Source organism: Coccinella septempunctata, chromosome 2 (assembly GCF_907165205.1).
Source record: "Coccinella septempunctata chromosome 2, icCocSept1.1, whole genome shotgun sequence".
Taxonomy (NCBI): Eukaryota; Metazoa; Arthropoda; class Insecta; order Coleoptera; family Coccinellidae; genus Coccinella; species Coccinella septempunctata.
Window position 1 is genome coordinate 9,795,756 of NC_058190.1, and position 72,089 is coordinate 9,867,844.

The 72,089-nt window shown below is 35.6% G+C and overlaps 4 protein-coding genes across 4 annotated transcripts in view; 1 reads left to right on the plus strand and 3 right to left on the minus strand.

Annotated features, from left to right (window-relative positions):
• Positions 1-497, minus strand: part of LOC123306945 — an 846-nt gene extending 349 nt beyond the window's left edge. The window contains exon 1 of the mRNA XM_044889147.1: positions 1-497. This exon is cut by the window's left edge and continues 349 nt beyond it. Within this exon, the coding sequence (XP_044745082.1) occupies positions 1-497 (497 nt within the window).
• A 10,156-nt stretch (positions 498-10,653) lies between these two features.
• Positions 10,654-13,110, plus strand: LOC123306946. The gene has a single exon (XM_044889148.1). It carries the CDS (start codon positions 10,654-10,656, stop codon positions 13,108-13,110), a length of 2,457 nt encoding a protein of 818 aa, XP_044745083.1.
• An 8,962-nt stretch (positions 13,111-22,072) lies between these two features.
• Positions 22,073-50,133, minus strand: LOC123306947. The gene is made up of 6 exons (XM_044889149.1): positions 49,962-50,133; positions 48,952-49,033; positions 43,944-43,979; positions 43,627-43,836; positions 22,794-22,919; positions 22,073-22,248 (listed from the first exon to the last, which is right to left on the minus strand). The coding sequence occupies exons 1-6, from the start codon at positions 49,971-49,973 to the stop codon at positions 22,073-22,075; spliced, it is 642 nt and encodes a 213-aa protein (XP_044745084.1). The 5' UTR covers positions 49,974-50,133.
• On the minus strand, positions 24,172-25,135 carry LOC123306720. The gene is made up of 2 exons (XM_044888842.1): positions 24,728-25,135; positions 24,172-24,674 (listed from the first exon to the last, which is right to left on the minus strand). The coding sequence occupies exons 1-2, from the start codon at positions 25,074-25,076 to the stop codon at positions 24,568-24,570; spliced, it is 456 nt and encodes a 151-aa protein (XP_044744777.1). The 5' UTR covers positions 25,077-25,135; the 3' UTR covers positions 24,172-24,567.
• Positions 50,134-72,089: the final 21,956 nt, after the last annotated feature.

The following is a 72,089-nucleotide window of genomic DNA, read 5'->3' on the forward strand; positions in this document are numbered from 1 at the left end:
AGACGATTAACACCTTCTTCACTTGTGATCACTACATTTTTTATATTGATTGGTAGATTTTCCAACCACAAGGTTTTTATTACTCTTTCTGATATATCAGTACCTGCTAGAGTTTTCAATTTCCTTAACAGTTGACTTGGTTTCAGATCACCAAGGTTTTGCCCTGTTAATAATCTCTTTATTCGTTTTTCTTCACTTTCTGCTAATATGCTCGTCAATCTTTCTTTGGCAAGCTGATATTTATTATCATCTGAACCGGTTGCTATATCCCAAATATTGTCTATTAAGGAAGGTTCCAGCTGGGATATTAAATAGTCGAATTTCAGTGAGTCCTTTCTGATACCATTAATTCTAAATTGAGCATCTATTTGATAAAACCAACGTTCCGGTTTCTCTGACCAAAAAGGTGGAATTTCAACTGAGATTTTGTTGATTTCTGGTAGATTGTTTTCTGGAACTTGATTTTCTTCCACACTTGGGGATTCAGCTTGCGACATTTCAGCGAGTTTACTTCGCACCTCGGGGTCACCAATGTTGTATTATTAGAATATGAAATACAGAGAAAACATACAATACTTCAGTGTGACTTTTATATATTTTTTATCAATTGTTTTTTTACACATAGGTGATAATTTAAATTCTAATTATTTACATAGAACTAAAAACTATATCTATGTTTCGACCACAAAACTGTCACAATTATATTATGCCTCTACAATTATAGCCATATTTTGGCGATTAAGCGTCTTAATCGATGTCTTAAAGCGTCTTTAAGCGTGACGTCATTAATTTTGTTGTCGCAAAAATAGAATATTGCTGATGGTTGAGTCATCTGTCGTTGTCATTAGACAGCGAATCGAATTGTAAATTTTTCAATTTCTGTTCTTTGGGTATTATTTGAAAAATATTTATTTATTCTAAATGATAATGCAGAAACTGCATTATTGGCAATAAAAGCACTCTTCCCTAGTAGGAATTCAAATCAAATTCGATATAAACAACATATTCTCCCTTCTTCTTTATATTACCTCTTTCCGCTTAAGACGTTCTGTGCTTAAGACGACACAGGCCAGAGACAAGATGACTCTATGACACAAGCGCTCTCCACAGACCGCCAGGTTCCGCTTAAAGCGTCTAAAAGACTGACGTCATGACTTATTCGCTCGAATAGCACCGCTTAAAGACGCTTCACGCGTCTTAATCGCGAAAATATGGCTTATATCTCACAAACTAACCTCAAATTGTAAGTACTTTAAAACCGTGTGATGCATTTTGTTTTACTTATGCGATTTAAAATTATAGCTGCTCCTGATGAAGGACCATAGACATAGAGACATGGACTGTGCCTTCCCTTTATATCTATGCATGAAATACGGTCAAAAAAAGTGACAGAGAGAAAAACACGTCGGGAATGCAGTTGTCTTTTTCTAGAATTTTGATTGGTCTACACTCACCTCTATGTGAACAAAAAAGAGAAAGGTATGTCCCGACGAGCTTTTCTCTCTTTCTAATAAATAGCCAATTTCATGCTGGCATTGCTCAGTCCATGTCTCTATGTCTATGTGAAGGACTAAAATAGTCCGAAAGCTCGAGCTAAGGAAAAAAGAGTACTCTGTTTGATTTGACTGCAACCCAAATAAACTAAATCCGAATATATCAGAACAGTCGACTACATACCTATCCAAATAATCACTGTAAAGCGCCATTTCTGAATAAGTTTATAGTCTAATCTAACGTCGGGAACAATTTTTTTCTAAAAACACGTACAAAACACAATAAAACACTGAAACTCGACCAAAACAGCATGCGAATGAATGGCGGGAAAAGCTTGTGTCGTATTTCTATGAGCTTGTGTGGTATTTCTATGAGCTTGTGTGCCCCACAGCAACAAACTGTCACCTGATTTTGACAAATGGTTAGAGTTCCCTATTTTGACTGAGAGATCGAATGGCTGATAAAAGTTCATGTACCAGATAACGTCACTCCAAACTGTCAAAACTTCGAGAAAATTTTGCTCTCGATCAGTTTATCTCGAAGGTATTTCGTGAACGTTTGTAGACGCAACACCAGATTTTGTGATAATGGATCTTTTTGAGTGTCTTGAAGATGAGAGTGACTATTATTTTGCGAGCTTATCGAGGCCTCGCAAACGTCGTGAAATTAGAACTAGAATGAAACATTTTGAAAACTATGATGACGAAGAATTCAGGTGCCGATTCCGACTGACGAAGTCATCTGTTAATTACGTTCTGTCTCTCATAGAGGATGACATAAGAACGACAACTAACTTGGAACCTGCACATTCATATAATTTCGTTATATTGTGATAAAAAATTGCACTTACAATGTGATTGAGAATATTATTATGTTGTAATAAATGTATGTTATTTTTTTTTCAGGAACTCTGCAATATCTCCAGTGAATAGATTGCTACTCACACTTCGATACTATGCAACAGGATGCTTTCTTAGAGCCTTTGCAGATTTGAGTGGTGTCAGTGCAGCATCAGCATGTAGAATTGTTGCAGAGGTTTCTCTGGCAATTGCAAATTTGAGAACCGAATTTGTTAAATTCCCCTCAAATTTACAGTCTCTTATATATGGATTTTATAGCATAGCCAGATTTCCAAGAGTGATAGGAGTTATTGACTGTACCCACATAACAATAAAATCTCCAGGTGGAGATAACGCAGAATATTACAGGGACAGACATGGTAATTTTTCAATGAATGTTCAGACTGTTGTAGACCATGAATTGAAAATTATGGATGTCCTAGCTAGATGGCCAGGTTCATGTCATGATCAGACAGTTTTCAATAATTCAAGAGTGAAACAGCGGCTTCTGAACAGAGAATTCAATAATAACTTAATATTAGGAGACAGAGGATATGAAAATACAAGCTATTTGCTGACGCCACTCCACAACCCCTCTATCCCACAAGAACGGTTGTACAATGAATCACAAATCAGGACGAGGAATGTAGTAGAGAGATCTTATGGTGTATGGAAAAGCAGGTTTCCAGTATTATAAAAAAAAAAATAACACTTCATATTTCAAAAGTGCAAAGCATTATTGTAGCTTGTGCTTTGCTTCAGAACATTGCGATTATGTCAGGAGATAAATATTTTAATGAGGACTCTCAGCATATTGAAGAGGATCCACAGCATAATGAAATCGAAAATGCTTCAGTAAATGATGTAAGAAGTATGCTTATATCGGAATACTTAATAATAATAATAATGTCTTTATTTTTCCAATTCAAACCTCAAGGGGAAGTTCACCTAGTATGTGCTCTACCACTTAACCCTTGTTATGTGACACAATTTGGAATAAGCATTAAAGAGAGAGAAAAAAAAAGTTAAACAACAATACAATTTCAATGAGCAGAATTTACAAAAAAAAATAATAAACATAAACATAAGAGAGGTGTATCTGGAACAACGAGAGAAAAAAAAAAACTGACTCTCGAAAACAATCAGATATATTATGCATACAGAGCCTGAAGGAGATGAGCCCTGATTTCTCTCTTGAATCTTACGAGAGTAAACGTTTTGAACTCATTTGGCACTGCGTTATAAAATTTTACCACATTGTACCTGAAACTCCTCTGGAAGATGGCCGTTCTGTGCTGGGGACAAGAGAGCAGATTCCTATGTCTTACATTCAAATTATGAATATCAGTTCTATACCTCAGTTTATTGTAAAGATATGGCGGACATTTCTCAATTATAATTTTATGATAAGTACACAAGGCATAATACTCAAAACATTTTTTTATTGGCAACCAGTACAGCGCCTTTAGCATATGCGAGACATGCTCATATTTCCTAATCCCATATATGAACCTGATGCAGCTATATTGAACACGCTGTATTCGACCTAATGTCTCTTGGTCGAGACAAAAGCTGTAGACAGTAGAACTATAATTAAATTTTGACATGACCAAACTCTCACACAAGACCCTCTTTGTAGTAGTAGGCAAATAAGATCTATGCTGGTAGAGCATCCTTAGGGCCCCATAAGCTCTCCGGATCAAACACATAACATGCTCACGAAATCTCAACGAGCTGTCCACAATCAGGCCCAAGTCTCTTACGTTCTCCTGGAAATTAATGGTATCACCGCGGATCACAGGCCTGAAATTATTCTCAACAAAGTTTTTATTATTTTTAGACCCAAAAATTATAGAGAATGATTTCCTTGCATTCAATATCAAAGAATGTTTTTCCGCTATAAGTGCCAACCGATCTAAATCTTCATTCATTCTATTAGCTGCGGTATCAAAATTATTCATGAGGAAATCAAAAAGAATCTGAAAATCGTCAGCATACATATGAACTTTTCCATGAAGGATACTCTTGGTGAATTGGCTGGTGTACACTATGAAGAGAAGAGGCCCAAGAACCGAGCCCTGGGGAACTCCGCTCTGAACAGATTTAGCGCATGAGGTCCTGTCACCCAACTTCACAAACTGCGAACGTCCAGCAAGATAGGAGCTCAGAAGGTTAAGAGCCTCACCTGACACTCCACAAGATTTCAAGATAGCCAAAAGGATATCATGCCGCACAGTATCGAAGGCTCTACTGAAGTCCAGCAAAAATAAAATAGAACATCTGGATTCATCAATGGACTGAAAAATGTCATCAGTCACATCGAGAAGTGCACTGGTTGCACTATAACCCGGACGAAAACCAGACTGAGTCGCAGGCAGAATCCCATTAAGCTCGAGATATTCGGAAAGTTGGACTGCCATTATCTTCTCTAAAATTTTAGATAATCCAGGTAGTATACTGATCGATCTTAGATCAGAAAGCTCCTTTGGAATACCTTTTTTCGGGATAGGTGTGACACGGGCACATTTCCAAGAAGAGGGGAACTTAGAACTGAGGATAATGCTGTTATAAATGTTGACAAGAAATGGAAGAATATGAGGACAGCAAATTTTAACAAACGATATCGAGATATTATCAGAACCTGGCGCACTATTCTTAATTTTTTTGAGAACTTTGATTATGTCATTTTCATCTACTAGGCGGAAACTGAAAAGTTCAGAACTTATTGGATTATCCCCGTAATAGTCAATAATCGATTGGTCTGAATTATTAGTCGGAATATCTAGAAAATAATCGTTGATTTCATCAGGATCTTTAAACGTAGAATCGATATCTGATCGCGACTCATTCAAAATCCCCAAGGACTTCAGCTCCCGCCACTGTTCTTTACTGGACGCATTCATCGACATATTCTGAAAATACATTCGTTTTTCTCTCGTTATAGCATGATTAACCAAATTTCGCAAACGTCTGTACTCCTCCCACCTCTCTCTTGATCTACTTCTTCTATATACTCTCCCAGCTTTGTCCCGCCTCTTCATCAATTCCCTCACCTCATCGGTCATCCACGGCGCATGCCTTTTAGAAATTCTGACAATTCTAGGTGGAAAATGTTTATCAAAAAGATTCACCAACGTCTCAGAAAACAGTCTAACCTTATCATCAACATCATCCATACGATATATATCCGGCAAACGCGAATTCAAAATATCATCAAACAACAACTGTTCATCGAAACCTCTACAATCCCGTAATGTAAAAATTCTGGGCTGCAACTTAGGTTTTTCAATTTTCACAGTACATCCGATACATTCATGTAGAGAGAAATCAGATGGACAAAAGAAAGTAGAACCAATTATTCTGTTATTATTACACAGTATAACATCTATGAGAGACTCCGAGTTCGCCGTAATATGGGTTGGTTCCCGTACGAGTTGTTGCATACCGATAGAAGAGAGCATAGAACTGAAATATTTTACCGAAGGCAAGCGGTCAATGAGAAAATTTATATTGACATCCCCAACACAGATAACATTTTCACAATTGAGCAATGCATAATTCAAACTATACTCTAAGGCATCAGTAAAAAGTTTGTAAGACAATTGTGGCGGCTTATAAACCACACCAATAATTACAGAAATTCCATTATGTTGTATCCTAACGAACAACTGCTCTATATTCGAAGTGTTTAAAATATCAACAATTTCATATCGAAATCTATTATTAATATATAACCCAACTCCTCCACCCCTCCCACCTGTATTTCTATCACGCCTCAAAAAATTAAAATGAGAGATTTTCAAATTCTCCGAATCAATAGAATCGTTCAACCATGTTTCAGACAATGCAACAACATCAAAGTTGTTCCTGTCGAAGGAAACTAAAATATACTCATTGTTCGAGTCTAATTTGGTGGATTCTATGATCTTGACTAATTCTATCGAATTTTTTACAGACATGGTTTGTCTGATTCTTGATTTCAAAGATAATCATTGTAAATTTGCATATTTCTCGACGGTGAGTGTATAAAAATGCTATATAGCGTGAGACATGTTCAGATGGTTTTTTAAAATTCTTGTTCTTACTACTATATCGTCGTCATGGCATCAACGTGTAAGGATGTTCCATCAAACGCTCCGCGAATGTACAATATTGAATGTGCTGTTTGCAAAAGAAATATTGCAAAATCCGGCATGAACTGTTCAATTTGTAATAAAGTCTACCACAGTCACTGCAGTAGAAAAATGGGAAAGTGTTGTGATAGAGAATTCGTTAATTCTCCAGCGTGTTCAGAAACAAGTGAAAAATTATTTCCACCACTCGTCGATGATATCGTTGTAAACAGTGAATCGTCAACTCAAGATTTGTTGCTGAAAATAATATTCGAGTTGGAGAGTAAAAATAAAATACTGATAGAAAACTCAAAACTATCAGAATTTAAAATCTCCATGCTAGAAAAAGAAATCGCTCAGAGGGATACAATTATATCCAACCTAAGAAGTAAAAAAGGTAAACAAGATAAACAAGATAAGGAACTCGCAACCGTTCATGAGGATATCTGCGAGCCCAGCAATACGTATACGTATAGGCATGCGGCAACCGCTACTCCGATGGATAATGCGACAAGATCGTCGAGAACTGGCACCTTACCGAGACCTTCTGTTACAGTACCCCATGAAATACCTGGGTATAAACAAACAATGAAACAAAGTAAAACTAGTGAGATGAATAATCAAAAACAAGTAACTTTACATGATAGTGATGCTAAGGATACTGGTATTTTGGCAAAACCTGATAGTGAAACAGAGTGGCAAACTACCTCTCGCAGAAAAGTGAAAGGAAAAAGGCAAAGAGCTCTTGTTGTTGGAAATTTTGTTGATTCAACAGTTGAGGGTGTGAAGAAATTCAAGGCTCTGCATGTATCAAATTTAAAACCTGAAACTAAAGTAGAAGATCTACAAATGTTTCTGTTGAAAACCTTCTCTGAGGTGAAATGTGAATCCCTCAAATCTCGCTACCCTGAAAGTTATTCTTCTTTTAAAGTTCTCATCCCGGTAGAGGAATATGACAAGGTCTCTATCCAGGAACACTGGCCAAATAGAGCAAGTGTACATAATTTTTACCAGCGCAAATCGATACATCAGAACCCATAGTTGATGCTGTCTTGAAATTGAGACTATTGCAGTTGAATGTTCAATCCATCAATAACAAAGTTGATTTAATATTACTTCTGATAACAGAAAAGAATCCCGACATATTCTGCATTGTTGAACATTGGTGTACGAGGGAGAGCCTGGAAATTATTAAATTTCCTGGCTATAAACTAGTGGCCGGTTTCTGCCGTGTGAATCATGAACACGGAGGTGTCGCTATTTTTGCGAGAGACTGTTTGGACACTCAGGAAATAAAGGTGATGAAGTTCACTGAGGAGATGCTGTGTGAGTGTAGTGCGGTTAAGTTAATGATTGGGGAGAGTGCATTTGGGGTCATCAGTGTATACAGACCACACTCAGACAAATTAGAATCGTTTATCTCACACTTGTCGAATATATTACATCACTGTTTCAAACAGGTCGAGCATATCTTTCTCTGTGGTGATCTAAATGTCAATTATCTTCAGGTGAGTTCGAAACAGACTCAACTTCTGAATGATTTATTCGACTGTTTCCAACTGAAAATCACTTCATCGCAACCAACAAGGGTTTTCACAAATATATTAGGTCAGACATCCTCCTCAAAAATCGATTATATTCTAACAAATAAAGACATGAAAGATTGTAAAGCTGACGTATTTCCGGTTCAATTTGGCGATCATAAAGCTTTCTTACTAGATGTTTTCGTTGATAATAAAGTGAGGCATGAAAATGGTCCTCAACGTAAATTGTGCAGAAATATGTCACCTCAAAATCTGTTGAATTTGGCTGAAGATGTTTCAAACTATTCCTTCGCAGATTTATATGAAAATTCAGATGTAAATATTATGTTTCAGACATTTGTTGACACGATAAGAAGCCTTATTGAGTATCACTGTCCACTAGTATATAATAATGTAAGAACCAACATAACAAAAAATTGGATAACACCCAGAATAAGAGAAGCTAGTGAAGAATTGAAACATCTTCATTGGCTTAACAATAATTTGAAAACTAGTCAATCACAAAAACTGTACAAGGACGCAAAGAATGCTTTCAACCATATGATAAAGATGACTAAGTTAAGCTTTTTTGAACACATGATTAGAATATCTGATAATAAAAATAAAATGGTTTGGAGAATAGTGAATATGGAAACTGCAAAAAAAACTAAAAATAATAATAGTAAATTTAAATTGATTATTGATGGTGTGGGGATTTCTGAAGATGTAGATGTAGCCAATTCTTTTGCGAAATATTTTTCTGAGATTGCTAAATTAAGCCTAGAACGGAATTACGGTAATGCACTAAGTCAAATTTGTACAACCTCTTCTATTCGCAATCATTCTTTCTACTTCCATCCCGTAGATAGGATTGAAGTTATTGGTGCAATAAATCAATTGAAGAATAAAAAATCGACTGGTCATGATTTGGTTTCTGTGAGGATAATAAAACTAATAGCGGATGATATTTCTGAACATTTCGCGCATCTTGTTAATGAATCAGTTTCTTATGGCGTTTTTCCAAATTGTTTCAAGCTAGCAACTGTAATTCCAATACACAAAAAGGATGATGTGAATGATGTGGCCAACTATCGCCCAATTTCTATATTAAGTGTATTTTCGAAAGTCATAGAAAGAATAATACTAGACCGCATGATGTCATACTTAGTTAAATTCAATGTTATTGCCGATTGTCAACATGGCTTCAGATCTAAACGCTCAACTGGGACTGCTATAGTAGATTTTATTCAGTTCGTTCAGTCATCTTTGGATGAAGGTTATGCTGTTGCCGGTCTCTTTTTCGACTTGTCGCGAGCTTTTGATACCATTGATCCTAATTTCCTCGAAAGTAAACTTTATAATCTTGGATTTCGGGGTACTTTCTTGGGATGGATTGTAAGTTTCGTGACTCATCGTAAATTAACTGTGAGGGTGGGAGATCAATGCTCTTCTGAATTTGCTGTTGAACTCGGTATTCCACAAGGTTCGGTACTAGGACCATTACTATTTATATTATTTATAAATGATTTATCGGAACATATAGAGATGGCCAAAATTGTAATATTTGTAGATGATACCTCATTTGTTGTGAGAGCAAAGAGTTTAGGCGAGCTCATTGATCTGTGTGAATTGTTATTGAAAAACTTCACATCATGGTGTCAGGCAAATGGACTTATACTAAATGTGGGTAAAACTGAAGTGATAAAATTCGAACTGAGAGAGTCCTCTCCGTTAAGTTTGAGTTCTGGAAAGGAGGTTCTCCGTTCCAAACATTCCACAAAGTTCTTAGGTGTAATAGTCGATAGCAATTTGAGATGGTGCGAACATGTTGCCCATGTTAGTAAAAAACTCTCCTCTTCTTTTTACGCTATACGCAGACTGAGGAGCTCGCTTCCACTCGAAGCATTATTGAATGTCTATTATGGTCTAGTTTATTCGCAGCTGTCATATAGCATTGAGGTCTGGGGCAACTCAATTGACTCCATGAGATTACTCATTGCACAGAAACGTATCTTACGTTTGATTTTTGATCTTAGCTCACGAACATCTTGTAAACCTATCTTTCGTAAACATAAAATTCTGACTGTTCCATGTATTTATATTTATAAATGTCTTCTCCACACTAGGGATAATGAAAACCTCTATGTTAAACTCTCCAGCTTTCATCATTATAACACAAGAAATGTAAGCTTGTTGTCCATACCTAAGCATAATACCAGCAAATTTGAATCATCTCCAACCTATATATGTATCAGGTTATTCAATAAACTACCAGAAGGTATAAAAATTCTCGACAAAAAGTGTTTTCGTGCAGCAGTAAAGGCATTGTTGTACGAGAAATGTTACTATAGTGTAGATGAATTTCTTTGTGATACTTTTTAGGAATTAAGGATTTTTTCCTTGCTCTCTTTTTCTGCTAGATGAATATGTTCGTTCTATGCAATTTCCTGACTTGTCCTATACATTGTTAAATGTCTCACAGGATGAATAAAGATTTATTATTATTATTATTATTTATTATTATTATTATTGTGTTCTTTCAGCTGACCTGATGATGGCCCCACGGCCGAAATCGATTGTCATAGATTATTAGTATCAATAAAACGTGTTTTACCGATCTACTTCTGATTTTGTTATTGATTTCACAACACCTTTATGGAGAATTTCATTCACAAAATTGAAAATATGGAGCTATCCAGTACCCTCCGACAGCTGAAATATGCACTCACCACCCGACATAGGACAAGACAACATATTAATTTCCTATTAACTTGTAAAGAGCTCAACATCATCCCAAAGTTCTTGAACATAAGGTTCTCTTCCAACTTCGATAAAAGATACACACACAAGTTGAAACTTACATTGCTGAAAAAGGAGATAAGAAGACAAATGAATGTATCTGGCTTTGTGGATATGAAACTTAAATTCCTACATCACCATCTACTTAAGACATTACACACCATAGAATACGAAGTACTAGTCAACAAACTCGAAGCAGATGTATTCTTTGAAAACTACGAATCAGATCATATAAGATCGAGAAAACTTCACAGCTTGATCAAGACTTCTCACCAGCTCAACAACATCTCTTCATATCGGCCAGACAATGACAGCGAACATGTTGACAGGCCGATTGATGACAGTTCCTTGCACACCTTCCACGGACGTTTCACTAACTTGTCTGATACACAGTTCACATTAGAAGAGACTACTCTACTTAACCTTGGGCACAAATTTGCCCCGACCCCTCAGAAGTTCAACATGCAGACCACAGCCATCGACTTGGAAATACAACTGCGAAAACATCCTGTTTATGGCACATTATATGGAGAATTTGGGCACATACTCAACAACTACAATAGAAGACATAATACACTTCACTACAATACACCAGGTCTCACAAAAAGACAGTTTACTACAACCTTAAAATCTATTAGACATAAAATCTCGTCTAACAACCTCACAGTCACTAGAGCAGACAAAAATGCAGGTCTGGTTATCCTTCCAACTTCTGTTTATAATGAAAAAACATTGAAATTCTTCGAAGACAATAACATTCACGCAAACGTAACTAACATCTTGACAAGGTACACCACTCGATTGAACAAGCTACTCAGGACGGCCTTGCCTACCCTTCAGAAGTTCACCCCTAGCTTAAACATTCATAACATTAAAGAAAAGAACCCACAGATCCCAAATCTATATAGTCTTATAAAACTTCATAAAGTAGACAAGAGCATCAGACCTATAACTTCAGCACACGGTTCACCAGCCCATAAGGTATCAAAGGTCATCAACCACATCTTGACCCATCAATTAGGATATAAATCACCCATGTCTGTAAAAAATTCGATAGAATTAGTCAAGATCATAGAATCCACCAAATTAGACTCGAACAATGAGTATATTTTAGTTTCCTTCGACATAGTTAATCTTTACACAAACATTCCAGTCGCAGAATCCCTCTCTTTACTGAGGGAATTCCTGAATGGTTGTCAGACCCTAAGAGACTTCAATATTAATAACGAAGACATCCAAACGATAATGAACTTAATGGAACTTATTTCTAAGCAAAATTTCTTCAGCTTCAATGGCAGTGTTTACACTATGACAGATGGTGTACCTATGGGTTCACCCATCAGTGGACTTCTTGCAGAGATTTTCATAGCTTACTTGGAGTCTCTAATCATCAATTACCACTTATCACATAAAATAATTCTTTGGAGAAGGTACGTTGATGACATATTCTGTATATGGTCTGGAACCCTTGACGAATTAAACTCCTTTCTCACGTTCATCAACTCCCTATCCAGAATTAAATTCACACTAGAGATTTCCGATAACAACAATATTAACTTCTTGGACTTGAACATTACTCTGAACCCCGACAATTCGTTTAACTATAATATTTACAGAAAGCCCACACAAACTGACGTTGTGATCCCTAAGTTCTCCTACCACTCACCCCAGATCAAGAGGACAGCCTTCTACTTTCTTCTGAACCGCCTGCTTAACATTCCCCTTACTAAAACAGACTACAATAAAGAACTTGGTAACATCTACAAGATTGCCACCAACAATGGCTACCCTGTACAATTTGTGGACAACATCTTAGCCTCTATCAAAGAAAAACGCATTTACAAGAAAGTGTACCCTCATACTCCTATCAAGAAAACTTATGTGGTTGTTCCTTACTTCCATGGATTCAACTGCAAGTTAAAATCTCTGCTTTCCAATCACGACCTAGCCCTCATTAACAGCTCACATAAAACTTTAGAGAGACTACTGGATAACAATAAACCAAAGAAAAACAACGCCCAAAAAAGTGGAATTTATAAAATAAATTGCGACAACTGCCCTGCCTTCTATATTGGTATGACAACCAGAGCCGCAGGAATCAGATTTAATGAACATGTCAAGAATAGACCATCTTCAGCGATGGGTGGCCACTTGCATGAAAATGAACATTCCGCTTCACTCGAGGGACTGACCATAATTCACGAAAGCGACGACTTCTGGAGGCTAACTCTTCTAGAACAACTCGAGATTCTGAAGAACAAAAATAGTGAACACTTCCTCAACGAGATTAAAGATTTTCCTAACCCAAATTTATACAAACTAGTTCTCTTTCCCAACCAGTGACTCTCATTTCTCGTTACCCCTGTATATCCACTCGACCATAGAACGTCAAAGTGCCATACTCAACCGTCAACTGTCAGTGAGCCTTGTAAAATCACGTTATGTACCCGTCTGTGCTGCACATTCCATTCTGAAAAATTGAGCTAACCTATACTTCTATAATATCTACATGTTTTGTCTGATTCTTGATTTCAAAGATAATCATTGTAAATTTGCATATTTCTCGACGGTGAGTGTATAAAAATGCTATATAGCGTGAGACATGTTCAGATGGTTTTTTAAAATTCTTGTTCTTACTATTGTGTTCTTTCAGCTGACCTGATGATGGCCCCACGGCCGAAATCGATTGTCATAGATTATTAGTATCAATAAAACGTGTTTTACCGATCTACTTCTGATTTTGTTATTGATTTCACAACACGTTTATGGAGAATTTCATTCACAAAACATCAAATTTATTCTGCTCATTAAATGTTTTAAAATTATTAAACTTAGGTACTAAAGACTGTACATTCAAATGACCCAAACGTAACATATTTCCATAAATTCGCCGGCACGCAATAAGTGCAAAAGGATACAGCCAGTCATTAAATCAACTGAAACAAGAAACCATTCATTTACACACCCGAAATTAGTTTCCGCACATCAGATCCAGATTTGGCGTAAACCGCTCCATTAAAGGTCCACACATTCTTGAAACCATACTCCTCAGACGATTCCTTAACCAATTTCAGTCTTTCACGAGTCAAATCCTCCTTCATTACAATACCCGATCCTTTCAGCGATTTTTTCCTTTTAAATATTAAATTCTTGAATTCCAAATCTCTGAAGACAACAACAAGATGGCCAGGTTGCTTCCCGTTCGAAGTCCTTGTTCTGTAAACCGCGGAAATTTCGTCGGTAACTTTTATATTCAATTTGTCAATAAAGAGTTCCTTGACCTTAGTGGTAACATCTTCTCCATGGGATTCCTTGCAACCGATAAGACGAATGTTTTTATTTTTTGTTCTCTGCTCGAGAATTTCAACTTTTTGTTCCAGTTTCTTATAGGAAATATCCCTGCATTCAACATCGACTTTATCAGAATTAGATTTTAGTAATCGAATCTCTGATTCCAAATTCGAAATTTTGGTTTCATAAAAATCGAACTTTTCAGCAAACTTACTGCTAATGGAAATTATGATTGCTTCTGATATTTGCTTGATCACGCTGTCAGATTTCAGAGCTTCGATTAAGGATTTTTCGAATTCACTTTTTTGTCTGGTCGTCATTTTCACTTAAACTCTTCAGACACAAATGGACGTTTATTAGAAGTTTATAATGATGGTAATGAATATTGAATATTTGTAACTAGCTGTATCTCGGAGAGCACAATCAAACGCGTGTGTTCTCTGCAACGAACATGATCTTCGCATCATTATTGTAAATAAGAAGGAGCACAATATTTTTCATTAAAAACTGTATTGGAATTTGTTTCTTTATTTATTTATTATCTCTTTATTGAATATTCTCAACTTGTAAATATTGAACAATTCTTGGGTAATATCATCAATGAAAATGTGGGTCCTATATTGTTAATTGTTAATGGAATTTCACTTAATTCACGTTTTTATTATTGCATGAGCATACATTTTTGTTCTTCTCAATCTCCAATAAAAGTGCCTTCTCTTTCAAATCATACAATTTACTTTGCTCTTCTTTCATGCTTTTCTGCATACTTGTTTTGTGCAGAATTTCCTCTAGCAACATTTTCATCTGTAGCTCATGGATTTCCATTTTCTGTTTTTCTTCTCTTTCCAAAATTTCATTCTTCTTTCTCTTCTCCTTCAATTCTTCTTCTAATACCTCTTTCTGCAATTCCACCAAGGCAAGTTTGGCTTCACCCAATTTATTAAACACCCTTTTCTCTTTTGGTTGGCCTGGAAAATGAGTTTTAAAATATGTTCGCAGAAAAAAAATCAATAGAATACTTACACAAAGCAGGATGTTTTTTTGTTTTTAGGGAAGCAGGTTTCCATTGGCTCCATGTATTTTCAGTTGCTTCTCCTTCTATTGAATTTGATGAAGGAACTGATGGAGAAAGAGGTTTTTCTTGTTCCGTTTGTCTATGATTATCACCTGAATCGCTATGCTGCTCCATGTAAATAACTTTTATATTTGGCACCAATGGCACAAATCCTTCAGTTCTATTCTCTTCAATAACTGACAATAAATAAATATATATTTATATATATATTATAATGATAACAAGTACTCACTAATTCGATCAGAATCACATATTCTCTCTTCCCCTTCAACAGATAATAAGATCATTCCTTTGACTTTCTTTTCTGTTTCTGTATAAGGTGGTGCTTCATTTATTCCACCACCTGTCTTATATAACTCGGCGCCGATGGTACTAGCTTTTTTTCCGGTATTTTTTTTTATCGCCTCATATTTAATTTTGAGGTGCTTCGCATCACGAAAAGGCCCTAATCCTCTACTATTGAAAGTCATTTCTATATCTTTCCACGCTTTCTCCTTCTCTTGCCAAGTCACAGCATCACTTTTTTGTTCTCGATTATATTTTTACGCTCTGTTATAATCGAGACGAGAGCATCGGTCTCCTCGCGTGAAAAATTCACATTTCTTTCCCTTTTTTTTATCATGCTTTCACATTCACTAAAAATTCACCAACCGATTTGAAAATGATAGAAAAATTTGAATTTTGGATATTTCAAATCAGAGCATAGAGACTTGAGAAAAGTCTTCATAATTCTTCTTCTTCTGTCAATGTACTTCATAACTGACTAACTCTGACCTCATTCTATGCTCATTTATCCTAATTTCAATCACGAGTACGGCGTTGCCAAACTGTCATTCAGTAAAATTTTCAGATAGTTAACTAGCAGATAAATTACTTGGAACTTGGGCGGTGAAACTGATAAATATTTAACTGACAGATTTATTATGATGTTAGCATATCTGCTGAATACATATCGAACACTTTAACAGTAAGTGGTGAAACAGAGTCTTAAACATTCAGTTTACCCTCAAAAAGTACTTTCACAGAGTTACTTGGGAATATTCCATGTGAGTGTGGAGTAAAGCGAATTCCAAAATTTTTGAAAGTTTGGGAAATTCAGTGGGTAAACTGAATAGATTGGACAGATTTTGTTTCCTCATGTTTGATGAAGTTGCCTTGAGTCACAGGGCTTTCATACAATTTCTCTAGAGATTGTATTGAAGGCCTAGTGGACATGGGCAGTGGTAAACGAACAGCCGAACCAGCAGATCATGCCTTGGTCTTTATGATCAAGAGCGTTCGAGAAAAATGGAAGCAGCCACTTCCACTTGCTTTTTATTTTTGTAAAAATTCGACGCCTACAAGCGATTTGGTTTTAATTATTAAAGATGGGGTAAGACATGTTCGTAGGGCAGGTTTGCACGTAATAGCCTCCATATGTGACCAAGGTTCAACGAATGTTGCGGCCATTAATAACAGAGACGAAAGAACACCGCTTGTGGAACGGTATGGAGAATAGATATCAACGGCTGTTCTCCGAGAACAGTTCATTTGATGTAACATAACCTATTAAAAATTGGACAGCATGAGAGTGACCCTTTTCTGGTTTCAATGGGCGTCCCGCAGGGTACCGTTTTGGGGCCGATTTTATTTTTGGTATATATTAACCTTTTGGCAGATCTGAGGATGGATGGAAGGGTTATTTCTTATGCCGATGATACTGTCGCCATCTTCGAGGGTCAAACTTGGGCAGACGTCTTCCTGAAGGCACAGCTGGGCATGCAGATGATATATGGGTTCCTGAATAATAGTCTCTTAAGTCTGAATAAGACAAAGACAAAATTTATAACTTTTTCTGCTACGATGGTAGATCAGCCAAATATTGATTTCTTGAGGATACATGAGGCGGACTGCAGGGATTTCACAGAGTGTGATTGTGGTGTCATAGTTAGAGACAACGTGGTGAAATATCTGGGAGTTGAACTCGACCAGCATTTAAACTGGAAAGAGCATGTGAATAGCCTGGTAAAAAAACTTAGGATTGTGGCCCATAAAATGTACAAACTTTCATTTATATTGGATAGGAAAAAATTGGTGTACATATATGGTGCTTTTGTCGAGTCTATTCTCAGATATTGTGTGTTAGCGTGGGGTAGTTGCTACAAGAATGCCCTTGATCCCATAGGGAAAATGCAAAATAACATTTTGAGGATCATATTAAAGAAAGGGCGTCTTCACCCAACCGCCTCACTTTACGAAGAAGTTAATGTCTTCACTGTAAGAAAAATTTATTTATACAGGTCGATACTCTGGACTAGGAAAAATTTAGTAGTAAGATGTTCTCCTGGCCCAACGAGAGGAGCAAATCTTCCGGTGATTCCCCTTTGTAGAACCAATTTCATTCAGAAGAATATTTTCTATTATGGACCAAGATTCTATGGCCTCTTGCCAAGAAATATTTTGAACGAAACAACTTTGTCGTCGTTTAAAGCACAATCGAAGAAATATCCCAGCGAGCACAAAAACATCTCAGAGATGTTAAAAGTAAGAGATTTTTATAGAACAGCCAATGTCCGCCGCAGGCGGCTATTATATGGATGTCCCTGGAATGTCACAAAAAGAACTACTCAGAAGTTTTTTTGATAGCCTTTTCATGTACACAATAGAACATTTCTAAAGCGCTTTGCGCACACGAAATCGCTGTTTGTAAGACTTTATATGAAATTCTTTTGTGAGGCCTTTTTTCTTTCATTTGAATGTTTGAGGATACCACATTCAATTTTAAATGAACTACAAAGTTTTTAAATGAAATACAGAATACTATATAAGAATAAAAATATTTTAATGATACTTCAACAGGTACAAAAGAAAAAGAAATAACATTTCACATAAAAAATTGAACAACAAAAAACAATTGATAAATATTATAGTACAGAAAGGAAGAATAAACAAAAAAATATATCACATTCAATAAAACAAACATAAATAACCAAAAAGAAATATCACATTTAACATAAAAAAAACAGAAATAATAGAAAACAAACTGATTATAATTTTAGATGTACCGAAAGGGAAAATGAAAAAAAAATTATGAAAAATTTATTTTCCCTTCATTTTATCGTCCCTCCTCCTCTGCCTAATATGCCTAAACCAATCTTTGGCATAGAGTTCGAATACTTTCCTAGTGATTTGGAATTTTTTATGGATCACATCTACAAAATAAAAACAATTCAAACAATTAATTCACAAAATATATGAAGGTTAAGATGATTTTTTCCAATTAAAATAACAGAGAAAATAGCTGCATGAAAGGATCTGGAAGATTTGAGTTGTATAGCTCATGACCAGGTTGATTTGCGAAACGATTTTATTTATTTAATTTTTTGTACTGGTTTTTAAAGATACAGAATACATCAATTTAAAGGAGTTTTCAAAAACAACAACTTTTCTGGGACAATTTGAATTATTTTGTGATTCACAAGTGATGAATGATTATTATCATCGTCGGAAGAGTAATCTCATACAATATTCTGGGAATTATCAACGGCAGAGATAGATTATCGAAATATGTTGAAATCCTCGATGATATGGCTTTAAACTTTATAAAGTTATTTCTTGAATTATAATAACCTTCCATATACCATTCGATTATTCCAACCAAAATACAATGATCTCTTATACCTAGTCCCAAAATACACAAATAATATTAACCACGCAGCGTGGATTCTTTTGAGGTTATATGTATGTTTCTGGACATTATACTATACATTTAATTCATGTAATACTTACTTATTAATTGTATTTGGTTACTATGAAGAGATCGATCCTAAATTCACAATCAAAGCCAACACAGAAGTAGTTAATATACAAATCACCAATCAACTTTCAACTCCGAACAGTCCACAGTCCAAACTACGAAGAAAGTGGAAATGGCGGCAAAATGAAATAGATGAATTGTACCTATATTGTTTATTTGGAATAAACCTCCCAAGGCAAACTATGCGACGTCAAGAGAAGATATCCACACGTTTACACGTTTATTTTCAACTCGACAGTACCTCTCAGTAGGTAGACGAAGAAATGCCACAGATGGCACAGATCAGAACAAATAAAGATTTCCAATAGCCTTTGGAGACCTCTTTGGGAAGTGCATATTACGTTTCAAAGAAACATCCTCATGCCAACATTTTCGAAACATCCAAAAACATCCCAGGGATGTTTGTGCTCGCTGGGATATTTCATTAAATGCGAAAGATTTTTTGAAGTTTTTTTGATACCTAGCTGAATTTTAGCCGTTTGTTCTTTTTTTTTTGTCTCTGAAATGATACGATATTTGGTCTCGGTCTCTCAGTTATTCGGTTTTCTCACGTTGCTTAAAAAAGGTTAATTTATTTTGCGTAAAACGCATTAATTTGCACAGATACCTTGGGCTCTCGTGATTCGGTCACACACGAGCGCGAGCTCAGGTGACGGGTTGCTGGGGCTCGAGGAAAGAATAATTAAGTTAGTTTTGAAATGTATACCTGATAAATGGACTGTGTGAATTTGTTATTGTAGAGAAGGGAATAAATAAATAAATAAATAAATAAAAAAAGGAAGTTGTTGTTGTTTTCTCCGGTAACCCATGTATGCTGAAATTTTCTTGGTTTGATGAATGCTCCAACGATGGCTGAAAATACGATTATAGAAGAAATTTTGACCGGCAGTGATTCTGATTCAAAAAATACAGATAGCTCAAGTTCCACGAGCTCTAGTGGATCACTGGCGGATGAGATGAATTTAAATATACTTCTAGAGCACAAGGTTCGCGGTCCCATTGATAAAATACCCAGAATAGAGGGCTACATTAAAAATGTCATTATACCCAGGAGATTTTTAAACAACATTTCAGGTAAGTTGAAAAGTTCAGGGAATTCAGTCCTTAATGAAATTGTAATACTTGCAGGGTGTCACCAGAGACACATCAGTATTTGGTAGATTGTTTGAGGGAGACAGTAAGACATCCAGATGGTCCAGAAAGATATCAAACTCCCTTAGAACATAAGGTACTATTTGCTCTGTGGTTTTTTGCTACAACAGACTGCTATAGGTAGGTGAATTCATACTCTTATTAGAATTATGTGTTGATTGATCAATTTCATCTGTAGGTCTATATGTGAAAAATTCAATATCGGTAAAGCTATTGGTTTCCGCATAATAAGAAGGGTAGTGAAGAGTTTATGTGAACTGGCTCCAAATTTCATAAATTCCAACAGGAATGATGCAGCAATTATTTGGAATGGATTTAGGAAAAAAGGACCTATTCCAAAAGTTGTTGGAGCAACAGATGGTTGCCATATTAATATTACCAAGCCATCTGATGATGGGAATTCCTTCATTAATAGGCATCAGAATTTCTCAACTCAATTACAGGTAAACATGATTATAAATTATTACAAACCTATTCTGTGTAAGGTCTGATTACTCAGAGCATTCACAAACGAACGTTTTCTTACTCAAAGTATGCTATCTGAGCATACTCTCTTACTTTACTCTCGGAGTAAGTTTGTGAAAGCAACCTTAGGGCCTTTGAAACACAACAAGCCTAAGTGACAGAGTGAATGCTTTTCATATATTTTATTTTAGGCAGTTTGTGATCATGAATGCAAGTTTACCCATGTATATATTGGAAACTGTGGCTCTGTTCACGACCAGAGAGTGTTGAGATTGTCAGAGATTTCTGAATACTTCAATAATCGGGAAACTTACTTTCCAGAAGATTGCCATTTGGTTGGTGATAGTGCTTATACCCTTCATAGACACTTGATGGTACCTTATAGAAATAACGGGCATTTAACTGATCAGCAAATTTATTTCAATAGGAGCTTATCATCAGTCCGTGTTAGTATAGAAAGGGCGTTTGGTTTGCTGAAGAATAGATTCAGGAGAATTTTAAATTGCTGTCCTTTAAAAGATGCACAGTTCATCACACAATATATATTAGCCCATTGTGTCAATATTTGTTTAATGAACAACGATTTGATTGAAGTGGAGTCCATTAACACGGGCAATGTTTCCGCTGATACCCTTAATAGAAGATCCAATGAGTATTTGTTAGCAGGTGGTCAAGATAAGAGGAATAGAATCACTAAAGATATTTGGCCAGGAGGAGCGTGAAAGTGTTTATTAGAATTTTGAATATGAAAACGTTATTTTGATTAATGAAAAAATAAATGAGTTTCTAAATCAGTTGTTTATTTGTCATTCATATCACAACCTATGTATAGTTTTTCTATCAGCATTTTAATAACGGCATAGAAATTATTTCCTAGCTTCGCATGCTTCCTTCAATAATCTGGACTAGTTGATGCAACTAGTCAACAATAAATTAAAGGCTACAAGCAAAATTAACACGTTTAATGAAATAACAAAAAGTCTAGGCAGTCTTTGAAAATAGAAAATATGTACAAACAAAAGAATATTTATAAAAAAAAATTGGCAGTTTTAAAATAAGTATGCCACAGCCTTTAAATGTAGAAAATATGAACAATAAAAACAATATTTATAAAAAAAGGTTTAGGCAGTCTTGAAATGAATATGCCACAGCCTTTGAAAATAGAAAATATGAACAATAAAAACAATATTTTTTAAGAAAAGGTTTAGGCAGTCTTGAAATGAATGTGCCACAGTCTTTAAAAATACAAAATATGTACAAACAAAGAATATTTATAAAAAAAATGGGCAGTTTTGAAATGAGAATGCTATATCCTCTAAACGTGGAAAATATGAAAAATATATGTGTGATATACATATATGTATATTTATGCAGTTAAAACAGAAAATATATATAAATATTTTAACCTTATCAGAGTCAACTGCAGGAGACAGTGGCAAAGGAAAATATGATGAGAATAACAACATCCAACTATGTTGATGTATTTCCTTGATGAGAATTCCTCAGTAATTTTAATAATTCTCTCTTCAAGTCCATTTTCTCCTCATGCCTCTGCTCCCGTTTCTTTTCGGCTTCTTCCTTCTCTTATTTTTTTCTTCCAGTCTGATTCGTTTGGCTTCATCCCTCTTCAGCCTCTCGATCTTGAAATCATTTAATATTTCGTCTATATTTTTCTTCTTCCTTGGCGATTTGTAAGAGGAACCTGTAAGATGAAAAAAATTTTATGATCTCACCTTATAATAAGTACAAATTTCATTTAACAACTTAACACTTTATGAATTATGATTTATGTAATATATAACAGCAATAATAAAATTCATGTTCATTTGCAAGTCATACTCATAGTATTTCAACTAGCCTAGTCTTGATGCATCTGGCAAATTTTCGATGGCTGTTAGGCAAGGGGCAGTTGAAGATACAGCCCCTTGTAGAATCTCTGCCCAAGTCTTTTTTTGGAATAGCTCTGACATGACCTATAAGAGTTATACATGGTTAGAAGCATCACTCGAGATTATAGGTAATCCATCTTAGATGAGCACTGTTGTGGGGACACTTCAATGTCCCTCCCAGTTAGTGAGCTGGATATTAATTTCCAGGCCTGTTGCACTGGCCTAATTCGAATTTACTTTCGTTCATTTTGAAATTATCCAATAACAAAAGAATGGCCCGGTGACTCCATCGGAATGTCCTTGAAGATTCTGCAATGTTCATATTATAAGTTTGGAATCATGATTCAACTTTAGGTACTAAACACCTCCTTGTGATGGGACTTCCCCATCCAATGTTGAATCCTCCTCCACCTATCCAGTGTAGGAATAGAATTTTCCAGCTCTTGCTTCCTTCTTTCCCAAAATCTTCTTGAATACTCTGGATCTAAAAAATTCAATATTAAGCTGGATACTCGGAAGAAGGAGGAAAGGGACCTTCATGAAGATCAGCAGCAGTTTCCTCATCTACTTTTACACTAAAATCTCCTATTATAACGCGAAACATCACAAAACAAAATAGAAAAAACCTCAACGCAACGAGTCTGTATGAATGTTCTAAAAATTGAAATAACACAAACGAATATTTATATATTTTATTGAACTAACAAGTAACACAACTAACAAAGCTAACGAGACAATGAAGAAATGGAGATTCGAGAATACTAGAGAATATCGGAACAGCATCAATCCCTCTAGACCGCCAACTAGCGGTGAATTTCTGGTGTTTCGGTTTTTTAGTTCGGCATACAAACACTAGGGTATAATTTGGCAGGTCGATCGTTGCTTTTCTCTCATAATTGATGTTCGCATGGAGGTGCTTGAAGTGCTGCTGGGATCTCATCAACTATCGTGGTGAAGCTTCGAAAACCATAATTTTGCCGATTCCTTGTCGAGGATATGTAAATAAATTTGTCCATTTTCTGCTGTAATTACAAAGTTCTAAGAAATTTTCACCAATCATAATTGACAAAATTTGGATTGCCACTTCTTCAACAATGCCTATAGAAAATATTTCGTTAAAGTATATTGTAGATTTCAATTTGTAAGTCCAATGTTAAATGCTATACTGCATTTATTTTTATAATTATTTCTCTCATTTTTCCACAATATTTCTGTACATTAATAATAATAATTTTATTTGCAGAAACTACAAATAAATGCTCCAAAAATAAAGAATATTCCCACAAAGGCTTAGCCTGTCTGTGGGGTGAACCATTGTATCATTCTGGTAAATAAATCTCTCATTAAATCGAATATGCTCTTTTTCTTTACCCAAAATACGTTTTGTATGAATTGTAGAAGAATTTGTCGGGCTATTTCCATCATTTGGATTATTCTTCCTCTTTGGTACGTACATTGCCCATTTACAGGGATTAGTTTTTCTATGTTCTCTTATCTTCAAATTGTCAAATGGATTTTATGCCAATTTAATATTATTTTCTGCATTTATTAAACGAAATGACCGACGAACAATTAATTGAGTTGGTAAAACGACATCCTGTTCTATATGATATGAATTTAGATGTATACAGGGATCATAATGTTAGAAATAATTCATGGGAATAAATTGCTGAGCAAATGAACTCACACGGTAATAAGTTTTATTGAAAATATTTTTCATCATACAGAACAAATTTATATGAAGCGCCAAGGGGAAGAACGTGCCAAGTGCGAAAAAACATTTTATCCAGTAGGTCTATTTTTGTGTTCAATACTCCGTAATTTTGTTTTGCAGTATTTTGCTTTGTTTTTTAAACGTTATATGATTAGTTCAAAGTATTTTTCTTCAACTTTAATTACTTTTCACTTGATTAGAAGTCTGAAATATTGCTCACAGTCATCCAAACAGATGGACGCTGGTTTGGGATGGGAAAGAACGAGACAATTTCTGGAAAATACTGCAACTGAAATGATTTAATGCAGATAAACTTATAAGTACATAAAATAAACATGAGTTAAATTTGAAGTAATCTTGGAAAAATATAGAATAGAAGTAAATTGAACTCAAAATAAACATCCAAATCCGTAGTCCATCAATCTGGCTGTTTCAAGGCTTCAAAAAATTCTTTGGCTTCTGGTCTGCAAAATTTCTTCAATGCCATAAGATCTTTATGTTTCTCTTTCGAAAGAGTCAAAGGTCCTGTGAAATAAATAAGCTATAAAAAATATTCTAGGTATAATTTAGTGCCTCACCATCGTAAGCTCTCGATGGATGAACAAATTCACCAGGTTGCAGTGGGGGGCCCCTAATGGTTTTTCGTTGGGCAGGAGTCACTACTGTTGAACACCAAGGACCATTGAATGTATCCCGATGAAAGATCATTCTTGGATGAGATTTTCTTATTTCGAGTTCTCTAATAGGGCGTGATGGAAATGGGCATTTTCTTAAATATGATTTTTCAAAAAAGGCAATCCAATCACGAGTAATAGAATTGTCCACTGGTATTACTTTGAATGGAGAAGGTTTACATCTGGCCGACTCAATAATTTCCATCCAGTCAGCTGGAATTTCAGCATTAGCTTTTGTGTTTATAAGCGCCATATTTTTGTCGCACTCAAGGTACGAATGGCCTTTTATAGGAAATGCAACCTTAATTGATTCGAAGCGAAGCTTTGTGTGGAATAAGTAATGCACCTATCTGAGCAATGTATAATTTTTGTTTTGTCCACCACAGAAATCACAGAAGATTTCTAATGTTTTCACATTGCAGAGACACATTGTTGAAAATTGGAGTAATTTTTAACCCAACTCTATCACTCGGTGCACAACTCTATCAACTCAGTGACTATACTCCATTCAAATTTATTTTAGCAGTCGGTTGGCCATGAAATAATTTTCTCAAGTTTTTGTAACTAGAACGGAGTAAGGTTGGCACTCATGAAATGTCGTTAATGTCATAACGCCGTTGCCACAACTAATATCAATTTTTATTACGAAAATGCCGAAAGTGATTGAAAAAAAGAGACAGGGTTTCAGGAAGTGCTATTAAGAATTCAGGTCCACTCATTCAAAAAGTTATACCCTGATATTCTAAAAACCACACTACGTCAGACGGTAGCGAACATATTTGATGTAAAAGAATTTATATAATGTTTCATCTGAATCCAAACGACTTATATTTCAGCTGAATATTTCCACAATCCGAAAGATTGTGAATGAAGAGAATGACAAAGAATTTCCTTCTATTGGGAGACCCAAAAAAGTGGTGGCATTTGGGAATTTTATGCTTGAGTGAATTAATACGAAAAGTTTACTACAGGATTTTCGATTAATGTCATCGTAGAATAAGTTCCCGAAAATTGATTTTTCTATTTTTCATTTTACTTGTCCTATACATTGTGAATGTCTTAAGGTACCAATAAATACCTAATTATTATTATTATATCAATGTATTAAGATGAACAGCCACAAATACGCGACAGTTGTCCTGTTGATTGTTTATTCATGTGAAATTTTTGTTCAAAGGTGAACTTCATCTTGACTTGAAACTTCCTTTAATTCCTTTTACTTATATTGATGCAAGATGATTTTTGTTGAAGAATTTAACATTCTTGTAATTATCTGTTAATTCCTTCGGGAGATACCCATTCCCAACCACTGCATCATATGCATTTCATCTTCGGTTTAATATTTTTGAAATCTACAACTGATGTAACGTATTCAAACTTTAGCCAAAGAAGATAACGAACATTAACTCTCCTCAAGCTAGTGCATATTATACTGATCTCTTGTATTTTCCATGCAAATATCTGGATTTGGTATGCCTTCAATCAATTTGTATAAACTTCAATTATGTTCGTCACATATTATCCGAAGAGATTCGACATTGTGATAAATACGTAATAACAGAAACTTTTACATAGAATGGGCAACATAGCGTTGATTTAAAAACCAAAAATGTTTTGACAAGCGTCATAACCCCACATTTTCGTACTATACAGAGTGAAATGTGTCAAATTTCCATGGCCAACCGTCTGCTAAAATAAAAGTGAATAGAGTATACGTTTATCGTTACATGCTTCTGTGAACGTAACCTTAAAATCGCTGTCAATCAGCTGCTCAAAAAAACCGGTGGAACCTGTTGAATCTGCTCAATTCAATTCATTCGATTCTCGATTCTTCGTTCGCTCAAGTGAATTGGAACTTGGTGTGAATTCTTAACGTGATTTTTCAGTGCACTCTCAACTTTTTCAGTCAGCTCAAATCTAATAATATTATTTTATATTACAATAATCAATCGATCAACATCTCAAGAGTTGTGTTGTTACAAAAAATGTAATCATTTTTTGCATGTGTCACGTTAAAATATCATTCTACATAATTTTCCTCTCAACATTCACTCCATCGCTATGCATTTTCTCACAATTACATTTGCAATATTCTGCTCTACATCTCTCTATCATAGTTGAATGTATATTTTCTCAATTTTCTCCAAATCTCTCAATCAACCACGTGCTGGGGATCTAACTGTGAGGAAGATAAAACAGGGAGTCGTTGTTTAAACACTTTGAAATCTTTCCTGCAGGAAAATATAAAATCCACATAGGTCTTTGGGCAACTTATTTTTTCTTTTCCAAATTATTCATGCATTCTAAGCTTTGGCATGCTGTTTTTGATTTCTATGGCCGACTCCCAATAAACATTGTGTCCTGTTTGGATAATGTTGAAGATTTCTGAACATATAATAATTTCAACTGCATTTTTTTATGTTAATGTATTTAATATTTTTAATTTTTATTTTATGCTTTATAAGCAGGCATTAGTTGTGTTGTTGAGGTCAAATGAGACCGAAAGCATAGACAGCATCTACTTTTTCACAACAAAATTGTAGTATTTATTATAATTATTGTCAGTTTTATGCTTCATAAGCAGGCATTAGTTGTGTTGTTCTGATTAGGTCAAATGAGACCGAAAACATGGACAGCATCTACTTTTTCACAACAAAATTGTAGTATTTATTATAATTATTCCAATATTTATAGCTTTTGATATTGCAGAGTGGTATATACTAATTGAATTGCATATTTAATTTTTTCTTGTATTGATAGATTTTTAATTTCAACTTCATTTCCTATGAACAATATTATTTCTGTTTATTATAATTATTGTCTTACAGAGATATGTGACCCTATTGACATTTTACCTCTGCTCATATATTCATTGCCATAATTATAGCTTATGTATTTCCATTTTTTTTCCTGTGCTGGAAATATCAATCTATGTATTGTTAGAAATGAAACTCAAGAATTCCAAACTTAATCATTTATTTTCGTAAACACAAGAAATATCGAGCGGCTTGTACATCCGAGCACGAAGGGATCTTCCAATCGAATTGCCTGAGTACCACAGCTTCAAATCTCGGCTGTCGTTTATGTTTACTCAGCGCTTATCCCCTTTGACCGGCAGCGGCTCACCATATTCGTGTATTCGATTTCTTACACGGCCTTCCTGACAACTGCGACGCTCTCGACGCATTTTTCTCCAGAAGACCTATCTGTGAAAAAGAAATATTATTTTTTCTTTCACCTGGCTCAATCACTCACGGGACTGAGACCCAGAGACATACAATTCAGTGATAATCTCGATCATCACTCTGCTCTTATCAAATTATACTCGTAAATACCTCAGCTATCAATCAGCTGTACCACTTGCTGGTCAGAGTCTCACATAATCAAAATTATATCTGTAATGACCTCAGCCATTACCCTGCTCTATCACTTACGTTACAGAGACAGACAAATATCGAAATTACACCTGTAAAGACATCAGTCATTTCTCAGCTCTACCACTAACGGGACAGAGACTGACAAAAATCAAAATTATACCTGTAATGACCTCAGCCATCACTCAGCTCTACCACCAGGGGTACAGAGACTGACAAAAATCAAAATTATACCTGTAATGACCTCAGCCATCACTCAGCTCTACCAATAAGGGTACAGAGACTGACAAACATCAATCAAAATTATACCTGTAATGACCTCGGCCATCACCCAGCTCTACCACTAACGGGACAGAGACTGACAAAATCAAAATTGTACCTGTAATGACCTCAGCCATCACTCAGCTCTACCACTAAGGGTACAGAGACTGACAAAATCAAAATTGTACCTCTAATGACCTCAGCCATCACTCAGCTCTACCACTAAGGGTACAGAGACTGACAAAATCAAAATTGTACCTGTAATGACCTCAGCCATCACTCAGCTCTACCACTAACGGGACAGAGACTGACAAAATCAAAATTGAACCTGTAATGACCTCAGCCATCTCTCAGCTCTACCACTAACGGGACAGAGACTGACAAAAATCAAAATTGTACCTGTAATGACCTCAGCCATCACTCAGCTCTACCACTAACGGGACAGAGACTGACAAAATCAAAATTGAACCTGTAATGACCTCAGCCATCTCTCAGCTCTACCACTAACGGGACAGAGACTGACAATGCAATAACAGCATTAATGTTTCTACACTAACCTTCTCTTTCAACTGAGTCACTTTCTGACTCCAGAAAATCCAATACTTCATTCATGTCAACATTCAAAGCCCATTGTGTAGGCCATCGTCTGAGCTGCTCCTTGGCTGCTTTCGTCACGATGTTCGTGCCAATCTTCTTAATTTCATAGCGTCCATTATCCAGGCAGTTCACCACCTCGTATGGACCCAGAAACTCATAATCGCTTTTACTAATGTGCATCTGAGAATCACGGTGCATCAGCACAAAGTCACCAGGCGAGTACTGAACGTTATCTCTTCTTCTCTTATTAACATCGTTCAGATCACGTGTCGAGGACAATTTTTCTGCTACTCGCTGTCTATCCAAATCTCGGTTTCTCATTGAAGACAGATCCTTTGACACATTTTTCAATAACGCCTGTATCAATGGTGTCGAACTTTGGATTCCCAAGAGTAATTGCTGTGGAGTCGAATTAGTTGATTTCTGCACAGTTGTGTTAAGAACAAGCTGGATTTTCCATAAACCACTCGGCCATTCTGCCTTTACTCGAGTTTCAATTCTCAATAAATTCCTAATGGTTCTCATATAGCGTTCCACCTGTCCATTTCCTCTGTGTATGTCTGGCGTAACATAATGATGCTCGATATTCCAATTCTCCAGATACTTTGGAAAAGTTATATTCTTGAACGACGTAGCGGCATCCATTATAACTCGTTTAGGGGTTCCAAATAATGATAACACAGTTTCTAATTTTTCGCGAGTTTCTGCGGTGGTCACACTTTTCATTGGCATCAAAATGCAATATTTCGTAAAACTATCAACGATAACCAAAATGTGCTTGTAACCGTCAGTAGACACAGGTAATGGTCCTAAACAATCCAAATGTAAGGTGTGAAATGGTTCTTTGGGAATCTCTACTGGATGTACAAAACCTTGTAGTGGTCCTGTTCTTGTCTTTTTTACTGCACATATTACACAATGCCTAACATAACATTTGATGAAGTGTCTCATTCGTGGAAACCAAAAATTTGCAGCTATCGACTGGTAAGTTTTATCATCGCCGATATGACACTGCTCGTCATGGAAGATACGGAGTAACCCATAGACATATTAAACACATGGACACGGCGTAGAGAGAGAGGGGGTGCTGCCGAAATAAGATAGAGCTAGTATGGGAAAAACATTCGTTTGAACTTTGTATTTATCGAAATTTTCAGAATTTTCTCATCAATTTTAGATCAACTTTGAATGTCGTATCCTTTTTCTATTATGAAAGTAATAATGGTGTCTTCGTAGAGTGCAATTAATAGTACGAAATGAGTTGAAAAAACAGATAAAGGGAAATTTCACAGGTATAGTAACTTCGAATGTATTAATCGATTTATTATATCATAGTTGAATTATTCATTTCAAATCAATAAATGTATGTCAATTCTTTTCTCATCTAGCTAAAATAATACTCAAGAAGCACTTGAGATTAGAAGAGAAAATTAGTATGCTGATTGAAATGTCTATTTTTCAACCTTTTGATCAATATTGATCAATGAAATATTTTTTCAGATATTGAACAAGAAATCAGAATATTGTGTTGGCTAAAAATGTGCTCAATTGTTTTTATTCAGAACAATTTATTTACAAACTTTTCATGAACTTATCTGTTGTATTTTCCGAGGAATAGTTGCCGAAAGCAAAAATTGTGCTCTTTAGTTCTAATTGGATAATTAAACGCAATCTAAATGATACTAATATTCTTTCAATTTTTTATATTCGATTATAGGTACTTGTTTTTATCTCTAACGGGCGCCAATATACAAATATAGCTCGGAAATTAATACCATTTTGCCCATACTAGCTCCATCTCATGTTGGCCGCACTCGTGGCTATTGAAACTCACTGAAAGGGCGCGTCCATGTGTTTTATAGGTCTATGGAGTAACCCTAAGCGACTTTGTCTAGGAACAAACCACTGCAGATTCATTGTTCCATCTGGGTTGTGGTGCTTGTGGTACAACATTCCATCCTTTTCAGTGTATTGGTTAGAGTCGAGATCTCCATTCCTTAGCTGTTCCAACATGTTTTGAACTTCCTCGTTTCCCTTCTGTTCAATGTAAGCCCAGTTATTATGCGAAACTCGGCGTATTGTGTTTACAGGATTTCTACTCAGATAATCCACATGTGGAAGATTGCTTCCTTTACGGTACTTTATCTCAAAATCGAAATCTTGAAGGTAAACCCACCAGCGGGCTATTCGAGGAATAAGATCCCTTTTAGTAGCTGTTGCCTTAACGGAATTGCAATCTGTGACTATGGTGAATTTGATCCCAAGCAAATAAGTTCGAAAGTGTTTGAGTGCTTGCACTATTGCCAGAGTTTCTAACTCGTATGAGTGATACTTCGATTCACTGTCTGTTGTCCTTCTACTGAAATAAGCTACAACCTTTGGCTGGTTTTCATGTTTTTGTATAAGTATGGCACCATATCCAATACTGCTAGCATCGGTGTGCAGCTCTGTGGGTGCTTCTGGATCATAAACAACGAGCAGAGGCCTTGATGTCAGATGATCAATGACATATTTTCTTGCTTCCTCCTGCTCTTCTCCCCATTGGAAGGGAATTCCTTGTTTCGTCAGGCGAGTTATACATGCCGTTTTACTAGCGAATTCTGGGACAAATTTCCTGAAATACCCTGCTAGACCCATAAATTGACGAACTTGCTTGACATTTGTTGGAATTGGCGACTTCATTAGCGCTTCGACCTTGGCTTTCCCTGGTCTTACACCTTCACCTGATATTTCTCTCCCAAGGTATTCTAAGCTTGGTTGCAGGAAGTGGCATTTTTTTATTTTCAGAGAAAAACCAGCAGAACTAAGTGCTTCCAGGACGCGTCTTAAGTTGGTAAGACCTTCTTCCGGGGTGGCACTAGGAATGAGAATATCGTCCACATAAACTAATGCAATAGTATCTTTCAAATTTCCAAGGGCTCGATTGACAGACTTCTGGAATACAGCCGGTGCATTGGTTAGACCGAAGGGCATACGAAGGTATTCGAAATGACCATCAGGTGTCACAAAAGCAGTCTTCGGAATGGATTCTTCATGTATCGGTATTTGGTGGAAACCGGAAGCCATATCCAAAGATGTGAAATAACATCCTTTTCCTAACCTATCCAACTGATCCTCAATTAATGGCATGGGAAATCGATCTTTAATAGTAATTCGGTTAAGTTCACGATAGTCGACGCACATTCTGAAGGATGTATCCTTTTTTCTCACCAATAGTATTGGACTTGCAAAGGGTGATTCACTAGGACGTATAATGTTGTTCGCCATCAAATCGTTTGTGATTTCACGAACAGCTTCCCTTTCGGTAGCGGATAATCGATAAGGATTACGAGCAACTACAGTATCTTCTGATAGGCGTATCTGAAGACTCACATTGTTTACCGCGCCTACTTTATTTCCAGTTGTTATCATGCCACTAAAATCTCGAAGAATAATTTGGAGATCATCCAGGTACTCAGCAGGTACATCAATCTCAGTTATTTCAGAATCGAAACTCTCAGAAATCCGGTTGATTCCAGGCAACTCACGACGTACGATGCGCGATCCTTCATGATCCGTAATGGTAACAAGACTCTGATCTTCGAAAATATTACGTCCAATCAAAACATCGTAATCAAGACTCTTAGCAGATACAAAAACGTAAGTAACTGGAATGTTCACATCAGAGATGTTTGTGAAACCAACGAATTTTTTTGTTGCTTCAATGGTTACATTACTAAGTCCTTTCAGAATTATATTACATCCGGTTACTTTATTTTGGAATAAATGAGTGTACTTGTCTGAAATAAGAGAAAGGTCAGCTTTCGTAAAACAATTTGAAATATTGTGACCCTTCTTAGCACAAAAACTACAACTCTCGTGATTTTGAGATGTACTAGGAACACCTTGGTCATTAACAGGGAATCTTTTGTTATCTGATTGAAATTTGTTGTCTTTAACACGACAATTTGCTTGAACATGTCCCATTTTACCACATTGGTAACACTTCTTAGAAATTTTGAAACTGCTTCCTTTCTTGTCGGAAAAAGGATATTTTCTTTTGAGAGATGACTCATAACCAATCATTCGTTGCTGTCCATCGTTATATCGTGAAGGTTTAACGAACGATGACAAGAAAACTAACAACTCGGAAATAGTGCGACAGTTAGCATTCATTGCGGCATTTCGTATCTCAAGCTCTGAAATTCCATAAACAATCAATTCTACTCGATCTCCTTCACTCCAGTTAGCGCGTAAATTATTTAATAAAGCTGACTTCTCATGCACATAAGTTTCATAAGTGTTTACACAAGCACTTGTGAATTTAACTGCCTCTTCCAACATACGGCCAAGATTCCTTTTCGGAGGAAATGCTTCGATGAAATCGATACGGAAAGTAGCCCAGTCTCTGTTGTCGGGATTCCAACGTTCAAACCATCTTTTCGCTTCATTCAATAAAAATCGACCAATCCTTGCCAAGGTTTGAACATCAGACCACCCTACTTCATGCTTAATAGTCTCAACATAACTCACCCATTTATTCGATTCATTAATTTCGGGTTTGAAATACGGTAAATCTACCTGTTCACCAGATCTCTGCGATTGTAGAACTTTGACTAACTCCGCCAGTAAGCTTTGAGTCGAATCGCCATCCGATGATGCCATTTTTTTTTTCACTTGTCTTGTAAACACACAGTCCAGGATAAAATTTCAGGATACGACGTAATAACCACTCAGTATTCGTAAATGTCCATAAAAGCTCGAAAGCAGTCTTAGTAATTATCGTTTTTGTAACAATACAACAACACAAGTCACAAAATAACAGTTCACTATGAACGATAGGCACAATCCCACTTCTGATGTTAGAAATGAAACTCAAGAATTCCAAACTTAATCATTTATTTTCGTAAACACAAGAAATATCGAGCGGCTTGTACATCCGAGCACGAAGGGATCTTCCAATCGAATTGCCTGAGTACCACAGCTTCAAATCTCGGCTGTCGTTTATGTTTACTCAGCGCTTATCCCCTTTGACCGGCAGCGGCTCACCATATTCGTGTATTCGATTTCTTACAGTATATTGTTCATGAGAAGTTTTATTTCTTCTCAAAATTCGCCCTAATAATCCATATATCCATTCAATAAGATGAACACATAAATATTTGTGTTGCTGGTTTTTATTAGGGAACGAAGAATTGAACAATACTGTAGGTCGGTCCTGGTCACTCAACGAATATTCTTTTTAAAAATTGATTATTTTAGGATAGAAAATTGAAAAGCTTCTGATGAATTGACTGATGTATTTTCGACTCTTTTTATATTAACGAATCACCCTAGTAACTAATATGACATGAACACGCACGCTATTTTAATGAAAATTAAACATACTCCCCGGGCTGAACCGTTGAGGTTGAGAATTGAAAATAAAGATTCCTAAAATTACGATATATTTTATCACTTCATATTAAGATTCAATATTGTTATCGCAATATGGAAGAGGGCATATTTTAGTGATTGATCTAGTGAATGTTCCTCCTTGAGTTTTAACTTTGACAATACGAACGCGTGAGTCTTTGCCCTTAATCAATTCAATAACACGTGCTAGTGGCCATTTGAGTGGAGGTGTTGTTTCATCCTTCAATAATACAATATCATTTACATGAATATTATTATAAGGAATGAACCATTTAGGTCTATTTTGTAATCTATTCAAGTAGTCGGTTTTCCAACGTGCCCAGAAATGCTGTTGAATTTGGCCGCATTTCTGCCAAAGCGATAATCTATTCATTGGAGAACAAGTGATATCTTTTTCTGGATAAGTTGTCAAACAAGTCCCTATCAAAAAATGTCCTGGTGTTAAAACGTTAAAATCTGAAGGGTCATTGGAAATGCCACAGATGGGGCGTGAATTAAGTACTGGGCTAGTACAGTACTAAATTCCTCGAAAGTGAAAATATAATTTTTCATAATTCTTATGAGATGATATTTTGCGCTCTTAATGGCTGCCTTCCACAGGCCACCATGATGAGGTGAACGAGGGGGAATAAATTTCCACTGAATATTGTTTTGAACAGCATACCTTTGCAATATTTCAGAAGTTCCAGGTTTTTTGAAGAATTCATTTAATTCCTTCAACTGGTTTTTTGCGCCCAGGAAATTAGTGGCATTGTCAGAGAATATTATAGAAGGATTTCCACGTCTAGCTATGAATCTTTTTAGAGTGAGTAGAAATGACTCTGTACTTAACCCTGAAACCAATTCGATGTGAACTGCACGAGTTGTCATACAAACAAACACTGCCATATAGCATTTCATAAGTGGAGACCTTCTCAGCGGAGAAGATTTTATTAAATAAGGACCACCAAAGTCAACAGAGGTGTTTGTGAAAGGGCGTGATACTTGAAGCCTTTCCTTCGGAAGATCTCCCATTAATTGTGAACACAATTGTGGTTTGAATTTATAACAAGTATGACATTTATTAATGATACGCTTTATTTCTCTCAGGGCCGGTACTTTCACGTGGGAATAAATAAATTTATTCGATAGATAAGTCTTATTCATAGAATAAGTAATAATGCTGTATTTTCAGTTTCAGATAGTGTTATTCATCGAATAAATCTGTCATTGAAACTTAATATTTGTCATAGATCGAATATTGGTACGTCATTATTGGTTGAATTTTTAAAATTTTTGATGTATGGTTATTCTTTTTGTAATTTTCACGAAATATTTGCTTTCTAGTTGGAATTATGACAATTTCTACAATGCGGTGTCTTATTTTACATTAATCAGTGAAAAGTAGTACACCGTGCTTTCATAGAATTACTTTTCGTCAAATAATTTCATCTGAAAGCACCGAAATAAGGTATCCTTTAGATAGGAAATTATTCGACAGATATCTATTGACAGTGAATAAAATTTATTCGAAGATGAAAGTACCGGGCCTCAGTCCATCTAGTGGCCAATATTTAAGTCTGATACTCGAAAGCGGGTTTTGAGGGCCTGCATGCAATAGTCTCAAATGTTCTGATTTCAACAAAAGTGTTGAAATATGATTTTTAGAAGGAAGTAATATGGGAAATCTTTGATTGAAGGGAAGAATAGCATTTGAGAGTCTACCTCCAACTCTCAGAATACCTATGGAATCGATAAATGGATTGAGTTTTTGAATAACTTTGTTTTTCAATATCTTTTCGTTCCTTATATTTCCTTTTCATAGGAAAAATACCGTCGTTGAGTAACTTCAACAATTTTGATCTCTGCTGAGTTGAGTTCAGTAACAGATAACGAATCAATCAATTTTTTGAATGGTCTTCTGCAATTTTGAATGAATCTGAGGCAATAGGCCATTACCCCTTTTAAGTGAAATAAATCAGAATACTGTGTGAAAACATCATAAATATCCAAAGTGTTTTGAACGAAATGAACAGTTTTCTTTTGCTCTGGAAGATTACCAAAGAATTCCTTGACATTGAATAGGGTTAAATCAAGGTCTGGTTGAAAAAAGAAACTGGGACCGTGCCACCACAAATCTGAGACTATCAATTGTGCTGGCAATGTACCTCTGGAGAGTAAATCAGCAGGATTGAGTTTGGAACTTATATGTCTCCATGTGGCACCTTTTGAATTTTCTTGGATTTGAACTACCCTATTAGAAACAAACACAGACCAACGGGATGGATGAGATCGGATCCATGCTAACAGTGGCGGCGCAAGACCTTAATTTGATGTGGGCAAGATACATTTTGCGAGGCCCCCTGGTGATGCCAGAGGACGTTTTTATGAGAAAGCGACTGATAATAAAAAATGAAATTTAAGAAATATAGAATTATCTACTTTCAGCCTAACTCACTTAACTGAACTAATTAATTATCAAGTCATGGCCCACCTGAGATGCTAGATCATGCTTAGTTAAAAAATTTCAAAATAACTACTCAGGACTAGTTCAAATGAACGGGCAACAACCTGATTGGATCCATACGCAGTGCAAGATTGTGTTGAACTCGGTCAACCGTTTACATAATCGCGCGTAATTAATTAAACGTAAACGGTTGCCGATCCTTTGAACTAGGTCTCAGTGTATTTAGTAGGCTTAGTTCAGATGATAGTGCGTAAACGCGCGATCCACAAACCGCGCGACTAAAGATACAGAGGAGTCATATACAAATGTTCATATGGTCGCGCGACATCGCGCGTAGACTCCACTGTATCTTAAGGCTTAGTTCAGATGATTCGAACCAGAAACCGGACTACTAAAGATACAGAGGAGTCTACGCGCATATGAACATTTATATTTGACTCCTCTGTATCTTTAGTCGCGCGGTTTGTGGATCGCGCGTTTACGCTCTATCATCTGAACTAAGCCATATTCAGTTATGTGCATTCAGTATAGGTTCTTTCGTTTGCATAAAAAGTATAGCACTTTTCTACACTCGATTTTAGTATTCGTTTGCTGATTGGATTTACAGCAATGTAGAGTAGGTGTAGTTTATCTACACCTCCTTTTGACTAGATGTAGATAAAATACACCCCCTCTACACTGGTGTGAATCAACTCGGGTGTAGAAAAGTGCTACACTTTTTATGCAAACGAAAGTACCTAATATTATAGTCGTATAGAATTATGAACTATATACGCCAATTTAGAGAGTCTCAATGGCTTTTTTTTTAAATCCCTATTTAAGCATGAAAAAATTTCATGGTTTCATGGATTCATTCTGAAAATTGAGTTAATGTCACATTGTTGATAACCCAATTAAAGTCTTGTGAAACCCGCTGTTGGACGTCAAGCTCAAGCGGTGTGTAGTGGATCCTCAAGGTAAGCGTCCACAGTTAAGTCACTCGGGCGAAAATTATTCGCTTCGAGCGAAATTTCGCAGTATCTAAAACAAAGCGCAATTCATGCAGAGCGAAATTGTCGCGTGTAGAGACCTTTGATGCGCTGATTAAAACCAACAGACCACCGACTCGCAGTGAGGGCCCTAGCCCGGCAGTTACTCGGTACCAGAACTTATAATCTTTGTTCTACCTCTACAATAGGCGCTTTTTAAAAAGTCGGTCTATTTCATAGAGTTTCTTGAGTGAATGTATATGTTAATCGCTGTTTTCATGACAGAACATTCTTTTACTTTTGGCTACTCCTTCCTTTCTGTAGTAATGTTGAAGATTAAAACGGTTCTCCTTAATCAACTCTTCGACTCTAATCAATATTCTTTGATACTGTTTGAAAATGTACGCAAATGTTGTAAAGTAAAGGAACTTTTAAATTTACTTGTTTAGATTGCTACAGGAATATGTATCATACCAACATGTTGGTGGAACTTGAAAATGGCAGAACAATTTTCTGGATATACCCACAACCCTTAGATTTAGACACGTTCACTGTTTTTATTTCATAAACCTGATGCGAGGGGCTCCTCGGCCCGCGAGGCCCCTCAAGCCGCGAGGCCGTAGGCCGTCGCCCACGTCGCCTACGCCTTCCGCCGCCACTGCATGCTAACACTATTTCTGAATCAGACCATAGATTGATGGAATCAATATTTTGTAAGTGGGATGACAATGAATTAGAGATTTTTGAAATTAGTTATGATAAGAGTACAACTCCCATCAATTCTAGTTTAGGTATAGATAAGATTTTCAATGGTGCAACACGACTTTTAGCTGTTATCAGCTTTGAAGAGACAGATTTATTCAAATAGACTGTCCTTAAATAAATACAGGCTCCATATGCCTGAGAGCTGGCATCGGCAAATCCGTGAATTTCATGTCGTAAAATTTTTGATTCAAATTGAAGAATAGTTCTTGGAATTTTTAATTGGGAAAGCATTGAAAGACCTTTTAAGGCAGTCTTCCAATCAAAAAGAAGTTTTGAACTTATGTTTTCATCCCATCCAATTTTTGAAATCCAAATTTTTTGCAAGAGAATTTTCAAACTAACAACAAAAGGATTTATGATTCCTAGAGGATCATAAATGGATGCTATGGTGGAGAGAACTTCTCGTTTACTATAAGATTCTTTCATTGAAAATTTTGGCAATGCAATTCTAAAATTATCAGAACGCGAATCCCATAGCATACCTAAAATTTTGTTTGAAGATTTTCCTGAATCTAAAGTATAATTTTCCTTGTGAGAATTTTTTGAAATAGAATTTAAGAATTCCTGAGAATTTGAACCCCATTTGTGGAGTGATATGCAAGCTGATTGTAAGCAATTAGTGAGTTGATGGTGAGCCTCAATCAAAGTTGATACATCATGACAGCCAAAAAGAAAAACATCCACATAACAGGAGTTCAGAATTGCTTCGCTTGCGAGAGGAAATTTCTCCCTATTTTGCATTGCTAGTTCTTTTAAGCATCTTGTACTTAAGAAGGGGGCTGAATTTGTGCCATAAGTAACTGTTTTCAATTCTATACACTTCAGTTTATCTTGAGGATTGTCACGCCACAAGATGTTCAATAAATATGTGTGATTAGGATTTATTTGAATTTGCCTAAACATTTTTCAATGTCAGCAATAAGAACGTACATGAATGTACGAAAACATATCAATATATCGAATAAGTCTGGTTGTACAGTATAACCTTTAAGCATAATATCATTAAGAGAAAAACCAGTTGAGGTTTTCATAGAACCATCAAATACTACACGAAGCTAAGATGTCTAAAACTCTGGTGTATTCACTGATTCGATATTGTTTTTAATTTCGTGGGGATATCGGACCAGTTTCGTTTTTCCCACTGTAGGTAGCGCTGTTTAGAATTTGACAGAGCATTGTCAATTGATATTTGAAAATAATTTCCTACCATAGATAACCTACGACGTACGAATATGTTGTATTTATAAGCGATTATAGGTGTGTGAAAATGTATTAGTTTCGAGAAAGGGGTGTAGAACATTCATTTATTCAACATGTCGTTCAGTAAGTTCAGGTTTCTGTATGGACAATCAAGAACTACAGCTAATAATTCGGTGTTGTTGGAATTTGAAGCAGAACCAAATCAGATGAATGAACATTCGGGACCGATATAGCTAAGTTTTATGGAAACTTCAGCAATATTTCAAAGAATCTGTATTGGAAATACGTAATGTGAATTGTGAGCATGTATTGAAAATCAGAAATACATAAATCTATTCGAGTTTGTTCTTCAAATATTCTTCCTGAATAGATATAGTGAAAATTACCTTTCTATCAACTGAATATATTGGATATTTGACCAATCAATTGTGTTTTATTAAAATCATATTGAATTACCCCCCTCACGAATTCAACTTGTCGAACGGAAATTATCTTGAAGAAGAACAGTAAATACTCCTTTGAACCTTTATTCGGTAGTGTTGAAATGTTGACAAATTTGTTTTTACAAAGAAAATTGAACTGTAAATCACAAATATTCCTTAACAGCTGACAAAATGGGCCAGTTTTTATTTTGCACTCGTTGATCGATATTCGATATCAACGAAAAACAAAATAAAACGAGAGAGTATCTTGGACTTCCTTTGATAGAACAAGGATAGAAGGAAGCAAATGACATGGTGGCGCCGCCACGAAACTGATCCCATATCCCCGATTTTCTGAAATGTTGATGCCTGCAAAAAGTGACAAGTGCACACACCAGTGTTTTAGACATCTTACACGAAGCTTAGTTGTGATACTTTGATCACGAATGACACAATGATGAGGTACGAAATATTTGTTAAGGGATAATTCATTGGTTAGAGTTAAAGGTACAATTGCTGCATGTCCTAAGGATAAATATTCATTGATGAATTCTGAATATTGGGCCTTTCGTTCAGGGAAACTTTCAAGTCTCTTTTCTAAATTTAAAAATCTCTTTTTTGCTTGAGAGAATGAATCACCTAGTTTTGAAGGTTCATTTGGACCTTTGAATGGTAGGTCAACCTGAAATCTACCAGACGGCAACCGAATGGTTGTGTCTTTGAATATTTGTTCAGCTTGTTGCTCTGCTTGAGTCAATATAGATTCAGATTGAATTTGTACTTCTTCAATTTCCCAAAATTTGGTTAAAGTATCATTCAACATATCATCTGGATTGGCAGTAGGTTCTGTACATTCGAATTCGAATAAATATTGTGATGCATTTAAATGAGTTGCACGAGACATGCATCCTGACTGAGGAATATTTCCAGCAATTAAATATCCTAGATGTGAATTTTGAAGAACAGGCAATCCAGGACCTAATTTAATTATACCATCAGTAATGATGTCAAAGTATATGTCTGCACCCAAAAGTATATCAACATTAGATGGAGTGTTGAAATGGATATCTGCTAATTGAATGTTCATTGGAATAGGAATAGAACTCAAACTAATTGGTAACTGTGGTTGTTTACAAGTTATAGTTTTAAGAACAGCACAAGAAACACTAAATTTTCGGTCGGTGTGTACTAATTAGTGAATTTTAGATCAATCATTCTATTTGACATAGAACAACTTTGAGAGATACCGGAAATTTGAATTTTCTGGTCATAAGTTTTGAGATTGAGTTTTTAACTAAATCTTCAGTTACAAATGATGTTTGACTTGCTGAGTCTGTCAAACAACGAGCTATAATTGTCTGGTTGTGAGAATTATACAATTTGACACATGCCGTAGCTAGAAGCACTTCATTATTAGAGGACTGTACTGAAAGAGAAGACAAATTTTGAGCAGAAGAATCAACCTCTTCTCGCACTGGAATATATGGTTGAGCACTAGTGGATAAATGGGAAGATGCTTGCGTCGAACTAGTTGATCTGGATGGTTCATCATGAGATCTGCAATGGGAAAATGAATTTCGAGATGAATTCTCATTGAAATGCAATAAACTATGATGAGACCTTTGACAATTGGAACATCCTAGTGAATATCCGGTCTGGACATTCAAAAGATGTCCCTACCGGATATCCACTAGGTGTCCGTGATGGACGTTATACGGACCATGTAACATATACATGTTATTTGGTCCATATTACGACCCTTACAGACTCCTAGTGAATATCCAGTATGGACATTCAAAAGATGTCCCTACCTGATATCCAATAGGTGTCCGTCAAGGACGTTATACGGACCATGTAATATATACATGTTATTTGGTCCATATTACGTCCATTACGGACTCCTAGTGAATATCCGGTGAGGACATTCAAAAGATGTCCCTACCGGATATCCACTAGGTGTACGTGATGGACGTTATACGGACCATGTAATATATATGTATAAGTTATATCACGGATATCCAGTAAGGACATATTTTTGCCTGCATTAAGTCGGTCAGGGACTATTTTGGAACTATATGATACGGACATATGTCATATAGTCCGTATTATGTCCATCACGGTCATCCAATGGATATCCGATCGGACTAACAATGGATATATATCGTGGACGTCCTAAAACTGTCCGGAAACGGACGTCCAAAGGACATACAAATCAAGTCCATGGACGTTCCGACGTTAAATGGACATGAATTGTACGTCCCATGGACGTTGTGTGCTATTAGGAAAATAGGAAATCGAACTTGGCATAGGAGGAATAGGTAATAAAAGTATCCGGATGAAAAAACATATATTGAAAATGAAAAATCTGGCTATTGAATATATCATATCAATATATTGATATATATTGAGGATCACATTGTGGATTTACAAAATATTAAAAATAAAGCTGATAAAATTCAAGAACTATTTTGATTAATCAACATTATTTGTTTAACCTTACTTGCTGATAACCTGTTTCGCCTATCGGAAATTGCTAGTCCCGTTTTTGTAAAGAGGCGTTCGCATGGCACTGAAGTAGCCACGGTTCCAAATCTTCTTCTCACCTGCTTGCTCAAATTGGGAAAATTATACTCGTGGGTTCTCCACCATTTCAACAGATCTTCTTTTCTATTCAATAGAAGCTCCTCCATATATTGCCGGATTTCGATTGCAGCTCGAGACCTAGCCGTGCCCGTTGGCTTAAATTCCTGGGCTTTTTTATCGAATGTTTGGAAAATGTCGATTTTTTTTCTTTTTTCCCGAATTTCTGCTTCAGTGACACCTAATTTTGAATGTTCTTTTCACAGCGAATTTTTCCCTGCTTTCCCTGTCTGGTCCATTCACTAGCTATTGTTAAAAAAATTTCTTATTAAAAGCACGGTTATCCCACATAGCGTCTACAATGTAAGGAATATTTCTATTACGGACCCCAACTTACATGTGTGTATACTTATTATATGAATATTTTGATAATTGACAACAGGAAATACTATACTTTTCACTGCATTTATCAATTTCAGGTTACTCAGCCGAAAATTCTTTTTTTCTCCTCTGCTTTGCCCCAACCAGCTGGACGGGGCTATAAAATTAAAGGAAAAATTTCTTTTCAGAATTCTACTGATTTTTTCCTTTAAGCACGCTCCCCCAATTATTTTCAAGTAAATAACCCGAAGCAGAAAATGTTGGTAAACTTAATTACACAAAGTGTTTTTAACGATTTTACAAGAAACAGGAGAATTGAAAGGTTTTCAGTGAAGAATATAATTTCATTTAGAGAGCATATGGTTGTTGTGGAAGTTAACTTAAATTTATTCCACTCATTGCACTTAAAACTCACCAGTTTTGTGTACAATCCTGGGTTCTAGATTGCCATTTCTATTGTCGACGTTATTTCTAAGTCTTCGATTGGGAATGCTGACAATATGCTTGCTTCTCAACTCCTCATCCTCTCTTGGAGCATTAGAGGAAGCTGAAGAACTCCCAATATTTAATCTTTCCAAGTGCAGGAGGACTTGCGCCAACATTTTATTTGTTTTCTTAAACTCTCCTAGAATTAAATGAATTTTAATTAGTTTGATTGATAATAAGGATGAAAATTAAACAGGGTGGAAAAGAAATAACCGCAATTGAAGCCCACTTCATATATACTCTCACCTTTGACATATAGCTGCAAATATTTCACAAGTTGATCTGCAGAAAAACAAATCTTATTAATAATATTTCATATCTGATTGAAATATTAATGAGTGTATATAAAAATTTTTTTTTATGCAATATGCATCAGTTTTTTTTCAAATCTTGCATTATAGCTGAAAATTTTGCATAAATACTTGAAATGTTGAATTTCGAAATAGGAATTTATAGGAATATTCGATCTCGGACAGGTAATTTTGTGGGTTGGTAAAAGAGAGATGAGCACTTTCACTACAGTCTAGATTTTTATTCACACACAAGAAATATACAGTTAAATCTATTTCAAAAAGGTACTCACTCGTTTTCGTCGTAATGTGGAAGAGACCCTTTCTGTCCGAATCCGCTCATTTTATCCCTTCATCCCCACTCGTTTCTAAACTTTCTCGACTTCTCGGTACTGACAGAACCCCACCAACCCTGAGGTTCGCAAAGTTGTCAATAGGGGAGGCGTTGCCAGATTTAACATCCTCCCACACGAGAAAAGAGTGAGGACTTCACAACTTTGCAAGATTCGGACATTGACATTGGGTGTTAACATTAAGAAAAACAACACAAACAATACATAAGCACGAACAATCTGAGTGAAAACGAGTACAAACACTTTCGAAAACTCACATTAGAATACAAAAATAACATTAGAAAATACAAAAAGAAATATAAACAATAACAAAACAAAAAAAAAGACCTAAAATATATTCACAAATCAAGGCGTCTGGGTTCTTTGGAAATACGCCCGCTTCTAGTTCTAATTTGTTTGTCTTCTTTGACATTTTTTACATTAATATTTTCCCTATCACTGCTTGCTAATGCGATTAAGGCGGAATTTTGAATTTTTGATCTCTTCAATTCCGACAGTACTTCTGTTTCGTCTATATTTTGATCGGGAAAATTAGGCCAACTTTCTTCATTCTTTTTGAGCCAATCCGGACCCTCCCACCACCGAGATTCTAATAACTGATCAACCGTACATCCTCGTGATGGCAAGTCAGCAGGATTCATATTGCCCGGAATATGCCGCCATTGCTTAACTTCCGAAATATTTCTTATTTCTTTGACCCGATTCGCGACAAAAACGCTCCAATTATCTTCCCTATTGATCCACGTGATAACCGTTGACGAGTCTGACCAGTAAAATACTTTATCTATTTTAAAATCCATGGCGTTCAAAATATGCCTAGTTAGTCTTGCACCGATCGTTGCCGCTAATAATTCCAATCGTGGTATACTTATAGAATTACCCGTGTCACCTTTTTTGGCAGGCGTAACTTTAGTCTTTGCTTGTACAAAACGAAGCTGCACGTCCCAACCCTTTTGAATTCTTAAAAAAATTACCACAGCATATGCTAATTTGCTGGCATCGACAAAGGTATGTAAACTTACTTCTACGTCCGTTTCCGATTGCTTGACGCCTAACATGCAACGCGGTATCTTTACTTCCGACAATTTTGTTAATTCTTTGATCCAAACCAAAAAACGTTTCTTAATACTTTCGTTCACTTCTTCATCCCAACCAATTTTAGCTGCCCACGCTTCCTGTAACAAAATTTTGGGACCGTGTGATATCGGGCATACAAAGCCTAGCGGATCGAAAATGCGATGTGCTACCGATAAAATTACCCTTTTAGTTATTTTGTCAACCGCGACTTTCTCAATATTCGAAACATTTAGCGCTAGCGTGTCGTTCTCTTTATCCCATTTCAAGCCAAGTACTCCGCAAACATTATTCAAATTGTCATGAGTATATTCCCATCCACGTAAATCAAAAAGACCTGTCTCCATCACAGCTTTTGCTTTATATTTGAAGTCAGCTAATTGTTCGAAGTTATCCACACTCGCTACACAATTATCCACATAAAAACTACGTTTGAGCTTCGAGATGTAAAAGTATTCAGAGACAAATATACCGCGTTCACTTTCAATTGATTTCAAATAATTTTCTAAATGTAGACTGATGGTCGCCCCTAACATAAATGGACTGCTACAAACACCAAAAACTACCCTACAGTGTCTGAACATTATCAGATTGCCCTGCGCGTCATACCAAAGAAATCTCAAAAAATCCCTATCTTCGGGATCAATACTTATTTGAAGAAACGCTTTTTTGATATCAGAAATCACACCAATTTTACCTTCTCTAAACCTCAATAAAATGTCCATGACTTCTTCGATAAGATTCGGTCCCTTTTCCAGACAGCTATTTAGGGATGGGCTGCCTGCTGACGCATCGAATATTGGCCTCGTCTTTGTTGTAGCTTCTTCTTTGAAAACCGGGCGATGTGGCAAATAAACACCCCAGTTGTCCATTTCTTGTGCTGGTACCTGCTCTATTATCCCCTCGTGGAGCCATTCTCGGAATATCCCATCATATTCCTGGAATTTCTGCATCTCTCGTAGTTTCTTGACCATTTTTTCCAATCGTTGCATGGCCATGCTCTTGTTGTCCTTGAGCTCGGGGTGATAATCCAGCCATGGTAGTTTTACCTCATAACGACCTTCGGGGTTTTTCGCAATAGATTCCTTGAAGTTCTGCTCAACTTGAATGTTATGATCCTTACGTGATTTATGATCTATAGGATCGTCTATTCCTATAACATCTAATGACCATAAATCTTTTATATCCACATCTTTTGTCAACATGGAGATAGACAAAACGGCCAAGTTTTCTTTATTTTCAGCGTTGTTCTCCTTTGGCGGCATTTTACCCATCAATGTCCATCCCAGATGTGTTTCTACCGCTGTTAATCCACTTTCTGTTTGGTGTAATCGCCCTGTCAGCAACTTTCCCGCTATATCGGCGCCAATGAGGATGGATACGCACTCTTCTTCACTATCGACATCGCTCATTATAACGTCCCGTTTTTTCAGCTCTTCCAACCACGCACCTCTTTTTACACATGGTACATTCGAGCAAATCACTTTATCGCCGAGCGCTTCAAAATTGCACCAGTATGTTCCATCGAGATTCCCGACACGCACTTGGAACTTCTGGTGCGTCGCGACATCCGATTTACTTCCGCCGAAAAGTAAATGCACCATATCTTGCTGTCCATGCGGTTTATAATCCAATTTTTCAGCAAGTTTACTCAACACATACGAGTTTTGCGACCCGGTGTCGATCAACGCACGAACGACAACATCCTTCACTTCATTTCGCACTCGCACCCTTAGAGTCTGCATGAAAGTCGCGGGAATTTCGGCCGATGAAGCTAAAGCGCATTCTTTCGGAATGTTGACTGCACTTACCGAGCTTTCTGAATCGGACCGCGAACTCGGACGATTTCTTCGTCCCGGGCACATTATGTCCACGTGTCTCTTGTCGCATTTTGAACATTTCAATTTCGATCTACAATGCTTCTTTATATGTCCGCTTTTCAAGCAACCGAAACAAACGCGCTTAATTTTTGCCGCTTCTTGTTTTTCCGATAGCGGCATTTTTTCCGCTTTGAAGCACTGTTCACTCATGTGGTTCGTTTTTTCACAAAAAACACACTTGTCCTCTTTCACTACCGAAGCAAGCAGATTCCGCGCACTCGGCAAGTTCTTTTCTGCTTTTCGCTCCCGTTCCGGTTTACCGCCTATGTCGAATCCCTTTACGGCCATAGAGATTCTCAGTTCGTTTTGAACCTCGGATTCCAAGAATCTTATAAGTCCATCGAGTCGCGTTTTTGACACATTCGACGCCTTTCCAACGTTACCATTTTCAGCTGCACTGTTAGACCGCTGCCACACTCGTAATAAGTCTTCTGGTAACGAGGATTCAACCAACGGATAAAGCATAGCCGCACACTTATCTGTCGTAACGCCTAGAGTTTCTAACGCCCGAATATATGACTCGATTCTGTCATAAAGCGAAGCGAGGATCACTTTTTTCTTCGCTACGGCATTTTCCAGAACCAATTGCAATAGCTCTCTCACATACACCTCAATTTGCAAATCCTCGCGCCCGAAACGTTTTGTCAGACCTTTGATGGCCTTTTGATAGTTTTCCCCTACCGGAGGGTAACTATTCACTAGATCTGCTGCTCTGGATCCTGGTACCATTGACTGCATCAGATACTGGAACTTGTCCTCATCGCGTAGTCCAGTGTCCTCGTGAATCTTGCTGAAAAGACTCCAAAATTTCAGCCACTCACGAATATCTCCGCTGAATTTGGCCAGTTCCACTTTTGGAAGATTGCACCTCGCTCTGGACGTAGAATTTCCACTGCTGCTGACACTTTGAGCCTTTTCTTGAATCGAAGCCATCCTTTCTTCGAACATGCATCTCGCTGTCAAGAATTGGCTCTCGTACCTTAAGTTTTCCTCGGAAGTCTTTTCTAAATCTTCATCCTCAATATCTTCAGCGATGAACATTTCTTCTAGGATCTTCTTGGAAATTTCTTCAAGCTCCTGGTGTCTTCTCTCTAGTCCTTCAAAGGCCGATTTAATCTCCACCGTACTTGATTTTTCTTGATCCATCAAGGCGTTCAGGGATCTGAGTGCCTTCGTGAAGGAGATGCGACTGATCGTCCTCTTCCTTAGATCCATTTTCGAACAAAAATTACCTCCGAATTCCTACACTAAGTCCTGTCACGGTCGCCAGATGTTGAATTTCGAAATAGGAATTTATAGGAATATTCGATCTCGGACAGGTAATTTTGTGGGTTGGTAAAAGAGAGATGAGCACTTTCACTACAGTCTAGATTTTTATTCACACACAAGAAATATACAGTTAAATCTATTTCAAAAAGGTACTCACTCGTTTTCGTCGTAATGTGGAAGAGACCCTTTCTGTCCGAATCCGCTCATTTTATCCCTTCATCCCCACTCGTTTCTAAACTTTCTCGACTTCTCGGTACTGACAGAACCCCACCAACCCTGAGGTTCGCAAAGTTGTCAATAGGGGAGGCGTTGCCAGATTTAACATGAAATGTGAAGTAATCACAATTAAATAAAAACTTTTAATGGTTCTCACTACAGTAATACATACCTGTTGAGACGTTGACAATGGTCATATCTAGATTCACCTCTTCATCAGGCTCTCCACCTACGGCCAGCACCGCAGAATAAAGCTGTCCAAAAAATTTTGTCAAATAGGTGAAAAAACATAATAACAGTAAATGTAAAAAATTACATATTTACAATTTATATACAGGGTGTTTCCAAATCAGAAGTGAGAACCTTGGAGATGTTAGTATCATTCATTTGCTGTCGTTTGAGCTATATTTATCAAATCAACAGTTTCCGAGATATTTGAGTTTTTGTGTTTTCAAAAAATTTCTCACCTTACTTAATTTTTCGTCAATTTTTTTCTACGCTGACCAAGTTTGATCATAATTTTGGATTATTTTCATCAGAAAAAGATATGATACATATGAAAAAAGCAAAACTTTCCTGTATTAGATGTTGAAAAAGAATAAGTAGAAATCAAAATTTGGTATATGAAGAAAAGAAAAATCAATTTCTAATATTGATTTGCCTGCAACTTTCGAACTCCACAATCCATGTGTGAAAAAATTATTTTAAAAACTTACTAAATTACTTCTTCATTCTCTAAAAAAGTTTTCGTTAGAATGCAGTCACTAGTTTTGTTTCAAAAAATTTTTTCATAAACAACCTTTTGAATGTCCAATATGAAAAATAGTTAATGAGTAATCAAAAGGGATCAACTTTCAAATCATACTAATTCTTTTTCAACATCTAATACAGGATAGTTTCACTTTTTTCATACGTATCATATCTTTTTCTGATGAAAATAATCCAAAATCATAATCAAACTTGGTCAACGTAAAAAAAATTGACAAAAAATGAAGTAAGGTGAGAAATTTTTTGAAAAACACAAGAACTCAAATATCTCGGAAACTGTTAATTTTGGTTATAAATAATTATCGCTCAAACGGCAGCTTATGAGTGATACTAACACCTCCTCCAAGGTCTAATTTGGAAACACCCTATAAATATTGTATATATATTCATAAATACGATTCAAGATACACTCACATTTGAAGTCATGTATGAGTTTGTCTCACTACTTATCTCATCCTTTTCGGGACTCGGGAATGTTAGTAATCCGGCAAGTACTAAAATTTATAAAAATATATATTAGTCGAGTAGTTAGTATTTCATATTTGTGAATATGGACTTGAAATAATTAAAAACATCAATTGAATAATCCTGCAACTACATCATTGGATATCAGTACTTATAATAAAAATGTTAACTATTTCCATGAGTTAAAATAAAATTCAGATGTGTGAATAATATGGTGAAGCATTATTTTCCAGAGGAAATAGATGGTGACAAATTTTGAAGACATTGAACTAATGAAATAAATTATTCTGTATAAAACCATACAAGTTTCATCAATTTCAGAACCACTTGTGGATTCTGGTTCATACACAGTTTGGAGCTTTGGTTTCCTCTTCCTCCTTTTGCCTCTTCCCTTTTCTGCCTCTGTTTCGGTGTCATCCGCCTTCCTCCTGGCTTTTTCGTAATTATCTACAAATAAAATCAGTAGAGCCTATATGCACAAAAAATTCATATCATCCCCTCTATTTCTACTTACCAGTAATATATAAAATGGTTCCTGGATATTGCTTCCACTTCCCATTTTTCTTGTCAGGCACTGTCCGTTTGCAAATTAAATTGCTGAAATTTTTGGTGGAAGGCCACCAACATAAGCCATTTTCCACTCATGAGGATGGCACTTCCGAAATGACCTCCTCATCATCATCTTTCTCCATAAATTTCACAACTGTGAAGGCCATTCTTAGAATCTATAAAGAAAACACGCAGAAATTGCACGGTTCAAAATTAAGCAAAAATCAAATGAAAACTAATGTGGCCTTTTCCCAGAATTTAAACCTTTCACAAAAAAAAAATAAATCCAGTTTTTACATAGAAAAACTGAATTGTAGAAATAGCACACAAAAAGAAAATATATCAAGCAGTCCCATTCAAATTATGAATGATAGGAATAATAGCACTCTGTTTGGTGTCTAAGGGCATCGTAAGACATTTGGCCTTAACAGATGAAATAGGAACATCCTTTAAAACCGATATTGCCGTATGATCTATTTCGAAGATGTTCACTGAATGATCGACTTGTGGTTTCTCGAACAATGGCACAGTAATATCTAATACATGACCACTCAAAATTATTTCATTCACACGGTTGAGTTTATCATTATAATATTCGAGTTTTTCAACATACAAATATTATTTGGCCGCTGCCAACTTAGGAATAACTTATCATACACTTGCACAGATACAAGTTCAGAATTTGAATATTTTAATGCAGGATACAATTCACCTTCTGGTTTTTCTTTAGCTTGGCTTTCAAGAACTCTATTAACTATTTGACTCAAAGGTCGATTCGCTGTTTTTGTTTTGAATTTAATTTTTCCTATATATGCAAACATTGTAATCTGCACAAAGAGCCAGCAGAAGTTCTCCGTTCGAATTAATGCTATCTGTGCCGTGTTTCCCTATAATTCCCGGCCATAGTTCTGAGTCTTGACATCTGCCCACTCTGGTGTTAAAGTCTCCTAGAAGGATAATTCGTTCCCGTTTTGGGATTTTACTTAATGTAGCAACGAGTGATTCGTAGAAAGTGTCATTTGATTTGTCAGAGGAGTTCAAAGTGGGTGCGTATACTGCAATGATGTTCGCAAAAGTGTTGTTTGCTGCAGGAAAGCGAAGGGTCATTAAACGTTCTGAGATACCAACTGGATTTTCGGTTCGTTTGGCGGCCAGGTCGTTACCATGTTGTCTGATTTGGCCTTCTGGCAAGCCCTTCCAGAGAAAAGTATAAGCATGTTCTACCAAGCTACCTTCGTCCGAGAAGCGTGTCTCGCTTAAGGCAACTATTGCAATGGATGTTCGTTGCAGTTCCTTATCGATTAGGGCAGTACGCCTCTCTGGTCGGTCGGCCTTGGGGTTGTCTAGCAAGGTTCTGACGTTCCATGCTACAAAACCTATGTGCTTTTCATTGGTTATTGTACGATGATTCACTCGCTCAGGCACCCTCCCCCGGAGATCGAATGGGAGGGTATTTTACCTCCGGATACAAATTTTGTCCTGTTCGAATGATCCATCTTTTTGTAGGAGCTGCGTTAGAAGGTGTTTTAAAGCTGCACTGGTAACGCTGTCAGTGCAACTTTGGTTGCGGTTGCGACTAGATTATCTTGTGGCACAGGTAACCTGAGACGACAAGGTCTTAGACGTAACCTAAGCAACGCATAGAGCCATTTCCTGCTCAAGCCGATGTTTAGGCTAGGTAATTGTGGGAAACAGAGTTGTACCGCTCATGTTCGGTCGCCAGAGCCTCGTTCGTATGAACAGGGTGCACCGCGAGTAGGTGAGGTTGGCATTTGAGGGGAGAGGCTACAAAACGCATCCTTCCCCCTTACACCCCATATATAAATATTATAAATCATGCATGACATTACTCCTCATGTTATCACGATTTACCATTGGTTTGGTCATTGATTGTACTAGTCATTCCCATATCGTACTCTTCATCGATTTGACTCTGGGTCATTGAATCATTGATCGAGAAGTCATTGGCATTTTTGCCACAAAATAGTGAACTATCAATTTTTAGACGAATGTCTCGATGTTTGCGGGATTGGTAGGTTTAATGACAGTAGAAATAAGTATCATATAGAAAACATGGTAACGTTTATTCTATTGTAAGAAATTAATATTGGTGTTGGTATATTCAACATCTATACCTCATACATTTCCTTATATATTTCCTAATCAGATAGCTTCAAAGTTTTTTTGTTGCAATCCGGAAAACGACGACGATGGTCGTTGACCACTTGTAAGAGAAATTGTGCCTGTTTTTCATTCTTCGTTAAGCAGTTATTGTATTTTTCGATTGAAGCAATACCTCGCTCCTCTGAATCGTTCACAACAGAAAGATCTTTGAAAAAATTGAAATTCTTTATATAACAGTCACTATTTGTCCACAATGTCCTTCCTCAATAGAATCATACGGCAAGTCGAATGTTTCGAAGAGTTTCAAGGATTTTCTTGAGACGAATTCATCCAAATCCTTAAATATAAATTAATTCAATTCAATTCCTTCAGAAACATATCGCTTATCTTCGATATTCCTACTCCCCCTATTTTGACGTATGGCTACACACATTTTTCTTTTTGTTGCCATAGAAACACTATTGTCGAATAAAGCTTTAAAAAGCTCTTTGTAGTCACTTCTTGACTGGGAACCTATTTGAAAAAATATTCTGTGAATTCAAATTTCGGGAGGTGAATATTCCACTGCTTTGAAAGTAAATTATTGTGATATACCTTCAAAATATTTCTAAGGAAATTAATTATATCAAGTCTTTCCGTTTCTACTGCCTCAACTACAATTTCATTTGTCATACCACTTTCATAGTTTGATTGGTCGATTTCTTTCCAAAAAATCTCGAACCTTCCAAAAATTGATACTTTAGGCCCTGAAGTTGTGGTCCAGTAAACGGTCCGCCTACACTTTAGCGGAAGTCGATTTTTTGTAATTTTATGATTTTATTGTGTATATTCCGACGAACTGAGTTCAAAAAAAGCGGTTTCAACTTTAGGAAACCAGTGGCTCAAAAGTTACGCCACTTTGAAGGTTCAATGTTAAGTCTGATCTGAATGACATTTGACAAAATAATGTGAACCGCATCGAATGAATTTAAAAACTTACAATTCAGTTATTTGGTGCCTTGTTATTATGGTCTATAATATTTCACAACTAGTAATACGGTTGAAAATTCTTCACTCACTTAGTAGACGACGAATCCGAAGCTCAATGATCAACCAATTCCTATCACTGCATTCACGTTACTTTTTCGATACAACACTACAGTACAATTCTTTTCACTTTTTCATGAACGAAAATAATCATGAATTCTTTATAATTGAATTGAATTTGCTCTTTTCATTCTAAATTGTGTACGAACTTCTGAATAAGTTTTGGCATGAATCAAAGTGACAGAGACTAACTCGAATTCATCAAAGATTATAGAGTAGAAAGATAGGAAACGCCCTCATACAACAACACCGAGAACACAAGGACTCGGCGCTTGCGTGTGACGTCACCACAGGCAGGCAGAGCGTTGGACCTCGCATCGGACCACGCGAAGCTCGCTCATAAGCTGTCAGGATTTTGGATTGTTTAAGTATCAAAAAAGAGTCATTTTGGAATTTTTGAAGTGCTTCCAGTTTAAAGAGGGTGCCAGTCGTCAACTGAGCACTTCTTCGCACCCCATTCGATTTAATTATGGAAAAACGAAGTTTCAAAGCAAAAACCAATTAGGTATTAATGAGACCTATTTTGACAAGGTTTGTAATTTACGACCTTTACATGACGCTAATCGATCGTTTGATTTCCCACAGTAATTTTTAAGAAGAGTGTTTACTGTGCAGGTTACCACAATTTTTGCAATATCAACAATCGTATGAATATTACATTTGTGATCTATATTCAAATGCTCGTTTTCTGAAAGAAATTTCATAATATATTGAGTGAGGAATGCACGTTTATTATGAACCGTGAGGAAAGTTTCCTCAAAATCATCCAAAATTTTCGTAAAGATTATATATGCATTCAAAACTATTCGTACGATAACGTCGTGGGGATAAAGCAATTTTCCCCGGCTCAAACTTTTGATGAGGTTGAAGTCATCTTCAACAATCAACTCATCATCATATGTTATATTTTCCTTACATACTCTGCACTTAATTTTTTTTTGCGTGATGTAACAACCGTAACCTGCTAAATAGGTGATTACTGGAATTTCATCACTGACATTGTCTACGTCACTTTCGATTACCATGATCTCAGGATTGAATGAATGGTTTTCTACATTTTCGTCAGAGTTATCAATATTTTCGCAAAACTGTTTAATTTGAATGTGGCCAAAGGTACGCGATTTTAGGGTGAGTAATGACTGAATTCTTAGTCTCTTTTCTGATTCATATAACTGTCGCAAAGAAATATGATATTGGCCACCTGCAAGCTGCCTGTAACGACCAAATCTATTTTCCAGATCATCTGTTTGAAATTTGCCTAGAAGTACATAATTCATTTCGAGTTCACTGAAACAATACTGTACGAGTTCTGTTATTCCGTACAATGTGTGCGTTAATGCTGTATGAGTTTGGGCTGATAATTTATTAGAAAAAGGTGTAGCTTTCCATTTTTCTAACCAGGCTAACATTCGATTCAAAAACAGGAATTTTTCATCAAAAAGAAAAGTTTCTGCCGTTAAAGGCTCTTGAAATTCGTCGTTCAAGCGTTTTCCTTTAAGAGGAGTTTTAACATTCACGATTTTCCACCACTTAACTATTATATCAATAAAGGCAGCAGTATCTTCGGATTTATCAATTTTGGTCCCAAACTGCCTTAACGCCTGTACTACGGAGGGGTTAAAAACTTTAAGGGCCAAAGAAACATTCTGCCTTTCCATATTAGTAGGAAACAAAGCTTTCAAATTCAAAGAATAGCCAACCTTTAACATTTTATCATATTCTAATTGGTGGAGTCTTTTAAGAGATTGAAAGGCAGCTGATTTTACGACGCCATTGTCAAAGTCGGGATAATTTAATATTTGATCCGGTTTTGAATTGAGCCAGTTATTTCTAATACATTTAAGCAAATGTACAGAGTCAAATAAATAAAAAAGAGGTCGTTTTTTATCTGTGGGGTGAGGATAAACAATACTCAAAATCTTCTTATCAGAAAAATTACTCATTGCTTTACTGTTTACAGCATTGTTGTCACTAATAACGCAGAAAACCTGGTATCCAATTTCTTCTAACTTAATAATTACTTTCTTAATTAATGAAAACACAGTAAGGTGATCGACTTTGGAGGTAGGAGTAATATGTACAACTTCTTTTAAGTTTGACATAATGCTGGATATCATGAAAACAAACGCAGAATTTGCTAAGCCAGCATTATTGAAGGCAGTTCCAACAATATTTCCTGCTTTGTAATCAAGGAATGGTTTAATATGGATTTCGTCCACTAATAAAAGAACATGTTTCTCACGGTCCGATAAAAGCTTGAATAGGTTTTTCGCATAGCTAAAACACATATTTCTTTCTTCCATAGTAGGGTCAGTCAGCAATGAACTACAAACTGATTTTACTGTATCTGGATGTGGTAAAATGAGTACACCAAAATGTCTCAAGTATTTATAAGCATGAGGACTTATTGTTAGGAGGATCGAGGCTAAAATCATAGTATTGTTTGAATACCGATATCTTGCTTTCTTAGTAGTATGTAATTTCAGTTGCTCGGATAAAAAAGCTAGAGCGCTGACTGAAGCAGAATTATTTTGAAAACTGTCCTCTACATCTGGAATAGTCAATGAATCTAATAAATTGGAAATATGTTTTAAAATATTTTCATTTTTATCGCTTTGTTCAGAGCCATTTTCTCCATTCTGTTTGTCTATATTACATAACAAATCTTTGATGTCATGTATATTATTGGAAGTGAAGGGGGTCTTCAAATCGGGTTTAATGTCCTTTCCGGGTATTCGAATTTCGCATTCATACAAAAAAGTTTGAACCTTCAAATCAGAGTTTATTATTACAGAGTATGTAATAACAGGCCCAGGAGAATACTTCATTTTGAATAATGTCACTTTCTGCATGTCATATATTTTGAACCAGCCTTCAGGTAGTTGAAACAGGTTAAAAACAGTGAGAAACTGTTCGAAGTTAGAATATGAAGATGATTTCTCATAAGCTTCAAATTCGATTTTACTCTTTTTGATAGCCTCTGCCAAATTCTTATTTTCCAAATCACGGAGTTTTTCATCGCGACTTGAACGCAATTTGAGAGTTCTCGATAAATAAGAAGGGCAATTTGGAAGTTTGGAGGGTACGGCATCTCGTTTTAGTCTGGGAATTTTTAAACTTACGGTTATAGACTCGCCAGTTTTTGAATCCGTTGCAGTAGAACAAGTAATTATATTTTCTTTGACAAAATGTAACTCACAGACCCTACTGAACTTCGATGGAGAAAAATTTTCCCTGTGAATAGCTGCCAACCATTTAGCAGACATGCCTGCATCTGTTGGAAAACGGAAAGCGTGTACCTTAGGTCCATTCTTATAATTTCCACGGCATCCGGGCACACAACAGGAATATGGCATCTTAAATATTGCGATAACACACCTCAACACAAAAATTCAACACGAATTAATCCCGTTAAACTGAACTACGAGAAATCAGGGGAGAAAAACCGCGTAACTCATGCGCGTGACGCGTAAACAACTACTGAAACTTATTCGCCAGTTTCGACACCTCGCTATGCTTACGTCACGCGGCTGTGACGTCAGAGCACCGAGTCCTTGTGTTCTCGGTGTTGTTGCCTCATATCGCTAGTACTAAAAACCGACTACATTTTGGCCAGTGAAAACACGCGTGACAATGAGATGGCGCTAAAAACGCACTGTCAATACAGGAAAACTTTTTGATAGCAGTTTTCTGTTTTTTGATTGAGGGGCGCGAAATTCGAATTCTATTTCTCGTATTGCATTCCAATATTGACTTTGTTTCTATCAGAAAACAAACATCCTGAGCGACAAAACAAAAGTATGGTTTTGCTTTGTGATCAGGATGTTAGTTTTCATCTAAATATTGTTTGGAATCAATTGATATCAACGAAAAACGCTGTTGGATGTGCTATATGTTTATTTGCAATTCATAAAAAATTTACAGAAATTGAATAAGTGGGCAATAAATGAAGCTTTAACTAGGACACTTAAGTATATGGTGATCTGCTATACTTCGAAGCTGTTGTTTCTGTACAATAGGTTGTTCTGAATTAATGAACTTAGTTGAATTTGTAAAATATACATACATATATCAGAAATTAATATGAAACAATATTCAACATACCATCATAGCATAGATATTCCAGTTACTTACATATGTAGGTATTATTTGAAGAATTTTCAGAACCACACTTAAAAAAAAAACCTTACAGACATATGCAAGACCTATATGTGAGTATAGTTTCTTGGTGCTTTTTTTATGATTTCCTTATGATATGGTGTCTTAATGACACAATATACAAATTGATTAATGAATGAACAAAACACTCACAGCAGGTTTCATAAAACTTTGACTTTCTAAACAACAATTTGACAGTCACTTGGTTCCCAAATTGAAATCAATAAAACCTCTGCATTTCTGAATATATTGAAAGAGTAGCAATTGAGAATCATTGAATGGACCTATAAAGATCATCATTTCCCCTTAATAGGCTGTTCATGCAAGGGATGCTTTCTGCATACAATAATTTACGTCGATGAACAGTTCCCAATTGACCTGCAGTAAAATGTTCATTGCACATGGTGTAGTAAGTAGAGTGTTTGTTGAATTAATTGTCTTCAAGCTCTGAGAATTTTATCCACTTCGGAGCACTGAAAATTAGAATCAATGAATGACCGATTCACATATGTTACGACTTTTACTACTTACGCTTCCATTTTCCTTAGTTGAGTGAAAAACTTAATCACGTAAAAAATATTTTATTATTTGATCCACCGTTCTTCACCATTCAATAATTTTCGAACAATATTTTGATGTTTTCACCAAGAAATAAGACGAAAAACTTCAAAAATCAGCAACTAGAACGAACCAGATAAACAAAAAGCGGAATGAGAATCAAATCATTCAAAACCTCTTTGATCAAAATTGACGTCTGAAATCTTAAAAAATGTCATATATTTCTGCAAATGGCACTCAAATTAATATTTTAACCAGTCCTAGCGTCTTAAAAACACGCGTGACACACAGATGGCGCTCAAATCGCTTTAGTCGCCTCGTTTCCCATCTTTCTACTCTATAATCTTTGGAATTCATGTTATCCATTGACATAGATTAATCTATGTCCATCGATATATTTTTGGACAGATTTGAAACGAAAAAAAAATCATATTGGTTGATATAGTTCATGCAAGTTTAACTTTCATGTGAAATATCAGGACTTGACTCTATAGCACAATTGTAATACATACTGTTTTTACCGTGCTTTCCCTATTCATTAGGTTTGTTCCTCAACTTTATACCTTGTATAAGGTACCTAGTAAATTCTCCGAGAATTGAGATTGAAATGCCGATCATTTGATAAATGATGAACGTTAACTGTATAATGTTTTCTAATAAATATAATCTATATAAATATACAATCTATGACGCTAAGAAGTGATAGCTTAAGAATGGTGGTTTCAAAATGCAATTTACGACACGAGCCTCCGCACTCGTATAAATAGCAATAAACTTAACCCTAAAAAAACGACAACTTTACAAAATCATAATAAAATAATTGTTTTTTTGCTGTTACGAATCATGGCTAACCACAGAACAAAAACATCAAGAGAATGGTAACTCCCGTGCTAATCTTCTTGACCGTGTTTTTTGTCTGCGACACTAGCGCTGAAACAGCGTACTGTGGAACTACGTTCTTTTTGCCCGTGCGGCTTCCGCTTCCTCCCGTCCGGACCTTACTAGCAGGAGGCGAGAGATTCAAATCGACGAGGACGCATTGAAAGAGCGCCGAATCAGAGAAATAATGAAAAATTCGAGAAAAATTTTGAGTTTTATAGGAAAATAAAAGATGAAAATAAACTTTTATGATTTCTTGTATTTCTTTTCCTGATGGTACTCAGAAAAAGTAATGAAATTAGGAACAGGAAGGTTTTTCTTCTTTTATTCTCCCTATTCAACTTAAAATTTCTCTCGAATTTTTGATTATTTCTCTAATTCGGCCGTCCTTCAATGCGTGCCCGTCAATTTGAAACAGCACCTCGAGTTATTTTGCAGGGGTGAAAAAATGGCTGATGCTAGTATTGCAAGTCAAAACAAGTTTTGTTTCTTATGTTTTCTCTTATCTCACGTTGTCCAACAAAGTATTATAATTATTATTTGGAGAAGTTATATTGGGATTATTGTCTGGGTTTCCGAATAGAAATATTGATTCCGAAAAAACGATTTTTCTTCGCGAGAGTTTTCTGCTAAGTTCAATTGACGATTTAGAAATACAATTTCATAATTTTCATACTTCCGAATGAATGCTTTTTTTCATCTGTAGAACTTGTTCCATGAGCTGAATCATATTTATGTCTCTTGAGATGACAGGATGAGGAATACCTATATCATAACATGGAATTGAAATATTTTAAATAGAAACTTTAATACTTCCACTTAAACGCTTTACTTATCAAGATGTTTAGCTTCTACCTCCTTCACAAAGTAAGTGTATGCTCCTCAACATTATAACCCAGGTTAACTTCAAGAAAGAATCTGTGAAATAATAGGAATTTGTGTCTAGGTATAATGGATCACCAATATCATCGCTCGATTTTATTACACAATTCATCCCTTTTAAATGAAGTATTTCCAAAGAATGTTTATCTTTCTTTACGAAACTAAATCAGTCAATTCACTGCCGATAATTCCGATAAATATCTTGATTTACTAGAAAAACTCTGTTAGGCCGTATAATCTCGAAAAGAGTACTGACAAACGTCAAAGTTTGTTTACATTTCGAATTTTATGGTTAAGGATTTGCCGATTGCGTGGTTGCCAATTGGGTATTTCTGTGTTGCCAAGGAAAGCGACACTAGCGCTCTAACAGCGTACGCTTGCAACTCGTGGTCCAAAATTATCTGAATGAGTTGCCACCGCCTGATGGCTAACCTATGCTAGCCTAACGTAACCTAACCCAAACTAACCTAAAATAAACAAACAATTATGAGAATGAAGAAATGAATTAAAATGAATAAAAGTATCTAATTTCATTTAAATCTACCATCGTGTGAATATGACGGTGCTACGATGTCTGCCAAAGAAATCTGACGTTAATTTCCCTGAAAACTAATCCTGTCATCTAATATATTTCATTCTATGCATACAAGTGACAAACATAAAATTAGAGTATAATGCGAGCATTACCCAGAATACTCTTAAGATTGAAACTTCAAGGTGGCGTAACTTTTGAACAAATGGTTTCCTAATGTTGATGCCACATTTATTGAACTCGCCTCGTCAAATTTCATAAGATAGGACTCCTCCTGAAGTCAAAGCAGCAAATAGAATACACTTAATATAGGAACTTCAAAATGGCATAACTTTTGAACCAATGGTTTCCTAACGTTGAAACAACTTTTATTGAACTCGTCTCGTCAAAATACATAAGATAGGACCCGTCCTGTACAAAAAAATCGACTTCCGCTAAAGTGTAGTCGAGCCGAGACGGTATTTCATCCTTACAGAAATTTAATTTGAAACGAAAGTAGGTAAGATTTGTTAAAAAAAAAACTATTGCTTTCATGAGATAATGAAGAAACCATACCAGTGTTAACTGGTGGAGTCTGAAATTGCCAAATTCAAGGAATGGGGCATACAATGAACATAAATTGCTAAAGGTCGTTCCTTACTTATATTATGAAAGCTTGTGTTTCCATATCTTTGCCACTCATTGTTGCAGCTCCGTTATACCCTTGTCCACGAAAATATTTGGTACTGATTACAATTAACGTTCAGAGCTTTCAATGGAAGGAATAATAAAAAATTCTCGCGAACTTTACAATTTTCAGTAATGTATCGCACACACATGGTTAGTTGTTCTGTAGTGGACACATTTGTAGTTTCGTCAGCAGAATGATTTTGGATATTCCAACTTGTATGAAGATCATTTTTACCTGCATTTTTCAAATGATATTCCAAGCGTTCATCTCCTGCATTCACCCTTGCTCTTAAAAGTACTGTGAAGCTACCCTCATTTTCTTAAGGATAGTGGATGGTCCATGATCTCTATGACCTCGAAATGGCAATCCTTGTTTCCTACAGAGTATCACAGTTTTGATAATAGAACTTAATCGTTTTCGATTTTCGAGCTTCTGATTTAAGGGTAATTCTTAATAAATGGAGGGTCGAGCTTCATGATTTTTCTTTTTTCTTTCAAATTATTTCTTAACTACTTTTTTAGTATACAAATGTTTATTTAGTACTATTGTAAATAAAATACATTCCTTCCGAGCCCTCTGAGTAAAAAAACCCTAAAAAATGAATTTTTTATTTATATCGGTATTAACGGAGGGGATAACATTATTAACGGAAAAGAGGAAATGTCAGCGGATATAGTAATAGTAATAGTATTTATTGATCCAAAAGACACAAACAAAGATGTGTATAGGACAAATCATGTTGTATAGATATTGTAAATTATGAATATTCAACAGAATATATAGTACAATGAAACAGTTCTACAAAAAAAAAATATATACATATATACAACGTGTCCCAAAATTCAACGATAAGCCGGCGCCGTAGGGTGTACATGGTCGTGACTACTTCAGAAAAAATAAGAAAAAAAAATCCAGCTCACTTTGTTATTTAATTACAAAATAACTTAGAAATTCTTCGAAAATTAACACCCTTCATGACATTTTAAGTTACCACGACCACAATTTTTCAAAAATTTTTGTAAATTTTTTTGTGTCGGCAACTTAAGTAGTACTGCTGCCCACCACGATTCCTAAATCTCCTAGAATACTTATAGTTCTTACACAAAAAATAATCAAAATATGTTTTTCCCATAAAATTTTGAAAGATTTTTCCGTTCAGCCCACTTTCCCTCATTTTCTTGTTAAAAAAAGTATGGAAACTATGGAGGCAAGTTTTTTTAAAAATTTACATAACTAACCAAGATTCTAAAATGGTATAATACTTCAAGAAAACTAGTCACAAAAAGATCCATATTAGTAGAAACAATAATGAAATTTCTTAATTGCTCTTGTTGGTAGTAATCAACTATGTGCCGAAAATGGGTTTTTGTTGTTGAATTAATTGAAAAATAGTATTTATTTATTTATTTGATAATAAACCTTACAAAAAATTTTCAAATTGCTTACCGCCAGCATCAATACACGCACGACATCGCCTTAGAAATGAAGTTGAGTGGTTCAAAGTGGTAATGGAATCGCCCATAAACTCATCAACGGAATAATAAGATCTGGAGACCAACAGATCCTTCAGATGCCTCTTGAATGATTTAAAATTCAAGTTGTGCACTTCGGCAGGTAGATTATTAAAAAATCTATGCCCTGGTATTTAACATGCCTTTCAAAGTTGTTCGTTCTATACTTCGGAATACTCAATAGGTTGGATGATCTAGTTGCATAAGTATGATAAGATGAATTTTTATTCATACTTGCTAAATTATTTCGTATGTACAAGCAAAGGGTAACCAACAAGAGGTTTCACTCTGTCAATTTACAAGGCGAAATATGACTCATGGAATTTTAACCTTGGAGTGGGGACACGATACGCGCCAGGAATTCTGCGAACAGAATCATCCGCAGTCAAATGGAGAATCTGGGCGTCCAATCAAATTGCGAGTTGCGACCCGAACGAATATCGGCAGATATCGGCTTTCGTTTTCGTATTCTGTCGGAAACGAATCAATTTCCGTTTATGAAAATAATGCGACTTCTTTCAAAATAGTTCGAATATCGAATTATGAGTATTCCCAATAAATAAATTGAAATAGTATTTTTAGGGGAAATGAAGAATGTACTTCTCTTTGATAAGAGATAAGTTTTATTTATCTATCCATATGGAATAAGTTCCATCTACATGTAAAATTTTCATTATTGAAAGGTTCGTTTTTTCACCACTACTACATATTAGTATTTTTCAATGGAATTGAATTGAATAGAGTATGTATATACGAAGGATATGAATTAAAGATTTCACAGAGATTGTTTTCCTCTGAATATTTGCGAGTTGGGTGTTGATACGATCTATTTTTAATTACTGTATTCCCAACACAAATTGAAAGATTAGATTTAGAAGAATATAGTTTTTTTATGGAGAGAGGCTTTATTTGCACATTATATGCTCATAAGATTGAGATTACACACATTGGAAGATTCAGTTTTATGTACCAAATATTTTTTCGCAGCACTAAATCAATAACACATATCTTTTCAAATCATTCATTCGATATAATTTAAATATATTGCAAAAACATCCTGTGAAGATGAATCATTGTACTTCTTGCCTGATAGCCTTCCTGTATTTTTTTGCAGTGTTGTCCTTCAAATGGTACAGCTTCCTCGAAACCATGAAAAAGAGTATATTGAGTGGAATAACCTTCTGTTCACATAATGCAAGATTCTTACAATGGGATAGAATCCCTGAGCATATCCATAATCCATGAAACAGGAACACCTGTGAAGTTGAATCCATTTAATCATTATACTTCCTCCTTGATAGCTTTCCAATATTTTTTTGTAATGTTATCCTTCAAATTGTATAGCTTCATTGCAACTATGAAAAGAGTATATTGAGTGGAATAAACTTCTGATCACATAATGATATGCTTACAGTGGGATAGAATCCCTGAGAAACATATTATCCACAATCCTTGATTTTTGAGAAATTGAGAACATTGAATAGCAACTCACTATTCATGTTGCAATATTTGTAGCTTTCTCAATTTATTGCTTTTCCTCTTATTATATTCATCCGATTTGAAATTTTGATTTGCATATTTCACAATATAAAATATTCTCATTCTTATGAATAAATGTATCAAATAGGTACACATAAGGGAATTGAGGGCAAGGAAGGGAATAGCTCTCAATTTTTCAAAAAGAGTCTGTCTAGGCGTTCTGGTTGCCACTGATTTCACATTTGTAATCAGTAATTCCTCCATTGATGAAACATATTTTACAAACGATTCATCTGGAATCAGCAACTTTCCAAAATTTCCAGTTTTCCTACCATATTTATCAGTAGAAGCTGCAAGTATACCTTCCATAACTGAAGGAAAAGGAAAAATATAAACTATACCCTTAAAGTGGCAGAAAAGCTTATTAGATTCCATATCTTCAACTTTAGACGCGTAAGTTTGGCATTCCGTGCAAGTATGTTTTTTCAGACATTTTCTTATCAGATATCCGCTAATATATTGCTCAACATTTTTAGAAGGCAAATCATTCCTTCTAAAATCCGCATTGGTGATCTAAAGAAATAATGATGAAGATTTTCAGCATGTGCATTCATCATCAACAAGTTACTCACCATGCATGCTCAAAACGAAGCAAAAAAAAAAAATTTTGATCTAATTAGAGGTACATGTTATGAAAAAATTAAAATTCAATGCATACACGATAAGTACCCCGTATTCATAGATCAAAATTGATTTTTTGTTATGATAAAAAATAAAAGCAGAAAATAAAAAGTAATTCTGATAACCAAACCATATAAAGAAAAAACTAGTTCCATAGCCCAAAATACTTTTTCACTCTACCTTGAAAGGTTCCCTTATTTGCATTGTTAGATTCTCTTCTACAGTTGCAGGTAAATCTACAGTGGCCATTAAAAGCTTATCTACATCTGCAGCACAATTGAAGGTATCCACACAATCCAACAAATCCATACAAGACAATTTTTTAAAAGCATGTATAAACTGTATGGGTGTTGGATTCACTGAATAACCTCCTTGCTGCCTTATCTTACCAAAGAAGTTTTCAATACAATCCTGATTCAATCTTCTAGTCCTGATCTCTTGGAGTCCTTCATTTTTGAGAAAATGCCACAATCTCATGATACTACTGATAGTAATCTGGAAACAATTTATGCATTTGAAAGTTACATCTTTTTTACCTGTATTTTTATTTGAAAAGACTTTCATTTCTTTCAAAGCATCCAACATTGACATCAAAAATTTTTCCTGGTCCTCCGATCCTGAATATGGTCTCCTATATTGATTGGTCATTTTTGTCGTTGATGAATTCAACAGATCGAACAGGTGATCGAGCTGCTCCAAAAAATGTGCCGTGCCTGCAGCTGAAGCGGACATTTCCCCACAAGCAATATATGTCGACAAAGCTTTAAAACATGAGTATAGTTCATCAGATCATAAAATCAATTGATTTAATTCAAAATATAATGTGCAATTTCGATACAATTTCTTACCAGAAACTACTGTTGCACTGAATACCTGAGCAGCATTCTTCACTTTCATTTTCTGAAATGAAGTGGGATATATATGTGCTTCAGTCAACTTAGTAGCCATTTTCAAATTTTTATTTCTTTCAATATTATAAAGTTCCTCGATATGCTTCCAGTTTGCTGTGTGACCTTCGAAGTGCTCTTCATGATTCATTAATAAATTTCACATACACTTCATCAAGTGTGAGGCATCAAAAATATACAATAAAGTTTTACCATTGACCTGAAACTGAGAATTATTAGTGCTTATACCCAACTGATTCAAAAACATAACAAAGTTAGAGCCCATATCAGAAAGAGGAGCTTTAACATCAAGCCCTGCTTCAACAATTTTTTCTATATAATTGAAGACAATTGTTTTCAAGTCTGAAGCACTACAGACTGAATTCACAAAAAAATATCCTAAGGGCTGTTTCCACTTGTCCTTCACTCCTCTGGTCATCAAAACTAAGGCATTTTTGGCCGGTACAAATTCCTTTCCATTACCTGAAAGACATGCAATGAAAAGATTTCTTTTGAACATTAATTTATTACAGTTGCGAAACTACTAACCCAAATCATGAAATCCAACAATCTCATCATTTTTCGGGTCATATTGCAAATGTGCTTTCAGAGAGACTTCATCCATCGAAAGCACACAAATCCTATCTTCGTTAGCTTCATTTTTCAACCTCCATTTCAGGCTTCTGAAGACAAAATCACTTAATCCTGGTTTTCTTTGAATATTTTCTGTCATTCTTCTCAGCGTTGAGACTGAATGGAAACAATAATTTTGTACCATCTTTCTGTATGTTTAAGGGCTCGAATAATATATTGAAAGAGCATGTTGCTTAAGCTCATTGCAATATCTTCTGCCTTGTGCTTTTCTATCTTTTAAGTCGCAGACAATTTTTGCTAAATTGCCCAAAACTTTTGGAAGATGTACTTCACAAGAATTCTTAAAAACTTCCTTCGAACTGACTCTCGAGCTTGATTTTTCAAAAGATTTCTCTAGGCTTATATTGTCCATTTTCAATCGTCTAATCATTTTTGTCTTCGTCTGGAACAATTACAGTGATTAAAAAAGAAAATACCTACTTTTGCTTTAATTATTTTCAACAAATGTCTTAATTTTTCTTTTCTTGGGGTCCTAGATGATATTTCCTGACATGTTTGTGTCTGGGTATTTTCAGACTTTCTAGTTTCTTCTCTTCGTACAGTTTCTTCAATAATACATACTGATTGTACTCCAACATCCCTAGTTTGTCCTAAAAACTCTGTCTGCATTTGAACATCCACTGTTTTTGGTTTCTTAAACAAATTTGGTGTAAGAGCAGCAGCTTTACTCAAGTTGTGACTAGTCATAAAATGAGGTTCGAAGTGGTCACTACATATTGTATTAGTAGCATACAACAAGGCTGGTTCTTTTTTCATAATATTTTCATTGCTACAGGCCAATTGCCATTGCAAAACCCGATGTGATTCTTTTGGATTGGGAAATCTGAAAAGTCTCTCACCTAACGAAGCACAATTTTTAACAGAACACTTTTTTTTCTATGCTATGTCACCCATAATGACATGCAGTTCAATATAAAGCAAATGAATAAAACCAACAAATAAATTAAATAAAATAACAAATAAGAATCATGCAATTATGCAAAATGTGATGTATTCCAACGAGCAATACGACTACTAACCTAAATATAACAAAAAAGGGATGCAAAACAGGATCAATTTTTATAGATCGTCTTGAAAAAAACGATTTAAAATTTCACTAGTCACTAGTTAAACTTTGGTAAAACTTATAAAATTGAAGTTTATCAAAAGCTTGTCTTATTCGTTTGTTCGTTCATAAAAGGAATGGCGATGATTTCGGATATACCGCCAAATTCAAAATTCTAAAAGAGAGAGAGCAAAGTTTATACTTGTCTTTTTCTGGTTGACCCCCACCAATATCTAGAAAAACCTCAAGGTCATTGAAACCCAACCGGCCAAAATGACAGAGTGCATCCTCTTGTTGGTTACTCTTTGGTTTATCATATAACTTTGGCGTTTAGTTACTAGTTAGACAGTTTCTCATATAACGGTCGGCGACATTGGACTTGATGGCGTTTAGTTAGACCGTTTATTGGCGTTTATCAACAGTCTACACTTCAAACTTATAAGGGCTGATTCGGGTTCGGCTTTTGGACGGTCTGAGAATTGTTCTAAAACTGCGCAAAACAGTTGCGCCCTAGTATAAAATCCTCTGCGCAGTTCTAGAAACATTCTCGGACTGTCCGAAAGCCGAACCCGAATACAGTAAACGTCTATCCCTAGATTCCCTAGTGGATGGTTCTGTTACGTTAGCGACGTAAGCGTGCGGGTTGAGGCTGTTACTTGTACATTATGATGTTTACGAAGTTTATATAGAAGTGGTGAGATTGCATAAAATCTCGGGGCACTCACCGCAGATATAAGCATACTATTTGATTGTCTATATAGAAAATAGGAAATCGAACTTGGCATAGGAGGAATAGGTAATAAAAGTATCCGGATGAAAAAACATTTATTGAATATTCAATATTGAAAATGAAAAATCTGGCTATTGAAATATATATTGAGGATCACATTGTGGATTTACAAAATATTAAAAATATGGCTGAAACAATTCAAGAACTATTTTGATTAATCAACATTACTTGTTTAACCTTACTTGCTGATAACCTGTTTCGCCTCTCGGAAATTAATAGTCCCGTTTTTGAAAAGAGTCGTTCGCATGGCACTGAAGTAGCCACGATTCCAAATCTTTTTCTCACCTGCTTGCTCAAATTGGGAAAATTATACTCGTGGGTTCTCCACCATTTCAACAGATCTTCTTTTCTATTCAATAGAAGCTCCTCCATATATTGCCGGATTTCGATTGCAGCTCGAGACCTAGCCGTGCCCGTTGGCTTAAATTCCTGGGCTTTTTTATCGAATGTTTGGAAATTGTCGATTTTTTTCTTTTTTCAGCTTTCTGCTTCAGTGACACCTAATTTTGAATGTTCTTTTCACAGCGAATTTTTCTTTGCTTTCCCTGTCTGGTCCATTCACTAGCTATTTTTTCATTAAAAGCACGGTTATCCCACATAGCGTCTACAATGTAAGGAATATTTCTATTACGGATCCCACACCTACATGTGTGTATACTTATTATATGAATATTTTGATAATTGACAACAGGAAATACTATACTTTTCACTGCATTTATCAATTTCAGTCTACTCAGCCGAAAATTCTTTTTTCTCCTCTGCTTTGCCCCAACCAGCTGGACGGGGCTATCAAATTAACGGAAAAATTTCTTTTCAGAATTCTACTGATTTTTTCCTTTAAGCACGCTCCCCCAATTGTTTTCAAGTAAATAACCTAAAGCAGAAAATGTTGGTAAACTTAATTACACAAAGTGTATTTAACGATTTCACAAGAAACAGGAGAATTGAAAGGTTTTCAGTGAAGAATATAATTTCATTTAGAGAGCATATGGTTGTTGTGGAAGTTAACTTAAATTTATTCCACTCATTGCACTTAAAACTTACCAGTTTTGTGTACAATCCTGGGTTCTAGATTGCCATTTCTATTGTCGACGTTATTTCTGAGTGTTCGTTTGGGAATGCTGACAATATGCTTGCTTCTCAACTCTTCATCCTCTCTTGGAGCATTAGAGGAAGCTGAAGAAGTCCCAATATTTAATCTTTCCAAGTGCAGGAGGACTTGCGCCAACATTTTATTTGTTTTCTTAAACTCTCCTAGAATTAAATGAATTTTAATTAGTTTGATTGATAATAAGGATGAAAATTAAACAGGGTGGAAAAGAAATAACCGCAATTGAAGCCCACTTCATATATACTCTCACCTTTGACATATAGCTGCAAATCTTTCACAAGTTGATCTGCAGAAAAACAAATTATACATGTTAATATTTTATATCTGACTGAAATATTAATGAGTGTATAAGAAACAATTTTTTTATGCAATATGCATCAGTTTTTTTTCAAATCTTGCATTATAGCTGATAATTTTGCATAAATACTTGAAATGTGAAGTAATCACAATTAAATAAAAACTTTTAATGGTTCTCACTACAGTAATACATACCTGTTGAGACGTTGACAATGGTCATATCTAGATTCACCTCTTCATCAGGCTCTCCACCTACGGCCAGCACCGCAGAATAAAGCTGTTCAAAAAATTTTGTCAAATAGGTGAAAAAATATAATAACAGTAAATGTAAAAAATTACATATTTACGATTTATATACAGGGTGTTTCCAAATCAGAAGTGGGAACCTTGGAGAAGTTAGTATCATTCATTTGCTGTCGTTTGAGCTATATTTATCAAAACAACAGTTTCCGAGATATTTGAGTTTTTGTGTTTTCAAAAAATTTCTCACCTTACTTAATTTTTCGTCAATTTTTTTCTACCTGACCAAGTTTGATCATAATTTTGGATTATTTTCATCAGAAAAAGATATGATACATATGAAAAAAGCAAAACTTTTCTGTATTAGATGTTGAAAAAGAATAAGTATAAATCAAAATTTGGTATATGAAGGAAAGAAAAATCAATTTCTAATATTAATTTGCCTGCAACTTTCGAACTCCACAATCCATGTGTGAAAAAATTATTTTAAAAACTTACCAAATTACTTCTCCATTCTCTAAAACAGTTTTCGTTAGAATGCAGTCACTAGTTTTGTTTCAAAAAATTTGTTTATAAACAACCTTTTGAATGTCCAATATGAAAAATAGTTAATGAGTAATCGAAAGGAATCAACTTTCAAATCATACTAATTCTTTTTCAACATCTAATACAGGATAGTTTTACTTTTTTCATACGTATCAAATTTTTTTCTGATGAAAATAATCCAAAATCATAATCAAACTTGGTCAACGTAAAAAAAATTGACGAAAAGTGAAGTAAGGTGAGAAATTTTTTGAAAAACACAAGAACTCAAATATCTCGGAAACTGTTGATTTTTGGTTATAAATAATTATCGCTCAAACGGCAGCTTATGAGTGATACTAACACCTCCTCCAAGGTCTTATTTGGAAACACCCTATATATATTGTATATATATTCATAAATACAATTCAAGATACACTCACATTTGAAGTCATGTATGAGTTTGTCTCACTACTTATCTCATCCTTTTCGGGACTCGGGAATGTTAGTAATCCGGCAAGTACTAAAATTTATAAAAATATATATTAGTCAAGTAGTTAGTCTTTCATATTTGTGAATATGGACTTGAAATAATTAAAAACATCTATTTCCATGAGATAAAATAAAATAAAAATCTCAATTCAGATGTGTGAATAATATGGTGAAGCATTATTTTCCAGTGGAAATAGATGGTGACAAATTTTGAAGACATTGAACTAATGAAATAAATTATTCTGCATAAAACCATACCCCTCTCAATTTTATCAATTTCTGAACCACTTGTGGATTCTGCTTCATACACAATTTGTAGCTTCGATTTCTTCTTCCTCCTTTTGCCTCTTCCCTTTTCTGCCTCTATTTCGCTGTCATCCGCCGTCCTCCTGGCTTTTTTGTAATCATCTACAAATAAAATCAGTAGAGTCTATATGCACAAAAAAATTCATATCATCCCCTCTATTTCTACTTACCAGTAATATATAAAATGGTTGCTGGATATTGCTTCCACTTCCCATTATTCTTGTCAGGCAGTGCTCGTTTACAAATTAAATTGCTGACATTTTTGGTGGAAGGCCACCAACATAAGCCATTTTCCATCCATGAGGATGGCACTTCCGAAATGACTCATCATCATTTTCCTCCATAAATTTCATTACTGTATAGGCCATTTTTAGAATCTATAAAGGAAACACGCAGAAGAAGAAAATTGCACACAGTTCAAAATTAAGCAAAAATCAAATAAAAATTAATGTGGACTTTTCCCAGAATTTAAACCTTTCACAAAAAAAAGTAGATCCAGCTTTTACATAGAAAAAATGAATTGTAGAAATAGCACACAAAAAGTAAATATATCAAGCAGTCTCATACAAAGAATGAATGATAGGAATAATAGCACTCTGTTTGGTGTCTAAAGACAGCGTAAGA

Coding starts and splice junctions, on each gene's coding strand:
- LOC123306946 (XM_044889148.1), top strand. CDS start 10,654: ATGGAGCTATCCAGTACCCTCCGACAGCTGAAATATGCACTCACCACC.
- LOC123306720 (XM_044888842.1), bottom strand. CDS start 25,076: ATGGCGCTTATAAACACAAAAGCTAATGCTGAAATTCCAGCTGACTGG. Junction 24,675..24,727: donor TCCATCGAGAGCTTACGATG/GTGAGGCACTAA, acceptor TTTATTTCACAG/GACCTTTGACTCTTTCGAAA.
- LOC123306947 (XM_044889149.1), bottom strand. Junction 43,837..43,943: donor TTTGCAGCTATATGTCAAAG/GTGAGAGTATAT, acceptor ATTTAATTCTAG/GAGAGTTTAAGAAAACAAAT. Junction 22,920..43,626: donor CAGGATTGTACACAAAACTG/GTGAGTTTTAAG, acceptor TGAATTTTTTAG/ATCCAGAGTATTCAAGAAGA.